This window comes from Numenius arquata, chromosome Z (genome assembly GCF_964106895.1).
Source record: "Numenius arquata chromosome Z, bNumArq3.hap1.1, whole genome shotgun sequence".
In the NCBI taxonomy this organism is placed as follows: Eukaryota; Metazoa; Chordata; class Aves; order Charadriiformes; family Scolopacidae; genus Numenius; species Numenius arquata.
The window spans coordinates 19395313-19467401 of NC_133616.1; the positions used below are offsets into that span (position 1 = coordinate 19395313).

The 72089-nt window shown below is 41.0% G+C and overlaps 1 protein-coding gene across 1 annotated transcript; it reads right to left on the minus strand.

Moving 5' to 3' along the window:
* Positions 1-15934: 15934 nt before the first annotated feature.
* On the minus strand, positions 15935-43611 carry LOC141477217 (chondroitin sulfate proteoglycan 4-like). Its single transcript, XM_074166305.1, has 10 exons — positions 43551-43611; positions 42733-42896; positions 38552-42121; positions 37253-37723; positions 36232-36408; positions 30651-30849; positions 26688-26819; positions 22398-22570; positions 18486-18669; positions 15935-17988 (listed from the first exon to the last, which is right to left on the minus strand). Exons 1-10 carry the CDS (start codon positions 43609-43611, stop codon positions 15935-15937), a joined length of 7185 nt encoding a protein of 2394 aa, XP_074022406.1.
* Between the last annotated feature and the right edge of the window lie 28478 nt (positions 43612-72089).

A 72089-nucleotide genomic window follows, 5' to 3' on the forward strand; every position in this document is an offset into this window, starting at 1 on the left:
GGACAGTTAACACCGGAAAATGGAACTTGCCTTTGGAAAAAAATAGAAACACTGACAAGTCCTTGTGCTTTTGGAATGAAATTTAAGACTCATTTTTCCTGGATGAGAAGAGAGAACAAATATATTCAACAGCAGCTCAATCCAAAGAAGCCAATAGGAGTTTTGTTGTTGGTATTTTTATGAGCAGACTGCATATATGAAAACAACCATTCTTACAAAAATTGGTTGGATAGTTGTTTTTTTTTTCAAATTTTGCTCTTCAGGTACAATTGTAGCACACGCTCATTTAACAACCTGCCTTATGTCAGGATGCACCAAAGGGGTGCAAGTTTCAGAAAAGGTGAATAGCACGTAGACAGTCATCTTTAGTCTTTGCATCATTCACCTAAGCCAACAAGGGTCCTATAGAAATAAATAACTTTTAGAAAATAGTAGAAAAGAACTACCTGATTCTTTGTGCATTTTGAGAGTGCATTGTTATTTAAGCACTTGGGCAATGACCTTTTCCTGATGTTTTCCACTCTTGTTTTTTCCCTCTATGCTTCTCTTCCATTCTTTAACCCTAAATCAGACCATGGAAAAATAAAATTGAAAAGGAGAGGTGCCCATGGAGAAAAGGGAAAACAAACCACTGTGGGTGTGGAGGACAGTGGATTCAGCTGTAATTTAGTGCAGCTCATAGCCTCATCTTTCCAGACTGCCCAAAAAGAGGCCACATTGCCCAACTCATTATGTTTCAATGAAAGAGAAACCCATGACTGTTGCAACCAGGAAATGTTGACATAACGGAGGTACTAAGAAAACCTGAATGTTAGTCATTTCTCCATATTAGACACACTGCAGACAAGGTCGCACAAGCGTTATTCCTTTGTCTTGATGGGGTCTATGACAATCAGGAAAAACAGGGTTTTTTGGTCAGTGCATAAAATGAAACAGTATTTTCCACAAACACGTTGAAAAGAAATATGTTGAGCCTGTAGCATAGTTGTGTCCTGTGAATAAAGAATGGGTTTTTTGCAAGGAAGGGGGCATTGCAGAGAGTTGCCAGAAGGGTAGATTCAGACACGTGTGGGTATCTTCCTTCTCCAGTTCCTACCATTATTATGCTTCCAATGTCCATGAAGAGACATTAGTTCTGTATTCAAGAATTCTCTCCTAACACTGAAAAATCTGGACAATGGACTACACCACACTTTGAAAAAGAAAATGTTATTACTGGAAGTAGCAGTAGCTGGATATATGAAAGACTGAACCAGCTAAATTCAATTAAAGAGAATTCTTATTGTAGGCAAGGACTCTGTGGCATGAACCAAGGAGAAGAAAGGCAGAGTTAGCTGTATAATTTGAGCAGGATGAACAAGGCAAAGAGAAGAATGGAAAAAGGCATCCAGCAGGTGTGGGACCTCATACAGTTGTGGTGGCACAGATGTGTTCTTCCCCCTGTGGTGGGAAAGGAGGGGGTGGTTGCCGCTGCAGACCATGGGACCATCTACCTGCTGCATGCCGGGGCGGTTTGCATGAGAGGCAGTGAGAATGTGAGCTGCAAAGGCAGCAGACCTGAGCCTGTGTGCTTGCCTTTACACCCCAGTCCACTGCCAAGGCTCTTGTAGGGACCTTTGCTTTCAGACCAGTTTTTTTTCTCACTCGTATGCTCCCCTATTAGCAGCAATTCACTTTCCATGATCTCCCACCTTCCCAGTAGAAGAATATGGCTGAATCCATTGTTTTATTCAAAAGAAAGAACTCCAAAATCCTTTTGAAAACATGAATACATAAACCTTTGTGTCAGTTCAGTGAATCTGAAGATTATTGTTCAGGGACAAGAAATTTAAGGCAAGCAGAAGTTAAGGTGTACATGTTTATTTAGACATTGGTTTTTGATACCTTCATTTTCAGACCCTGAAGATATGTGCAAGTGGTCCCCCCAGTAAAGCATTTCACATAAAGACATTGACTAAATCAGTACCAGTTAGGATTAGAAGCCAGGATTTCTAAAACCCTGATCTCCATATTTAACTACCTCTTACTACCTATTTCCTCCTTTTTGGAACAAGTGAACACAGAAGATCTACACATTTTGCACATAAAGTAAAAATTGTGAAAATATATGCGGTTTGTATTGAACTGTTACGTGAGGAGTACAGGGCAAAATTCGAGTTGCTTCCCTTAGTGTTCCTGCATGTTTCTAAGCTTGAATCCTTGAATCGTCTGCTCTCTTAATTGATACTACAATATGAAATGTCCCTTCTGTTTAAAAAGTCATTAGCACATCAGCTTCAACTGAAATAAGTATGAATGAAACAGAAACTTATCTTTTCCTCTGAAAGCAAGTGATCACCAGTAATTTCTGAGTAATGAAATGGGTAGGTTTTATGACGGAGAGACCTCAGGCAGAAGTAGCCACAAGCATGTCAAGCCGAGAGGGGAAAGCTAGTCTGATTTGAAAGCTAAAAGTCATATTCAAAATATTTTCAAGTTAGTAGTAAAATTAAGGTTCTTAGATCTGCTATAACCCACCCCCAGCCCCCAAGATATAAACACTCTACTTTGAATATGTATGTCAAAATATAGTTCTTGCCATTACCAATGTAATCCAGGCATTTCAGGGTGCTGAAAAACATCCCGTTTGGAGTTGCTTATCTTTCTAATTGAACCACAAACAGATTTCTGCAGGGATTTTATTATCATATAATGAGTCTAAAAAGTATAAAACCACTGAATTACCGGACTTAATTTAAATTTCCCTCAGAGGACAGCTAGAAAGTCCACTACAAATCTGTTCTTGCTCAAAATAATTTTTTGTTCTTAATTTGTGACTTAAAAGTTAAAAGAATTTTCTAAAACGTGATTTTTTTCTGACATATCATGCTTATTAAGATGTTGCATTTTTTTATCCTGGGAAAGGCTCACCTTTTTTACTTATTAGGCTGCAACCTAACAGTGTCCTTCCCCTGTTATCTCCCCTATTGCAATAGTTTGCACTGTTTTCACCCCTACAGTTTAACTGTCAGAATTCAAAATAACAGCATTAAAAAAAAGGATCAGGTGTCCTTATTTGTATTTTGTCTCACTTAATTTGACAAGTGTATTTATTTCCAGACTAAGAATCTCAGGACAGGTATACAGCATCCATAATATTAGAAATACAGCAATACTAGAAACTTGACATTAGGGAGTCTCACAACACTTTTATCCGAAAAAAACAAACAAACATCCCCCAAAACCAACTAAACACATAAACAAAAAACCAACCAGAAACCCTCCACAGTTCTGCTGTCTAAAAAATTAAATTAAGTCCATTCATTATGGAAAGGTTACTTGGACTGCATATTCCCTTGAGATTCTGGCCGCTTTACCAATTATTCGTAATTTGCAATGAAATGGACATTCTCCTCTGTATACACAGTTCAGACTACCATCCTTATTTCATTGAAGACATTAAGCAGCAGCCAGATGGCTGCTTATTATAAGCTTTTTAGGAATTTGAAACCTAAGTGAGAAACAAAGTGTGCTTTTCTCTATTTTCCAAGAGTGTGAGCTGCCTTCCATCTGTGAAAAGGCAGGACAAACCAGGTATAACATTTTCCTGCCGTGTCACAGACATTTACCTTGCCTCACTCTTTAAGGTAAAATGAGAAGTTTATTCCTGAATAAACATCAGTGTCATTTCCTTTGATAAGGTATATAACCTCTTTTGTTTAGAAACAGGGAAGCACCTCAAGTGCCTCCACACTGGGCAGTAGGAGAAGAGCTGTGCTCTCGGAGCATGGCACCGTGAGGATCATCTTTGCTGGACTTTGCTCAGGCAGCTGGTTGAAAGGATAAGGCAACCCTTTCTGCCCTGCTCTTTCCTTCCAAAGCTTCACCAGGCTTTGAGAAAAACATCTGCAGTGACCCTGACTGAGGACGCTGGGGCTAACATTTAGAATCTAAGGTATCTTCAGTTAGACTCCACAATGCCTAGCACAGTATGTATATAATAGCCAAATTCAAAGAGATAAAGAGCATGCTACAGCTCTTCTGTAATTTTAGAAGAACTTCAGGTACCAGCCTGCCTGTCAGAGCAAAATGTGAGATAGGCAAGAGCCGAATAAAAGGCCACACTTTCATCCCACGACTGCAGAAATCCATACATTCAGGCAGCCAGTACTCACCACCCCTGGAGCCAGAGACTGGAGATTGTTGGGATGGGAGAAAGGAGAGGCCAGGAAGGAGATATTCCATCTGCTCTGCCCAGGAGGATGTGCTCAGGTGTCAAGATAGGCCAGCCAGTTCATTCCCCTTCCCCAAACACACGAGGTGGGCAGGATGTCTTTGCTTGGCTGCTGGCATTTCCTTTTTTTAAGTCAGTTTTTCACCAGACTGCTTCTTTTTGACAAGGCTTGACTCAATCCTTAAGTTCATAAATTTTCAGACTTTGAGTCTGTTTAAGCCTATGAATGTCTTTGAGTTGCAATACACACTAAGAAAGACTTTCAGGCTTAATTTGAAGACTGCCAAATGAACAAAAGCACGGTGATGTTCCCAGGTTTGTTTTTGCAATAGTTAAGCTGTTCACACTGAAACTTCTCCTGTTACTCATAGATTTCTTCACAGTCAACATCAAAGTTAACTTTGCTTTTTTTTATTGCCTGTATTACCTGTTACCTGTTAACCTTCTAGGCCATCATAAAGCCAGATCTCGATCATTCTTTTTTCAAGCAAACTAATTGCAGATTACTAGTCTTTTCATAAGAGGGGGAGTTTTATTGCCTCAAATGCTCCCCCTCACCAAATCGCTCTCTTTTAGGTTCCTTTCCTACTTCTACTACTTTTCCAAACATGGACATCAGCACTGAAAAATCTGCTGCTTTTTGCTCCCATTAATGCAGTACCGAGATAATACTTCTTCCTTAAACTGCCAGAGCCAAGGATTATCCTCTTTGATCTAAAGCACTGGATTGCAGATCAGGCTGAACTGGTTTCCTGCTGTCATCTGTAGTCATTTGTAATTCCTGCTCGGTGTCACTGCTTTCTAGGAGGAGGCAAACTCCACTTCGACGTGCAATCTTTTCCCTCAGATACAGTTGTGTGTGAATGTGGTTGGAGGTTTTTCAGAAGTCCAGTCTCCCATTACTCCTGAAGCACAACAAAGAAAAAAGGAGGTCAAAAGGAAAACAAAAAAAAAATAAGCCCAATAACTAAGAGCATCACAGAGAAGTGGAGAGGGAGGAGAAACTGTAGCAGAGTGGTAATAGCATTTATCTTTGACAATCGCAGAAAATGTTTTAAAACTTAATTCCTCGTTCTTCAGCTATCTACAAAACATCATTTTACCAGATTGCTTCTGGGTAGCCATTTTACACATTTCAGTCTTTCAATATATGCAACACTGAAAATTTCCTTGAACTCTGAATTGTTCTTCTCCCTTTCTAGCCGGGTTTTCTAAGAGAACAACCCCTGTGCAACTATGCCATCTGCCTGTCTGCCTCCCAACTCCAATTTCAGTGCAACAGCCAACTTTGAACGAGGTGCGAAGGCCTCAAAGATGCTAAGTTCTTACAAGTTCATTGAAAATTGCTAGGCAAAAAGAGGAAAGAAGCTCAGTTTTCTACTTCATGGTGAGGGAAAGACAGGCCCAACTTGGCATCTTCTCTATTTGAAGAGGCAGCAGCCATCTGGCCACTGTGTAGGCACATTTTGGCTAGTTTGTCAGGACACATGTAGCTCTGAATCAGGATGCACCGAAGCTTTTCTGTGTAAGATATGTGGGAAGGAGATGAAGGTGAACCTGAGGAAGGGCAGGACTAGGGCCTGTAAAGCACACATTTAAGAGAAGCTAGACTTCATTCATCTTGCTGCTCCTCCTCTTCCAGTGATTCCTGTTAAAGAAATAACCACCTTTTTAATGAGGACAAGGAAAGGAGAGCCACTGATAACTTTTGGGCTCAGTGCCAGATCACCAATGTCTTTAGTTAGGTATTTTACAACAATAGGAAGTATCAGCACAGCCGAGACTCCAGGAAACTCCATGAGATCCCACAAAACTCTATGAAGAGATGACAGCATTATGCTTTTGTGCCATCTTGTCCCAACTCAGAGTCATAACCTCACACCAAGCTTACTGTATGTAAAAGATGGCTGTGCACAGTGCATTAAATGTTTGAGCTGATAAAATTTTACAGTAGCTTCCTCGTTCTCATTTATATTTGATAAGAGGCCTTTCTTTGTTTTTAGCAATATTGTCCCCAACCTATTTGTTGCTTAGACACACATGGTTGGTTGTATCACTTTCCAATTAATACAGAACAAGGTTTTGAAATGCTCTGACCTGAGAAAACTGATGGCAAATCACAAGAGATTTTGAAGTTGAATGCTGCACCCTTATATTATGGTTCCTACACTCTTAAAACCAGCATTTAATAAAAGCTAGTTCTGCAGCAAGTTCAGGCAGTGTTCTGTGAAGGCTGTCTCCTGTATTTTCAAGAACAAGCCAAAATACCTTCTTGTAAAGTGGTTCCAAAACTCCATGGGTTATAAGACAGAGTGTGATTTTGTGTTGTACACATCTGAGAAAGAGACTCTGCCATGGTAGATTCACATCTGCTGCCAGCTGGGCTCTTTTATCGGATGTTAGAATAACAGTAGAAGCTGGAGCAGCAACAGGGAAGCAACTTGTCAAGACAGAGCAGACACAGATGAATATAACTCATCAAAATTTGAAAACAAAGTAAGCATTGTTGCAAAAGCAATGGGAAAATGTGTCTGTTGGGTAACTGATGTGTGACAGCAAAATGTCAGAAAATTTGCTTTGCCTCAGAATGCAGAGAAAGACATGATATGGTTTCTGTGGGACTGTTTATCTGAAAAAAGAAAACAAAAAAAATCAGAAGTTGTAAAACAACGGAGGAAAAAACCCCTTGTCATTAACATCTAAGAGCAGTTCTCTGGAGAAGAAAATTTATGCAATGCCTTTGTCCTAGAGGATTTGAATGCTTAGACAACACCACGCTTGGAGTCAGTGACTTTATATAAAAAAAAATTAAAAATAAAAATTGCAAGCTAGCGAGTGAGACACGCAAACATATCCACACAGTACAAATGAGCATTAGATATCTAAAAAAGGTTTTCACAGTAACTAGTGCAATGTGGCCAGAGCTGCCTGAGCCAACCAGTAGGGAGGAACAAGGTCTGGATCACAAAAGGGAGGTTGGTTCCCAGCCACAGGCTGCAGGACAGGGCCAGTCTGCACTCAGCATGGTCTACTCAGGCTACTGGAAGTGATGAAGATTTTGTGAATGCTGATATTTGTCACTATGTATTGGGGAGTGATGACTAAGCAGGTGGAGTGATACCCAGGTCCTTGTGATTTACCTCAGACTGAAAGAGCTCACTAGACTTTATTCTTTTTTATCAGTGACTATGGCCAACACATGGGATTTCACACCCTGAGCAACATCCTGGTGCCAACTGTGTTTGTTCCCTCTACACCCCCTGTGAGAGGGCCTTTAAGCTAGATTTGAAGGAGAAAATTGGTACAGAGAAGTCACTTCCAACCAGCCAGGCTGTAGATCCGCTCTGTAACCGTCTGTGCTTCCAACACACATGTTATTTTCAAAGAATGTAGGAGTCCTGTATGTCTGCCCTGAAAGCAAGAGAGGCCACGCTGTTTCCTGTGCCTGGGGAATCTTCAAAGGCAGATTGCAGAGACTTTGAGTCAGGCATCTCCTTCACGCTGCATCACATACTTGGGTGGAACCAATTAGTCACTTGGGTCACCCCTTCTAGCATGGGACAAAAAGTTGAGCTCAGTGGAGTACTTTGTAAATATAAATATCCCCTATTAGGAAAACAACAACTTCCGTTCCTCTACAGAAACTGTAAACAAGAAAATAAAATAGCTTCTTGAGAAACTTGCTAGATCCACCTTTGGTATTTCTTAAGCACGTGCTGTCAGTGTAACCAGTTGGATGATTTCCCTACACAGCATCCAAAGCATATTTCCAGCAACAGCTGCTCTTCACTTGCTAGAGAAAGGCAGTCATGGTCTCAGTGGACTCTGCACAAACAACCTGCAGTGGACTCTCCACAACCAACCACAAATCATTTTTGCTGTCTTTCATTTATGATATCAATAGCTAAGAAAGAAACAGATCTCCGTCTCACATGATCAGAAAAGAGCGTGAAGAAGTTAGGGCAAAATATATTTTGCCATTTGGTTTAAACTACTGTACTGGAAAACAGAGTTACCCATATGTAGCAGGGTTGGTTTTTTTTTTTCCCAAAGCATCAGAAGTTGGAGAAGCTACCAACAGCAGCGATGCTGTTCCTTGAAATACACTTATCAGGTCCAAGAGTCCTGGAGTGATAGTTCCAAAGACTTTCAATCATTTGAAGTACTACAAGCTTTCTGTTCCAAAATCTATGTACTGGAATGGCTTCTCAATGAACTTTCCCTAAACTAAAGAAATTTGTATTGGTGACTTGTGATCAGTGAGTGTTAAGCCACGTAAGAGTTCCATCAAGAGACAAGTAAACTTCCTAGGCAGTAAGAATTGTTTGAAGAAAATGACAACATCCACAACTGACACGGACATAAACTGTCACTGAGGTAATGGGCAAAGCTGCGTCCAGGTATGTCCACCTGTCCTACACAGATTGTAGGTCTAACACCTGGGAGGTGATGTGCTGTTTACAACTGAACTATTGAAATCGCTGCTGGCAGAGGCCTTGATTTATGTATGTGTTCATATATTCTTGTTCTGGGTTTGTGTTTCTTAAAAAAAAAAAGAAGAATTTATTATTTTTTTTCAAGGAAGTTAAAACTCTAAAGCAGAATGTGGGTACATCTAGGTTTCTTAGCAAAGTACCGCCTTCTGCTCACAGCTGCCAGCCTAAGAATTTCCCAGCAGGGTGGAAGTGGGGAATCAGTGGAACCAGAGCAGAGCTTCACTGCCTGACAGCCCCTGAGAGCACCTCCTTCTTCTGCAGCTGTACTCATCGAGATGCAAGAGAGGACCTCTCCCTAGCAGCTGAAGCAGCGCAGAGAGGCCAAGCAGAGTGAAGGCAAGAGCTTGCCCTTCATCTGGGAAACAGCCTGGTACGACAAGAAAGAGGCTGTGGAATGACCAAGGTGTGCCAGGCACAGCGTGTGCTGCAGCTGAGCTGGGTATTGGAGAAATGAGCAGCTGCTTCCCAAGCTGTAGCATCGCTGAGGGGTATCATGAACCCACCGATTTAGAAACCTTCAGGCACTCTGGGGAAGCAGTGAAATGGAAATGGGTTTGGGTTAGAGTAGGCCACAACACAGATCAGTGGTGGCCAACCATTGCCCTAACGTTGGCTCTTGAGCAGCACACACAGAAGTACTGGGCTTCCGAGGGCAGATCCTGCACTCAGAACCAAAGACTGTCAAAGAGACATCTCAGAATTCCAGAAATTAGTGCAACAGGGAAGACTAAATGGAACTAAATCCCACAACCAAGAGCAAGTTGATTTAGGGAAGGAAAACTGGCAACTTGTCTCACTGGTGGTTATACTGCAGCATTCCTAGCAGTATGTAGGACCTGGGATGGACAACACAGATTGACTAAGAGATGGTATGAAGCAAGCACTGTTCTTCCAGCTTATTCATCCCACTTCTGCTTACTTCTACACCTGGTCTAATCTTAGTCCTAGAGCAGCTCTTCAACAGTATTTTGTGCAGCCATGTGCAAATGAGATCAGTCCTCAAGGTGCTTTTATTTCTTTCAAGGACTATGCTCAGGTCCATCTTTATCTGCATTAGTTAGCTCAGTGCAAAAAATGAGGACCTCTGTTGCCTTACTTATAAATGTCTTTCAGTGTCTGCAGGTAACTAGATTTGCTATCAATGATTAATTGCGATTACAATCAGCCAAATACTCGGGCAAGTTCACCCTGTTCCTTTCTGCACTTTGACCAAGACACTATGAACATTGCAGCTCTATTTTTAAGGCAGTATTCATGCCAACAGGCTTTAACATCTGAGTTACAACCCAGGCAGCTCAGCTCGGCCAGACTGGGCAATGGCTATATGAGGAATGATTTTAGTGATCTGAGCTGACAAATCCCCACAACCTGACTTTTTCAAAGCCAGCCACCTTTGTAAGTGAACATTAGAAATGTTTATGCCACGGGAGACTTAATTCTACTAAATCTCCTGCCAGCTGCAGAGGGAAGCAGAAGAAAAAGCAAACTGAACTTCGAAGTCTTGCCAGCCCCTCCCAAGCACAACTCTCCCCTCTGACAAAAGGAGGAACAAAATTCATCATCTCGATTCTTGCTCTTCCCTTTCTCTGGCGGTGAGGTGAACTCCCCAGCAGCCTGGTGGATCACAGTCTGCTTCCCAGAGACACTGCCTAGCACATCACCTCTGCTTTTCAAACAAGCCCACGGGTCTGCTTCCACATGATCTCCCCTTGTTTTCAGAACTTCTGTCTAACTCTAAAGAACTTGTCTCTGTCCCATCCTCTGACCTTCCCCTGCCTCTCCAACCAACCTCTTCCTCAGCACCCTCTGCCAGCAAAGCAGCTTCCCTGGTGGCTTCGCATGCCTCAAACCAACTTCCTGCGTGCCCCTCCCCTACGCATTCCGTTTCATTTATATGTACTTCAACATGTACTTGTATATGAAATATGAACTTTTGATTCCTCCCATTATTTTTGATTCTCTTGCGAATTTCCTCATTAATGTGTTTTCAAGCACCGTACATAAAAGTGGTTATGCAAGATGAAGTTGTCCAGTGCGCTAGCTGGAGAAAATCACTGTGATCAGTCACACTCTATGAATTGCACGTATTTATTATGTATTCCCTGTGTTCTTGCAGGAAGTTCTGACACTCAGTACCATCCCATACCAGTGCTCAGTCTGCTCAGTCTTCATTTTTCCCTCAAAAAAATTTGAGGCCTGATGCCCCTCTCACTGTGATGGCATGCAAAGGTTTTGCAGCTAAAACCTCAGTCTGTGAACAACTTCATGCCTAAGTAGTGGTTACCGGCATGTATAAAGCATTACCACAAAAATAACCAAGCAGCAAGACTGGAAATGAGGAAATGATCACGTAAAGCAAGCATTTCACCATACAGTGTCTCCCTGCAAACAGATGTGAAACTATGGATTTCACCAGTTGCAATGAAAGAACATTTTGTTCTGGGAATGCATTTGGGATATGCAAGCTCTGGCAGGAATTATTTAGCTTGAAATGAGTGAAGATAAATTAATAGAGTTTCCATTGAATATGCCAGGACAATTATTTTCAGCCGGTTTAAAAATATTCACAGAATGTGCTTCAACATAGCATCACAAGGACTGACTTGAAAAAAATGGTGCAAGCAGGACGGAGGCTGTAGCTCAGGACGAGCAAGTAGATTCACGGCTGAATGTGGCCCTGCGGGTAGTAGCAGGCTACTGCAGCAAAAGTTGTAGCTGGCCCTTACTAACATTTTAATAAAAGGAAAAACATAAAAGGTTTATGAACATTTCTGTCCTATTTCCTTTTCCCCCCCAAACCAACATTTTCTGATAGCAGGAGGGCTGGGGAAGGGGGACACGACGCCGAGACCCAGCGCCGCTGCTGCTGACACACATTTCTGCCCTCAGGACACTGAGCCACAGCGCGGGGGAAGCCACCCCACCAGCCGCCAGCACTTCTGACGTCTCAGGACAAAAGTTCCTTATCTCAAGTTACAGGAACAAATACAAACCAGCCAAGTTCTGATTAACGAAAAAAAATCAAAATCAGGTCAAACAATGCATTTGGTGTGAAGCTGGAGTGTGTATTTTTGATCAAGAATAAAAGATAATCTGTCAAACTTTAGAGATGCAAAAAATCAAAGATTTTTTTTCAATGACAAAACAGCACTATTGCGTTAACATTTAACAATTTGATATTTTAAGATCTTCTAAGCATGTGTGGTGAAATAACAGAAAAACTGTTATTAAATAAATTAAATTAAATTAAATAAACCCAGTGCAGTCCTGTTTGAGCAAGTTCAAATCAATGCATTTATTTTGATGTTACATTTATGCAAATGCTGAACGCGGCCAGGTACGTGCATGATGAGATGCAAGGAGTCTCTCCTTGCCCGGCCACCTGCTTTATGTTAGAGGCACAATGCTGGGCATGGCACAACAGCAATCTCAGCACACCTGCAACTTTTAAAATAAACATCAGAAAACTTGAAAGAAGGCCGTTGCCGGCAGCAGGATCCTGTTGTGTTTCTGCACCAACCACAGTACTTTATAGGTCTTTAAAGAAATCACAAAAACATAAGCGTGTGGATTATAAACAAGACAATTTATTGATTTTATATATGTTTTCAAGGCACTTCCATGCTGCAGTTTAGAACTCCATTTGTTAAGAAAGGGAATCCTTCATAAAACCCCCTCTTCACTAAATAATACACACAACTTCAAGGTTAAGTGAAACAACAAAAAAATTCAAACCAGATCCTGACCATAAACTATGTATGTTCCTGGAATCACAGTAAGAATCCATAAGTACAAAATGTTTATCTAGGGTATTTTCTATATTGATTGTTATTTAGGAAACCCAGGATGAAACTACTCCCAGCAAGTTTTTAACCTCTCAAGCTGGACTTCTAGTTAAGCCAGTGACCTCAACTCATCCAGAGCTGACTCCTCTCATCTATATTAAATATTTATGCAAGAACAAGATGAACTGTCCTCTGCCAAAGATTATCCTGTATTGCCCATAGGGAAAGCTTGCATTAATGCAATTACACTTTGTATTTTTTCACTGGGGATTCAGGGTAGGATATTAAAGCAAAATCCCGCTAAAATATTACCTCTTCATTTTGTATGAAACCCAGTAATCACTGACACAACATATTTATACCCATATAAAGATCTCATAAAACCATTCCATAAGATGGCAGGCATTCTGGCACGATTGTCTCACAGTAGCACCAACTGAGGGAGAAAACTGAATGCTGGCACACTTCACTGATGAATTACGCAAAACAAAAACAAAACAAAAAATCCTCAGTGTGTTTAAAAATTGAGCCCAATGCTCAAAATATAATTCCATATTGCCTGATCTACTTGAAATGAACAAGAAATGAACAACTGCTGTGAGTCAAAAGCATTTTGGAAACAGAGGACAAGAGTTCAGCCCATTATGCTGACGCCAAAAAAGCCAGCAAAAATCCTACTACCTTTCCGGTATTTTTCATGAACGATTTCTTGCTCAGAACATGCAAACACTGAAACTCAAGAATGCCCATTCAATTGTGGAGTTCTAATTGCATTGCTGTTTTTTCCATTCACTCACTATTATGTTGTGGTCTCATTTACACCACGGCCAGCAGTTTGGCAGCCCTATGTTCCCTCTCCACGGCACACCGAGCGCCGCAGCTTTGGGCACACCTGCTTTTACAACAGTACGTTTAACAAAATCTCATTAAGCACACATTTCACTTCCCCATTTCTGTTCAGCCTGTCGCAGATGTGCAGTGTGGCTTTTGTCACCAAACTCCAGCAGCTTTCAGCACTGCAATATTCTGGTGCTGAACTGGCGGCCTATCACTTGGTCTCCTGGTAGGTACTGGAGTATGACACCTCCTCTGCTGTTGACAGGAAGGTCCCAGTGGTAGGGAAATGCGAGACAGCTTCTTTAAGTGTCAGGGAAGCGTGAGATAATAATTCTTTACTCCTCCTTGGAGTGAGGCCTCGGAGAAGGCGTAAAGGGATCAGGTTCCTGCTGCCGGCTAGAAGGCACTGGGGTCAAGCTGTAGCTGACAGCTGGGATCTGGAGGAAGCTGCTCTCTGCCCAGTGTTTGCAAAAGAGGCCTCAGGAAATGGCAAGAGACGTACAGCTGCACCTCCACAAAGGAAAGGGGGTGTCCCTGCAATGGCTGGCAGCACCACCTCTCTGGCTGAGAGTTTCTAAAAGCAGTCCCAAAAATTTTCTTTGGAAAAGCAGGAAAGGTCTGTAATGCAGGTCTGCAGCAGTCCATCTACCTGGGACACCTGAACACCATGGCCTTTTACACTGACCGCACCGCCCAAGTTCAAACCTGCTGACACTGGCATCAGGGAAAAATGGTAGTGACAGAAACAAAAACTCTGTACCAGGGTTCAAATACATTTTAGTTTGAGCACATAAAGGGTTCACAGCTTTAGTCTCTAGTCCTCCACTAACTTGACCAGCTGATGATGTGGCTTGCGTGTTTTCCACTGACGTGGACAACTCTCCTTGAAGTGGGCTCTGAAAAATGCATTGTTTCAAAATGCACCACAATCACGGCTGACCACGGCAGAGGTAGTACAGATGAGAAAGACTCCCCCCACTGGTCCTGCATTTAGTTCCCAGAACACAGCAGTAAGCAGAGACTTCGTCTGGCTGTTCTCGCAGATGAAAATTTCCCGTAATTGAAATATATAAATGACAGAGACAGAGCTAATCAACAACAACAGAAATAAAATAATCCAAAACAAAGTAGTGTGAAATGAATAGCACCAAGGATGTTGAGGCCCATATATCTGTTCTATAAAAGCAAAAACTGCAGTACCGAGGCTCAAACAAAAATGGCATTCCAGTGTTAAATGAGTGCAGTGCAGGGCTGAGACTGCCTCCCGACACCAAGCACAGCGTTTCAAAGAGAAGCTAACTGGAACCTGTTGCAATACCAAAGTACAAAAATAGATGAGAAGTTCAGTGGTTAGTAAGTTAGTGGTTAGTTCATTCCCTTGAAGTCAGTTTGTTCTTGGAAATCAATAAGAATTTTGCTGTTGTCCACAGCTGAATGAAGACTGGACTTTAACCGGAGACTGCACATCACTATTGAGCTTGGACTTCCAAAACTACAAAAATATCCCCTTCACAGCGAAATTATTGCACATTTTACCACCAGAGCAAAATTAGAGTCAATAGTACTTGTCACAGTGTGTAAGGCACATGTCTTCAGTATTCTGGGAGATAAAGGGTAAATTGCAAAACCTGAGACAGGGATATGTACTTCCTCATAGGATTGTTTCTGTCAGTAGCTCCACTGTACGTGATAGCATGCAGCAAGAGGACTTCATTCTACTGTTATCTGCTTGAATGTCCAGACTCCAGAGAGAGTTGTGTTGGCTTCGCTGAAGGCAGAATCTAGCCCTTTGTCATGAGCAGGAAATTTTGATATGCGCTTCCAGACGTAACCTAAGCCTAAAGATAATTCAGCAGACAGGCGGCCTGGCAGATCTACAGTTTTTGCCATGTGGATTAGGGGTCATGGTTGCATTTTACCAGTCTGCAGACATCAAAGGCTGGAGTTCAGTATCAAATGAGGAAAAAGAAAAACAAACAACCAACATCTCACAGTAAGAGTATTTTACCAGAATCCTTATATACTGTCACTGCTGTACTATCATTGGTTAGCTGAATCCTGCATTTCCAGTTCAGCGACCCGGATGAACACCTATCAAAATAACCACAGCTTTGTTTCTTTAGCACTGGCCTCTAAACAGCCTTTGGGTCAAAATGACATTATTGAGATTAGCACCTTGGCAATTACTTACAGAAACAGTTGAAAGTTCTTCAAATAAAAGCGGTGGATCAAGAAAGAATACAATATCTTTATAGCAAACGTGGTTCTTCAAAAAAAGTAATTATATTAAAAACACATAATCCATAACAGAATATTCTATTTTACCCCTGTCACGGGAAATAAAAAATATTGCATATATATGGTGCACTCAAAATCTATGGGGCCAAATTCAGCACTGAATTAAGTGGGAATTTTGCTGAAGTATCTACTGAAAATCTTATTTTATGGCCACGGTAATCAGTAAGATTTTTTCAATTATTATTATTTGGCTTTCATCTAACAACAGTGCATCATTTGACCTATAATAAATAAGTGTAATAAAGAACAAATGTATACTCTCTTTTCCTTTCCAGATTGATTAGCATGACCAAAACTGGCCATAACTACACCCAGTACTGACTGCGTTTCAAAGTTGGGTTTGTTTTTCGACAATACTGGATCATTTCAGGATCAAGGTTTAACCAGCTGTTCTGCAGAGATCGTTCTGCAGTCGGAGGAACCACTGCAGGAAGCAGCCGCTCATGTCTTACTGCCACAAACGCTGAGGCTGTGCTTCTCTCAGCCCCCTTCAGGAGAGGAGTCACCTTAACACTGGGTACAGTCAAGCTCCGTTCCAGACATTGATCTGGACTGCTGAGGGCTGCACTGGTTTGACTTTTGACGAGCGGTTTTGCCTTCTTTTTCTGCTGACACATTAGCAAAATGCACACAGAAATAACAGCAACAAGGAGCAGCACAGACACCAGGACCAGGGGGATAATGATGAACCAAGGGTTGCTGCTTTCACCTGCCTGCTCGCTGGGACTCCTGGCATTAACCTGGGCTGTGGTCTTAGTCCCCGCAGATCCACTTGTTCCCATTGCCAGATTTAGCAACGGCCCTTCCTCATGCAGATATCCCCAGTGATTCTGCCCTGCCCACATGGTTGGTCTGGTCTTCTGTGGTGTTGCTGTAGACTCTTCATTCTGAGAGGAGGTTGGTGGCCCCTCCTTTGAGGTAGTGTGAATCTTTAAAGTGGTCGTGCTGGTTATGGAAGGCACGTGGGTCGTAAAACCCTGCACAAGTGAAGGACTGTATGGCACGATGGAATACCGAAAATAGCCGACAGCAGGCTGCACAGCATCTGCCCTGAGTATAAACGTGAAAGAGTCATTTAACAGATCAATGCCCGTCATATTTGTGTCTACGTCTAGAAGAACAACACCACTATCAATGTCAGACTGGGTGAATGTCTGAACATCTTCGAACGCTGCACCATCCACGAACCTCTTCTTTACAATCCTTCCGTGAGATGGGGGCACTATCACTTCAAATCTAGGATTACTATTTGTCAAATTAGCTAGCTCAGAAGCATCCAGGTCGCTGCTTCTGAATTTATAAGCTGCCTGATTTGAAATCTGCATGTCAGGTACAACTTGCACTAAAGGCTTCACTGTGATGTTCAGCACTTGTCCTGTTAGATTGCCTTCTGCAGTGAAGAGCATAAACTCCAGTTCTTCTTTGGACGCAGTAAGATTTGTCAGGTGGTATGACAGCTTTCCTGAGTACAAATCTGTCTGCTCAAATTTAGTAACCTGCTCATTTCCAATCATCAGGTGACCGTATTTGAGTGGCTGAGTTATTTCATATGTGATATTAGTGCTTTTTCCATTTGTGACAGCTGAAAGCTGCACATTAGTAATAGTGACAGAAGTCTGGCCCTGTGGAAGTGCAACATTGGTAAGGTTGACAAGGACAAGAGCAATTGGTATGACTTCAAGACTGAATAGTTTGTATAAAGGGCGATGTTTACCATCTGTCACGCTGAAATAAAACACCCCAGAAGATGAACTTCCATCCTGTACAAACCAAACTTCACCACTGTCAACATCAGCTTGTGTGAAATCCTTTATAGAGACACTAAGATTGCTTTTCATTGCTAAATAACCATTATTGGGGTTGCTAACAATGCTGTATTTCACCTCAGCTGGGGTGTTATCTAGGTCTTCAACTTTCAGATTCTCTGACCCCAGCACTGACACATCTCCCTGCAGGACTTTTAGGTGCAGTCTTCTAGTCTTCAGTTCTGGAGCGTGGTCATTCACTGGAACAACAGTGATGTTAAACATCTCCTCTAAAACTTCGTTATGGGGCTTTGTTGCAGACTTGCTCTTTAGGTTTAACCAAACAGCAAAAGTGAAATTGTCGTGAAGTGATTCAGAATTATCATGTACATACACAATTCCAAATTTGTTCAGTATGTACTGGGAGAAGTTAGGTTTTTCTTTGGACACATTTCTTTCTCCAACAACAATCATGCCATGTTGGGGTAAAGATACAACTTGATACCAGACTTCATACATGAAGCGCTGTACCTCAGGTAGCTTAATCAATAGATTTGAAGCATCTAAATTTGTTTTGTTGATTAATACTCTACCTCCTTCCTGGACTATGGCACCTAGCAAAAACAAAAAGAGAATCTTAGAAATTGACTATTTTACAGTTGCAATGTTTCAGATATTAGATCTCAAATACTGATAATACTCAGAAAAGTTTTTCCTTCATGGTATCCTTGAATTCCATGTCATGGCTGAAAATACATTACCACTACTTTTAAAATACAGTCACATAAGATACAGGATTTTCTACTGATGCATACATTAAGATTGAAGAAATATCAATATCTCAAAGCTTCTGACAGTGCTTTCACCTACCGTTATAGCAAAATGAAGAATACCCACTACAGCAGTAGGAAGGATCAAACACAGGTAGTTAATCTCATTTTTAAAGATGCAGTGATGCAGTTTTCCAAGCTACTATCTACACTAAACTGTGACAAAAGTATTCTGGTCATTCATTACTGAAGAGAAAGTGGCCTTTGTTTTTTGACATTTGTTCATTGGTACCCTAGCAGATCCAAAGCAATCTGGAGCCCAAACAGTACGGCATCTTTACCTGTATTTGCCAGAAGACGACTGTTCCGATCATGCCTGGTAATTTCATATGAAATGACAATATGGAACACCTGGAGGTCCAGAGCTGATGGTGGAGAGGAGACAGTAAATGTAAAGAAATCTTCTGCACTCCAGACAGCTGACTCGGCATGTAAGTGCTCATACATGATCACACCTTCATCCACCTGTTTACAGTAAAGAAAAACCATACATATGAGAGGAGAGTAATTTTAAAAACAGAAGTGTAAGGAGAGAAAAAAAATATCTTAAGAACATTGTAAAAGGTTTGTAAGGTCCATTGCCTTTGGACCTTAGTCCATACACAGTGTCTACATAACTTAGACTGAGATTATCTTGCATTTCTCTTTCTTTTAAGATGGACTCTGTGTTGCCAGACAAGCTTACTTGAATGTAGGTGAAACGTTCCTGGGCATGAATGGTTAATAAAAGCCTTAGGTGAAGAACAGAGATATAAAACAGAGAAATTTATCTCAAACTGGCAATGGCAATGGTGAACAGGAGCTCAGCTGGACTGTATCTTTAGTCAATTGGAGTATCATATGTCTCAGGATTTTTCTTTGTAAGAATACCAGTGGGGCTGGATTCATTATCCTGAAAAAGCGTATCAAAGACTGAAGACTTGAAAAGGATCTTGATGCAGGTATTTCATGGTGAATAGCAAAAAATACTTGGTAAGAGACTAGGGAAACAAGAAGGATGCGCAAGGACTATTGAAATATACTCCTCTTCGTAACCAAAGAGCTGATGGGATTAGTTAGTGGAAAATTTCTACATCACAGCAAGAACAGGATTCCTAAGAGACAGGAAGGAACCTGGCTTGTTCTATGCCTGCCTTCACTGACCTTGCAGATCATCACACTCAAGAGAATCCTATAATTCCCACTGTGAGGTTTTAAGCTTCAAAGTACTGTGAAATACTGCAGTACATTTCAGAGGAACACATATTTATACAAGATAAAACCATTTATCTCTTTAGGCCCCAAAGCAAAAGGCGGTATTTTCAGACTAGGATTCTCATCAGTTGGAACTACACCTGAACTTTAAGATCAATACCATAATACATTGGAACTGCAATAAGATTCCTAATAACCACAAGAATAGAACACTTACTAAATCTCATCCAGTAGATTCAGTGTCTGGTTTTGATAATTCATTCACTGACCTGAAGAGACGACAGCTATACCTATTAAATCCTTGGCAACTTCCCAGGCCGCTAGCGACCTGGCTTGCATGTGTTAGTTCACAATTGCCAGAGATACCCCTGTTTGAGATGGTGCTTGTTCTGAGTTTACTATTTGTAACATAACTCTACACAGCTTGCAAACACCCTGAAGGAACTCATTAGCACACGTTCCCAACACATACGCTTGAAATGTGTGAAAAAAGAAAACAAAAAGCACCCTGCTGCTATCACGGATGAAGCGCTTCAGCAGTATAGACTCTGAGCTGTGACTACAGACACAGAGAGCTAATCCTGAAATTACTGGAACAGCCCCACTGAGATCAAAATAATCAACAAACTGAGCCAAACAGGGCTCAAACTGAGCCAAACAGGGCTTTCAGGGTTCATTTTCTCAACGGCCTCAAAAACACCCCAACTTACTGTCTAAAAAATTCAGTCTGATGTGATAAAATCCTGTATGCACATCACCAGGTTTACACTTTCCCTATACTGATTTAATTCTTAATGGCTATTACAGAACAAACCAAACAAAATCAACATTAAAAGGATAAGCTCATTCAGGATAACTTTCTAATTGTAACATGAACAGGCCCAATATGCATCCTCTAAATTCAGGGGTGTTTTGTAACAATATTAAATAAATAGGATTTTATTTTTTTCCAATTGTAAGCCCATGCTAATATCTGGGCTAAGAAGAGAACGGGACTGGCGAGGATTTCTGTGTTTACCTCTATAGTGATTTTAAATATAATGAAGAAACTGTGGCTTGCTGCAAGATGAAAACACTTCTAAGATACCATAGAAAGAGAAAAAAAAAACCCAAACATCATGTCAAAAACTACTGTGTTATTCAGGTGTGTTTAATGGACAATTAATTTTCTTATATTGGCTGAAAAACTGTCCGTGAAAAAAATTCTTGGAATGTAATAGTGATTTCAATTCTTTTTTTCTGTGGTTTTTTTTTTCCTTTGGCAACAAAGCAATAAACCACAGGGCATAGGGAAGAGTTCAGCACCATAGCAAAAGTGCTAATTACTTTTATAAGCCAGCTGCATAGTACTTGTCAGAAATGTAATTTCAAGTTTCACAATATGGAATGAAGTCAATGAAAACCCAAAGAAATAGGCTAACACAAAATATTTTCAATTCAAACCAGATTTACAAGCTTCTTATTACCACACAGAAATTATTCTCCATTACATTACATGGAGAATGTACAATGTTTGTAATATCAATGTCTTCTCACTGATATTTAACTTCATGTGGCTACTACATGCTAGACAGTGAAAGTTTATTTAGGATCTCTTTTCTTTTCCTTATACCTCACTCTCTATTAGAATAAATAGCAACCTGCTTAGAATACCTTAATTCTATCTACAATAGATCCCCTAGCTCTATTTGTTTGAAGTTAAAATGGCCAATACAAATACGCCTGACAGAGAAGAAAAGCATACACATTATTATTAAGCTCAAATCCTTACACGATTTACAAAGTTCAAAGGAAAGTCATTAGTCATTAAGTCATTAGTTGGAACTAAAGCTATAGAGAATGTGGCATGTTCTGACATGGCACTGCCTGATAAACATATGTAAACATCATATCCATAGGGTAAAACAGTAAAACTTCAAAACCTTAGCTGAAAGATTTTCTGTCTGACATGTTTAACTGTTTTATCTAATGCTCGTAAAAATCATACATTTTAGGAACCGAAGGGAACAGTGCCATTATACAGTTCATCTCCATCACAATGCAAGACAAAACTCAGGAACTATTGCAACAAGACCAGTAACATAACGAGATTAGAACATGGTTTCAGAGAAACATTCTGTGTTTATCTCGATTTATAAATTTCAAGTGGACATTCATTCCAACACAGTTCTTGGTCAAGTTCTTTCAAAGTCTGATGGTTATTAATAAAAATGTTAACCTTATTTCCAGATTTTATTGGCCAAGTTTCAATTTCTGACTAATAGATCTTCTCATTCCTTCAAACACTAAATTGAATAGCCACGTTTACAATCTGTAAATGTAGATTAAGACCAAATTATCTATTAATTTTCCCTCCAACAAAGTCAGAAGATTGAGCTCCATTTATCTCCCCCACTTAGATTTTCTGAGAATAACTTACTGCACACAAAGCACACAGTTAGATTGAGATTCCGCACACAGACATAAGTTATTTCAGTTGCAAAAGAATGTTTTCCATCAAGTTACATGAGCTGCCACGTTTTAGCCACTCAAGTATGAGACCCTGTATCACAGTTAAGATTCTTTAAACACTTAATACCAGAGCCAATCAAGTCAATAAAAGTCCTCTGGGGAACACTCATGAGGACTGTGTACAGCTGAAATGAATCCAATACTTGGACTTTTCATAGAGCAAAAGGCTATTCTTTCTGCCAAAAACTAAGGGCTTCCAACCTCGGACTGCTGGTTAATGGCACCAGAACAGCTCTTCCTGAAAAATACTGTTACAAGCAAAGCAGTAGATATTGCCAAGACCCTGCTAGTATCCAAGCAGAGAGGAACAAAGGCTCCTCTTGCGTTCATTACTAGCTGCCAGATATTTAATGACACAGCAAATCTCGGCGATTGCACTGATGGGTCACATATGCCTGGTTCCTGGATCAGAAAAAGAACAAGCAACTGAGATGCCCTTTGAAGTAACAATCTACCTCTGAGCTAGTTATTATAAAGTAAATGCTTACCATAGACTGCGTAAAACTGAGGATTTCCTGAGTGGTATTATCAGAATTTACTCTGATCAGCCTTCCAAGTTTTGGGGAAGTTACAATCATAAAAGTTATAGTTCTGTTTCCTGCATTGGTCACATCACTGGTTACAGCTTTCAGGTCATGTCGTAAAATAGGTTTCCTGGAACCTAAAAAACATCAATTACAAGTAACACAGATTTGCAAGAGCAATTTTTCCCAAAGAGTAAATTTTGTATGCACGACTCACCCTCTTATCTAGGAATTCTACTTAGCATTTTAATAATGTTTTATAAGATCAGTAAGTTTACCCCATTTCTAGTTACCTTCTAGTTATAACTCTTCCACAGCTTTTTCAATCAAAAAACCCATCAGTAAGATGTACTTCTGTTTTACAGAAATGAAAAAAGTGCAGTTCTCTTCAGCACATGCAATTCCTAAATATCAGCTTCTGCAAAAACAACCCAAAGTAAGGCGTAGAGCATGTATAAGAATCCCTGTTCCTATCTTACATGCCTAGAACTGAATAAAAACTCCAGCTGAAGTCGCCGTTGTTAATGTTTTTTTAGTTATCCTAGTCGCCCACAGAAGGTAGGGTGATTTGGCAGACAGAAACCTTAACACAGCAAAGTTTCTAGTGAACACACAAACCAAAACTGACTATTGTCAGAAGCTTGAACCACACCTTATCGAGATGAAAGACTATTTTCATTAAGTGAAATTAAAAAAAAATATTGAATCAAAGAAATTAGGAAGACCATCACAAAACAGAAATAACAGCTTGAACTGAAATAATGTATTATTGAGATGGATGGACACAGAAGTAACAAAATCCTTTTAATACACAGCACCACACTAACTAGTACCTTCTGGCTTAAGTATTATACAGACTATAAAGAGCTTTCTGGCATTTAGTCAAACCACGACAGTTTTTGACATAGCTGTGACACAACCAAACCTAATGATTTCCTAAAAGAAAGAAGAAGGTTTATTTGGCTTCTTTTTGATGCACTGTTTCATGGTACACACTCAGCAAACTAAATCTCATGTTTAATGGTACTTTTGGAGGAGCTATATATTCCCATAATCCTATTCCCCTTGCACCCACTTCTCCCTCCATTTTTACTTTTTCTTTTTTTCTTGAGCAACAAGCATTTCTAGGTATGAATACATAATTTCAGATACTAGCTGTATATATCCTTGAAGTCTGAATTGCCAATCCGTCTTCGATAAAGGATAAGGCTTATACAGGAATAACACAAAATAATATGTTCCTGCTATAATATTCCTAAGAAAAAAATATGGTAAGCAAACCAAAAAATAGAGATGTTTTGCAAGCCTTTAGTAACATCAGGATTCTGCCTGTTTACAGGTAGTTGTGCCCTGTTCAAACCAGATCTACTTTGAAACAGAGTTGATATAATAAAATGAGATCTCTGGCTCTGCCTGTTTTCCCATTTTTACCTTCCCATACCTCTCTATCTCCATACTGCCTTGAAAAGCGAAGCAGTCCCTCAGGTCTAGAAAAACTCTTCCATGCTAAATCTAATTCAAGAAGTCTCCCTCCTCTTCCGCTCTCTTTTTTGCCCTTTTTGGTGTGACCACAGAGAAGGACGCACGACCTTGTGCTGTGCGTACAGCAGATGCGGTCAGGAATGTACAGTGAGAGCAACAGTTAATCAGATCACATGTATCTCCAAACAGTTATTTCTCAATAACTTCCTACTTACGCAAATCAGGCCTCACTGCCTTAACAGAGTAAGACAGAGTAACTCTCAAACATGGTCACAGTGCAGTGATGGAAGTTACCGCTCCAATTTTTCATAACCATAACAGGTTAGACCACCACCACCATCACAGTGCTTGGGCATGGGGACAGAGGATGTGTATCAAAAAGCCCCCATTTGTTCCCAGTAGACCTGATCTCACTTACTGCACACCACAGGCTGAAATACAGCCTACGGACACAGACAATGAAGTCTCTCACGCTTTCCTGTAAAATGAGATCCTCCCCCAAACACAACCTTCTCCTTCACCACCTTCTGTCTTGAGACTTAAGAACCTTTTCCAGCACCCACAGTAGTTCTGCTCTGGTGTGACACCTCAACAGGGAGAGGCAGGTTATTTGCCAGACAACAGGCTGGGTGAAGGAAAGGGAAGTGAGAACACTGTCTGCTTGTTCCCAGACACAGGAGCAGAGAGATCAGAAAAGCAACCCACGGGGAAAGGAACAGAGATAGGGGAGGAAGACAACACACCAAGGATGGGCGATGCAGAGTAGGGCCAAACTAAACCATACAAAGTAGGATGCAACAGCATGAAGCCATTATCGGTACCTAATAATTTCGGTACCCATTTTTACGGCCTGCATTTAAGATTTGGAAAGTGCTTTGGCTTAAGCACTCTGCCTATCACTGCTAAACAATCCTGAATCATCTCAGCTACTGACTGCTGAGACAGCTTTACTTCTGTATACCCACAAGTCAGGTTCCCTCTCCTTCTAAAAGAGCAACTCAGCTCATTCCTTCTTCGAGCAATTGCTTCCCTGAAGAGAGCAAATCCTCACATTTTAGATATCTATAATATGTAAGAAAAACCCTCATGGATCTAGCAGTCAATTTACTGAGCACACTGAATGAAACAAACTTCTGTTGAACAGAAAAAGATCCACAAATTGTGTAAACAAATCTGGTATATCCAACACAAAAGAAGACAGCAGTATGTGCTCTTACGAAATTGCAGAACAATACGCTTGAAAGAATAGCTTACACCATGAAACATGGCAAATTCTTCACGTTATATTCAATTTTTACTTCCCTAGCGAGAAGATTCTTCAAGTTGTCTCAAAATTAATTTTTCCTGCAGTGTTATAAAATATAACAGGACACTGGCTGTTGTTTTTATTTGTATTAACCATTTGGCACCATCATTGTTGTAATAGTCATTTCATGACGAGCAAGTACAGCTGAAACCCATATAGCTCTAGACATCTTTAAAAAGTATCACAAAGAGAACACGTGAAAAAGCTACTAGTACTTTTTAACACCAAAATGTAATTTTGCTAACCCAAAGTAAGTGAGAATTCAGGAAAAATTGTAGGCTTAGATGAATACAGCTTGCAGTGATGAAAAAAACCCTGTATTTTGCAAACTGGAGAACTGATAGACAGTTCTAGAGACTGTGCCTTCTACGGAAGTATCAGGCATACTTTTCTTACAATTATCGTTGGCTTAAGACAGAATTCCTGTAAATCCCTGTGCCCGAGGCAACCTTAGATACCAAAATCGCAGATTAGTAAGCTTTCTAAGTGGATTTATGTGAATCCCATTTATATCGACTGAATTAGAAGATCATTCTGCTACAATCTAATTTTTTGTTGCTACTGTTTAAGTGGTTTTTGTTGCAAGTCTTTGTTTATGCAGCTTATATTCAGGAAGTTTAAGAAACTAAAGTGCATTAATAAACAAAGCTACAGATTAATACCTATAGAGCTTTCCCAACTCTCAATCTCTCTCTGGCTATAACGATCACGTTCAGAGGAAAAAGAAAATAGCACAAATGAAAGTGTGATGCAAGGCATTGCTGAGAGAAGACTAATCTTCTTTTCTCCTTTTATTCTACAATTCATGTTAGATTACTAGCTCAATGCGGGATTACTTTTGCCAATGTAAAGCAGTAAACGGCTCTGGTGAGACACTCTTAACACATCAACTCCTGCAGGAGCAGGATTTCATTAAAAAACATACTCAGCTGCTGATCCAACAAGTTCCAAATGCACAAATATGAATCAAAGTTTTCAGTCCTCCTGATTCATTACTGAGTCTGTGCTGCTTTCTGTAACTCAGCTCAAACAGCAAGAAAGCGAACTAGCAACCTGGCGAGCTTTCGTGTGCTACTCAGAATCCCATGGAGACAAGCTTCACTCTGCTTTCACCAGGCAAAATCACAACCAGCTAAGATACCTCTAAATATATTAATATAATATAGAGCTTTTAAACAAAGCTGAATGGGGAATGTTCAGGGCTTAGGCAGACAAGTGTTGTCACACTGTGCTTATATATTTCACTGCTAATTTCCATCACTCCAAGCACATGCACATATCAAAAAGTTAAAGACCATAAAACAATAAAGCAGTATGTTGTTTGAGAAAACATAACTATTCTTTTAAAAATCAGTTAGATAGATGTTCCCAGGTACAGTTTTCTACAGTTTAGCCAGCTCGCTATCTCACAAATATTAAGCAATTTTTTCAAGTGGACAAAACCATGATAATCTTTAAGAACAGACCTGGAAAGACTCCTAGTCCCTTGTTCACTTCAAGGCTAATGACTAGCATCCGAGCTGTGATGCTAAAAATCTGTCGAGGTGCAAAGTTCAAACCGTCTGTTACCTGAAAGTTGAAACCTCCAGACATTGCTCCTGTAGGAAACAAAAATGTGAATTTATTCTTGATTATTCTGTCATCCAAAGCATACAAACATACACTGGACACCTTTTGGTCTTGGCTATAGTGAAATATATCCACAGTCATCCTAAAGCAATTTTTGATCAGTACCTTTGTATCTTAATTAGAACTAAATAAATTAATAATGCAGCGAACACCTTCACAATGAAGAACTACTGGTTCTTGCTTACAGTGAAGACCAGATATGCCTTAGGTGTAAATTAGCAGAGTGGTCCTTCCTTTCTTTCTTCACTGACCCCAGTGGAGCTGAAACCAAGTTAAACTTGGGGAGACAAATTTCCTACTTGGGAACCTGGGGGAGACCGCCAAATTTCCTACTCCTTTTACATCTTAGGAGGGACCAAAGCACTTAGGCAGCCACATTTTGGCAAAGAAAGAATTTGGGGAGAAAAACAACTAGAATGTTCTTTTGTTTTGATTTATTTTTAAAGGACTGAATCAACTCTTAGCTTGTTTTCTTTGCCTCCTCGCACTGCTTCAGCTTTGCTGAAGAGTGCATGTTGTCACAGCTTAAACTATTTCAGAGGTTATGTGTACTCATAATAAATGAACACTTTTTTTCTTTAATCTTCAGACCTGTATGTACTTTGGCACAAGTGATCGCAAAATACCTCCAGGAATCTGAGTGGATTCCTGTAAAAATACATCTCTCAGAAATTACTTACTGAGGTGTACAGAGCTTCCTGTATCTTGCTTTAAGTAGAGGCTCCCCAGGTGATTTAATTAGGTAGAAAGAGAGAATGAAAAACTGAAACATTAACTGTTGCAAACAGTTAGCATTGCTCTTCTGTTTGCTTTGCCCAATTTTGCCTGAGATCTTGCTACGTGAACATATATCCTGAAAGTGAGAGGGTACCATGTACTTTCACTTTAAGATCAGCACTCCTTGCCTGATAAGCATCAGAAGAATCAAATGTGGGTTCTGAAATTATAGTTAACAACTACCCCAGGCGATGCTCTTATAACCAGCCAGGCACTGAAGCAGCTCTGGAAGATCAGGTCATATTGTTTTCATTTTGAAAGCTTTTATTCTCTGATGTTTTCTCTTGATAAAAATGCACAAGTAGTTGTGCATTTAAAAAAGCCATTGAGGAGTCTACTATTTGCCTCAGGTTGCAAAAAAAAAAAAACCAGGCTTAATTAGCCTCACTTGCTTTTTTGGCTAATGCAGGTCAACCGCCCAACTGACACAGACACTTTGTCATCAGCAGAGTCAGGAACAGAACTAAATCCTGAAGTGCTGCTTGGATGGAACAGGTATTATTTTATCACAATTAATTTTTAAAGGCATATCTGATTAGAGGTGATAAAAAGGACACCAGAAAGACTATTGTGAAAACTGCACTGAAAAGACACAGAGACTTCAGAACCAAGAAGAGTTGATTCAGTTCTGCCCTAAGAAAAACACTGGCAGGGTTTAGGGACAGACCCCATACTGTGAAAGAGTGGAAAAGGGAAGGAATTCTCACATTGGAAGAGGAGTACAGAAAAGGAAAGGCATGTTCTGGTTCTGCATTCATGCTGTTGACAGAACAATTGGGGATTACAGAGGAAACAAATACAAAATTTAAGGGGAAAACATAAGAACAAAAAGGGAGATTTGCAACTCATGGCACAGAACAACCAACATTCAACAAGAACTCCCAAGACTGAGCAGAGATGAAGGGGAAAATTTATGAAGCCTAGTATTAGAGGGCATAAAAGCAAGGCGTGGTATTACTTTCTTTGGCAGTGCAAAAGACCCCGAGGATGGAGAGTCACTGCCATGTACAGATGTAAAAGATCTGCGGTGCCATGTGGAGCAGCCAGGGGATGGAAGAGCTGCTTCAGCCAAGAAGATGCTGCTCCTCCCCTTGGAAAGGGTTAGAGAGAGTGGAAAAGTAGACGCCAGGCTGGGCAGAACATGGAGTAGGGGTACTTCCCAGGAGGAGCCAAAGAAGCTATCACACACTAAAAGGTGGAAGACAAGGGACAGAGCAGCTGAAGAGAAAAGGGGTAAAAAGCCAAATGACAGCAACCAGATAAGGAAAGGTCCCAGGATAAGGCTGGGAGCAAGAAGGTGAAAGTAACAAGTACACATCTAGCAACAGTCCAAGATGAAGGACAAAAGAAAACCACAGACTGAGAAATGAAAAGAAGCAAAATGTCCAAAGTACTTTCTGAAACACTGGAGGCCATGAGGCTGAGCAGATGGCAGAACAAGAGCAGCTGCAAGAGCTGACATATGACCTGGGCAATTTTACATTTCAAATTCACTGTACAACCCACACTCCCACTCACTGGAAAATGAAATTTTTTGTTCTTTTTACTTTTATTAATCAAGATTCACTTCCTAAGGCTACAGATGTGCATTTGCACTTTCTGGAACACAGAGTGGATTCATTTCCTCACATTGAGACTACCACCGTCCTACCACCATAGGGGTTTTTACATGTCAAAGTCTCCCTTGGAACAATTTAAACAGCTTGGCTCACTTTTGCCATGCTCTTGACCTTTCATTTCCTGACCAAATTATTTGAGCAGGATACTTACAGCTCACCAGCAGCTGCTTGTAAAGCACTTTCAGCAACACATATGCGCTCAGCAAGACACTGCATCAGAAGTCAGAGCACTTTAACCTGCACCAAGCCTCACAAAGACACAGCACAGATCTGGAGCAACTGCTGTACCCAAGGGAGCACTTTGGAAATAATTCCAGCCTGCCTCAGGGCTGGTAAGACAGTGCTGTACCTCTTCCATCTCCTTCTCCAAAGCTGGTTTATTCCTACTTCAGCACCTCCTTTCTTCTCCAGCTCTATTAAGCTGGAGCAGGAGAAAAGCAGCTATCACCCTAAAAAAGCCCCACCTCTTCCTCTGGCTGGAACCCTGCTGGGATCTTCATTGCTGCGGCTTCCCAACACTGCCATTCAAGGATGAATGAAACTCCCCTGACTTCTTTTTTTATTGCTCACACATTCTCTCTGTAGCAGCAGCAGCACAAATAACCCAATCTCTGGCCACTGGCAGAAAAGAGTCAGTGGTTAAAGCTGAATTCCTTCACAGTCTGAAAGAGAGGATGGCATCACCCAGATGACCCATAACTTTACTGCCAAAAGCTGCTCAGGAACACAGCTACACCGTGGCAGGTATCTGAGAGAATGTTGGTCCATGAATAATTCTGCACTGTGGCAAGACAGAAAGGCTTCAGGAGATTCTCAGTTACAATGGTCAAAAAAAATGTATTTCATTATCTCTGAAAGCTGGAAGGCAACGCTCCCCTCCTGCAAACCTGCACTCAGAAAGAAGGCTGCTACCAATTGAACCACTAACACACCGAGGTTTCTTGGTGAGCACACATTTAAGTAGTCATCAGACCCTTTCCTGTCTAGTTTGTGAGATCAAGCTTCAAGCTTGTGGCTTCAAGCTCCAACAGGGTAGGTTTAGACTGAACATTAGGAAAGAATTTTTCACAGAAAGAGTGGTCGGACATTGGAATAGGCTGCCCAGGGAGGTGGTTGAGTCACCATCCCTGGATGTGTTTAAGAGACATTTAGATGTGGTGTTGGGGGATATGATATAGGGGAGAACTTTGTAGTGTAGGGTAGATGGTTGGACTTGATGATCCCAAGGGTCTCTTCCAACCTGGACGATTCTATGATTCTATGATTCTATGATCATGTATCACATAACTGGCGCTCTGAGATTTTTGTGACATTACAAGGAGATCTTCAGAGGATTACAAACACAAATATACTGACTAGGAGCAGTATTTTGGTAACAGAGGCTGTATTTTTGAAACCACATACCATTGTGTACAAATACCAGCTGCCCTTCAATTATATGAGCCTGTGTAAAACTACGGATGCTCTTGTTCGGAGATGACTTCAGAGCCACATGCCCACTGCTAGGTGGAGTAATGGAATATATCAGTTCTGACGGCGAGGAGTCCTTATCTTCTGCACAGAGGTCATCAATAGTTATTTCTGTGACTGAACCCACCCACACCTAGAAAAGCCAAAATAAAAAATATGACTAATAAAGAAAATGCATACAAAATAAAATCGGGGGCAAAAAACCTTCAAAGAAAAAGAAAGATTTGTGCTATGCAACACTAGCAGCTGCGACAGGTTTCCCGACTGTCCACCCAAATCTCTGAGGAACAGCTAAGGTTGACAAACGTTTTTTAAAAAACAAGACCATGAAATAATACAAGCAAACGCACCCTACATCAGTTTGAGTTTTAGACAGCTGCAGCACAAGTGCTCTATTTGTCAGGCACTATCCAAACTCTTACAAACATAATAAAATTTTATTTTGATAACTGAGTCAAGGAGCTCCTTTCCAACACATACACATGAATATTACTGTCATGTACTTCACAGCAGGCAAGGCATTCAATATGCTCCATTTTCACCAGCAGAAAAGAAAAAAAGAAAAACAGCCTGGGGACAGCATCATCTCTAATACAAATGGAACACTTCTTGTAGCTGCATTATTTCCTACTAACTACATGCACTAAAGGCCCTTGTTCAGTGCACGAAACAACCCACAGAGGTGCTCAGTCCAGTGGGAGATGAAGGAATCAACACCTCCAACAGCTGCTTAGCACTTTGCAAGGTCATGCTTCCAGACAAAATAGCTAACTAGTATTTGGAAAGATAGTATAAAACCCATTACTTAATTCTAATAAATCTAAATGTTTTTGGGTTTTCAGCTTAAGATATGTACAAACTGCAAGATCCTTCTTTCAAGCAGAAATTACTGCTATCTGAGCTTCATGTGTATCTCACTGGATAATTTCTTGTTTGGAAACGATAAGCAACAGCTCATTTCACTCTATCTTTGCTGTATTTATTTTGAATTGCAGACAAAAGTACTAGCAAAGAACAATACATATTTATCTCAACATGAAATTAAATTCTTAAATATTCAGTACATCAATACCAATTCTTTCCATGCAGAGTTTATGTACTGTACAATCTTAAGAGCCTGACCTTTTAAAAACCTCAGCTTGAGCTTCAAAACACATACTGCATCATCCCTTCCTGTCCTCCTAGGGTCTTAGTACACTTAACAAATATCTGGTAGTAACATCACACCAAATGGTTGAAGAGGAAAAATGATCCTCGACAAAGGGCATTTTACCTCTGCCAAAACCAAAAATCAGCACTCACAGATTTCCCCCTAAGCATTAATTTTACTTTTTAATAAAAGCTGTGGAAGAAAACCTTTTAAAGCCTTTTGTCATGACATTTCAATAGAGGAAAGATCTCAGACTACATTGTGTCCCAAAATATGTGCCATGGAAAAAGAGATACTAAAATGAAATTAAATGTGTTTTCTGATTTCAAAAAAAAGTTTGAAAAAGAAGTTGTGTTACTTTTCATAATAGAAAATATCTTGCAACTAGGAAATAGCTATTTTCTCCCTTGAAATACGCATTTTTCTGTAATGTAATTACTACCATCAAAGTTTCATAAAAGACACCACCTTTGAAAATGCAGGATGATAATGAATAGCAAAGGCTGGCTTACTGAGTGGCACCAAACAAGCACATCAGTGTGCTTTTGTACTGAGACCCTGTAACTCATCTCAGTAGCACTTGATTCATGTTATTCTACACAGAAAATAAAAGGTCACATAAAGAATACGCAAAAACATAAGGACTATGTAAACATGTTAATACAAATGCCTTATTAAATGTCCAAAAGTTTTGAATTTGTTTCCATTATTTAAGGAAAAAAAAGAGCTCTTTTTTTTTTCTATAAAACCAGTGTATATTTCTATTGTTCCAGCACACAAACACACAATGCTTTTTAAAAGTATTATATATGCTGAGGTGCTCCATGACCTGCAACGTGATCCTTGAGGAATGAAATGAGATCCAGGAGCTGAAAAGGGCTGGAGGGAAGCGGACACTAAGAATACTGCAAATACTGTACAAACGGTTTATTTTCCACATCTAGGATCAAGTCGTCCTTGAAGACTACCATGAAAACTGAACTTCCAGGGTGTAGCACTAGAGTAATTTTGCATGTGCCTAACACATTCCACAGGCATGGTCCGAAAAAAGGTTCATAACCCTGCTGGCTGGCAAATAATCCATTCTGCTCTACTTACAGCATTCAACTTATCGGTATCTCTTTGCATGCTACATATCCTACCAGACACTCCATATTCATGGCCATTTTAATACTCTGGTAAGTGAGTGATTTAAAGAAAAAAAAATAAATCAGTGTTTGAATATGTTTTTTTAAAAAATCTAGTTTTAGGAATATATGGCCCTCTTGTGGCAACAGGAGAACACAGTCATTTCACAGCATCACTACCCATAAATATATTTAAACACATACATAAATGCAGCAAACAATGCCAGGATAGTGATTTTCTTTAAAATATCTTATTTTCCTTCCCTATTCCCAACCCAGAAAAAAACAAATGACCATAGAACCTGTGGAAATTTTAGAAAATTATACCTAAAATGCTGTATAGTTTCTAAATAAACATAGCCCTCATGCACTTACTGTTCTAAAGGAAAGGCTTTAAATTACATGCAAGGATTTCTAGCATACAGAAGCTCTCAGGACAGTAAAACTTTCTGTATTTTATACTTTATGTTAATGTAAATACTTCAGCATGTTGTAAATTCTCAGTCAAAAAAAAAAAAAACCAACCAAACCACCAAACCCCTAAAACTTCACTTACTTTCACTTCCTAGAGAAAAATCAGAAACAACTCCCAAAATGTTTGGTTGTGCTTCTGAAACTCTTCCCATGGTGTTCAGAATCTCAATGGTGTTCATAACTTTGATAACAAGAGACAAGGCTGTTTGAAGAAGGGATGTTACGGATGCCTCAGAAGTGAGGGAGCTAGAGTTGAAGGCCACATTACATATGTGCACATGCTCAACAGTTCCTTGCAACTGGCCACAAGCCCCATGACAAAGGCCAAAATTAACTTTCACATATCCACGCCAACATCACTGGCCATGTAACGCATCTCTTCACAGAAGCTATTTCTCAACAGCAGATGGCATATGCCAACCTATTTTTCAATTGTTCAGCAGTTCTTTCTAACTTTTTATGTTGAGGTCTGCAAAATTTCTGAGGTGCTAAACTTCAGTCAACTCAAATCGTCCTACTGGACCTCAGTTTTCACAGTAGTCATCTTTCATTTTATACTTTTGTACATTATTTACATTTCCAACCTTTCAAAAGATACAAAAGACCTCCTCCCTTTTTAAAAGGAACACACAGTTTACTACTCCACATTCACCACTGGCAATGTCCTTGAGGAGCACAGACTGCTTGGCTGGAATACGGGGCAAGCAAGTATCACCCTACACACAAATGCCTGCCTCATCTCAGTATTTAGCAGGACAGAAAAATCCGTTTTCTCCCAACTATTTGGGATGTGCAGGTTTGCTCTGAAGAAGGATCATCTCGTTATATTCCTGCCAGTACATAATTCAATTGCCAGCTTTGTTTTAGTCTGCACATGAATCCAACATATGCGTGCATATTACTACCCACTCGTGACAAAAATAAAGGTCACTTCTCAGCAACAGCTTATGCACAACCACCAAAATCACAGGCAACATCCTGGCCTGGGTATGCAAACTGCCCCCCCAGCAAAGAGGACCAACTTTGGCTAGGTTAAGCTGTGTTATCATTGCTCTTGCAAAGCCTAGACGTACAGATATTTTTAGAAAAATCCATATGCTGCACTGCAGTGCACTGCACAGCCTCAGTTCTGCTAACAGACTGCAGTTCAATGCCAGCAATGCACCAGAAGGAAGACACATAAAAATTCTGACTGGACATATATCCCTCTCATCTGCAACTAGAAAACATTACTGTGCGCTGTGCTGATTTGGAGTACCACTGTAATTACTTTAACCAGGGAGGCTTATACTCTGTACCACCCAAATGCTTGTGAAGTGAGTCTGCCCTTCCACCAGCAGTCTGTGGACAGGGCAAGGTGTCTTGTGGGCATCCGCAGATTACCACAGATTACCTGCTGTCACTGTGAAAGTGCACAATACTACCACTATTGCTGTTTAAAAATAATGTCTTTTCTCATGTGAAAAGGCTAAATACACACACAAGTTTATGATCATCTTTCCAGTAATCCATTCTCCTTCTGCAATGCACAACTAAATATGTAAAATGAAATGCATGTTTTAGGCGCCTGGGCATAATTCAGCCTCAAAATACCCTGCTTAGCTTCTTTCAAACTTATTCCTAAATATCTCCTCTGTCTTGATGCCTTCCAAAAACCCACAGTTTCATTAGCTGACCCATAGCCATTTCATTCTGATTTTTAAAGTCACCTGATTGTTTTTACTCATCATATCTCAGATTGGAAGTCTTTACACATGGGGGCTTTTTGTTTTACATGGGCACAGGGTCCATAATAAATTGGTTCTGGTTAGTGACACAAACAAGTAACAATCCTATAGATAGACAGATTGATCGATCGATAAATAAATCTGAAAAAGCACTGAAACTGAAGTGACGGTAGTGACTTCTTTCATGATCTCGAGATTAAAAAGTCAGCTATGCTTATTAAGAGCAAAAGGTAGCATCACTCAAAGATTTTAAATTTTTTTTCAGGAATTTGGGGGTGAGGAGTTAGCAACAAGTCAGTATGCCCTTTTTTTAGCTCACCAGATCACACAGTAACAGCTTCAGTGTCTCCACTAATATTCTGATGCCTTCTAATAGTCTAGATTTTCATAGGCTGCAGCGTATTATTCTCATCAGAAACTTTTAAAGAAGGAATATTGCTGGTTTCTATCAGAAATATCCAATATGTAAACAATTCTCTAGCGTAGTGCCAGTGAGGATGCTGCTGTCTTCTCTTGTTCTGTCCCCCTAGGGATTTGGAGAGAAGCAAGCAACAGAATGCATCTCAGCAGGTCTGAACCTTCAGTACACTTACTGGCAAGAGGGAAAGGGTCTGAAGGCAACAGTAAGATGTTTGCACCCTCATCAGCACTACTCTTGGTACTTTTCTAAGCTACGGTGTTCATTAATAGCCCTCAAGATGCCCTAGAAAACAATACTAAAATGCAGCAATAATCCAGCTGCAAGCCATTCCACCCCACAAGCCCTACGTCAGTCCAAGAGACTTCATGTATGTTTAAGACTAAAAGAAAGCTCAGTCAGCCTTCTAGATAAACTTTACATTACAATGGCAGAAAGCGTTCTTCATGATTAGAATCTCCCTAAATAAATGTTAACCATGTACTGTCTCCCTTCATTAACACTAATTTATAATATTGACTATCTCACCAGATACAAACCTAATACTCTGTTAACGAAGGTGCATTGTATTTATTAGGTTAGAAATAATTTTAACATTTCAAAATTATGACAAACATACCTGAAGAATTCTGTTAACTTTTATAACAGGAGCTTCATCATTTACTGCAGTAACTGTTACAAACACAGTTTGGGGCAAGCTTTGTTTCCACAGTTCCGTGTTATTTACTATCACAGTAAAATTGTCCATCAGTTCCTCACTGTCATCGTGAACATAGTAGATTAATTCTTGTTCCACCTGAAAAATATAACAACCAGAAAAATTAAAGAGGCTGAAAGATAATGAATGCCACATTAAAAAACAAAAATATTCAAGTCTAGTCATGCCCTTCTGTATTTATTGTCTCAACTTTTTATGACTTCTAAGACTTTATTTATGCTCATATCTGATCCATACCTCTATCCTTGTTCTGTCCACAACAGCAAATTCTACAGCTCATCTGTTTATTCCTCTAGCCAGAATATCTTAATTTGCCAGTCTTGGCATTCCCCTTGCCCCCTGAAAGGGAAATGGAAAATCCAATCCCACTATATTTTCCACGTTTTCTGGAATCTATAAACTGAACATACTATTAGTAGATGGTGACTTATGGTAGACTTTTGCTTCTTAAAAGCTAAAAGACTGAAAATTAGCCTATTATGCACCTACTGATTCTCTGTAAGCAAAGACATGACTTAAAAAAATTATTTTTTTCCACTTTCCTCCTTGTTCAATCTACACACTATTTCCTCTCGTCTTTTCAAAATAGACCCGCAGGCTGTCTGTCTTAGGTTTCCAGAGTATCAGCAACTCTGCCTTAGTGTGAGTGGCCCATCAGTCTACTGTGATTATAGCACACTCATCTGTGTGACCAGTGGAACACAAGAAAGTGCTGTGGTTCACCACAACACGGCATCCTCCCTCCCCACCCCAAATGACTAGCTAGCAACTGCAGAAAGATCTTCAGTAGAAGGCCAGAATAAAGCTCAACCTCATGCACCTCACCACCTACCACCAAATCCTCCCACTGCAGGCAAAAGTTAGCTTTTAGCAATGCAAAGAATTAATTGTGACTACAGCTAAGTAAATATAAACGCATTACCTGTTTTCTGGTAAACATGGTTAACTTTATTCCAGGAACATGAGAGTTTGCAATATACCCATGTTTTGGCTGCTCAATTAAAATAAATTCACAGCTGAGTCCTGCAAAGTGTCTACTAGAAACTTTTAGATAGTCTTCCACCAGGGCTTTCGAGCCCCCTTCCATTACTGTGAAGTTCTGCACTTCCAAGGGAATCATTCTGGGGATGATGTCTACAGAGATCTCTATTCCACTCACTGTTCGGACACCGTTGGTCACATCCAGAGAAAAACAGTCATCTAGTTGGTCAGGAACTGTCTGCACATACTGAACTTTGCCCTCGTCAACATCTTGCTGTGTGAAGCTCAAAACTGGCCTTTGGTCAGCGCCGAGATAACTTTCTTCAGAGGAAAACTTCCTAATGTATCCATGTACTGGAAGCTGTCTTAGGGTGAACACAATCTCAGATGGAGAACTGTTTTCATGAACAACCTTGAATGCAAAAACATACCCCAAAATTATTTAAACACAAATGAGAGAAATTCTTTAGTTCTCTTCTGAATTTCTCACTTTTAACCCTTAGATCGTCTGCCTAATTAATTGGCATTCCTTGTTTGGGTTATGTGGTGTATCAGCAAATTCCTAATGCATCACAGTAATACTGTGTAACACATGCTAAATTAATGTGGCATGGGAGTCTTTTGTAGCCGCAAATCTGTGAATTTTGAACACACTGCAGAATTAACTTAATATCCTAAGCACTGCAGAACCCTGCCTGAAACAAGGATTTTGGCAGTGCAGCCACGTGCCTCCAGAGCCCCCACGCGGTGGTTACTGAAAGGTTGCACACGAACAATAGGGAGGAAAACATTAACCAAAGAGAAATGACCTCAGGTTTCTGATGGTGTTTTTAAAATTTTGGATGGGATTCTCGGTGTTAGCTAGCCCCAAACTAAATGAAACAAAACCCTTTCTTCCTTGGCATTTCTCAACAGCTCAACTAAGAATAATATATTAAGTACAAAAAATTGCCATAACTAAAACAAACACAAAAGTGCAGTATCTCCAGATCTTAACTTTCTCAAGCACCAATACATAACTAAGGCAAAGACTACAGGCATAACCCATTTCCTTTCTAGAAATGGAAGCTTGCTGGTGTTAGCTTCACCAGAATTAAGCATCCAGAATGCAGTCATGTTAGTGAAAACCAAAGGAACTAAAGAAGAGAAGACAGTGAGACTAAAGACATTGCAATGGCTAAGAAAGAAGTGAAGAAAATTTTTTACAAGATTGGAGAAATGGAAAACATTTTTAACTTACTTGCAGTTTTCCTTTACTGATTTTAACTGGTTTTCCTTCTTCAACTAAGAGACTGTTTTTGTTCACAATCCTTGGTGGCCTCTGATGACTTTCCAAATATATGCGAACGTGTACTCCAGCATCCAGATGGACATCTCTAGCATGGACGGTAAAGTTAAATGTGTCAATAAGGCTGTTGCTGTCATCATGCCTGTAGGTCACATACCCCTTTATCAGATCAAGTTGAGTAAAGGAATCCATCAACAGATTATTCACATAAATTCTTCCATACTTTGGGAAAGAGAATATCTCATATGTAATCTCATGATCATTTCTGATGTCTTGGTTTGTAATAGCACTTAAGTTAGCTGTTGTAACAGTTTCCTCTTTTCCTTTTTGAACCAACAAGCCTGTATTATTTGCCAACCGAACATAAGGGTCAGTGGCACTAACTTCTAGAAGCGAAGAGGTATAGTGCTTGCCATCTGTCACAAACAGCACAAAACGCCCAAAATCTGCACCACGGTGCATAAACAGGAGTTGCTTTTGCTCCAGGTCCGCTTGTTTGAATTGGTAGAGTCTGTGCAAAGTATCATTTGTCAGCACCAAGTCCCCATTGGAAATGCCACGTCTAGTATACAGCAACTGTCCGTCATCAAAATCAGAATCAGGATCATGATAGCAAAGATCTGCCAAAGTTAATAATCGCTGCCCATTTCTCACTACATTAAATATCTTATCAATTACACGTACTGGTTTCTCATCATTCTTCAGCTGGATAGAAATGTTGAACCTAATTTCTGCTGACACAGGTTCTACTTCTGGATCAAAGTTTGCCCACTTTCCTGACTCTCCATTGGAAGCTCTGACAAGAAACTCATCAAATGCTGTCTCAGAATCGTCATGCACATACATAAGGCGCTTATCAGTTATATCTTTGTTAGTGAAAGTCGTGAGATTGTCATTACTCTCAAATGAGCCTGAAAAATTAATGAGTTTTAATTTCCCATGCTTAGGAAACTGTATAACTTTATATTGGAAAGTTTTATTATCCAGTGTTTGCACAAACAATTTTGTGCTTGTTATTAACTCTCCTTCACCTTCAGTAACAGTTAGGCCATTGTTAGTCAAAATAAGGTTTCTGAAATCCGTTTTGATGTAGACTTCAAAGTCATATAAATTTGATTCCAGATACTTTGTAGAAATGAGGAATCTAAATGAATCACAGTTGTCTTCATGGTATCTGCTGATTAATTCATATGCCACTTTTTGATCAGTAATATCTTTCTGGCTAAAGACAGAATATTTTTTCAAAGGCTGGTCATTAAGCAGTATCTGTCCATTTCTTGGTAGGGACAGCAATTTAAAATTAAGCTCATCTTCAGGTATTTCTAGATCCACAATTACAGCAAAAAGATTATTTGAATTCAAGTACTTCTTCTTTGATTTTTCAATTTCTAGAGGAGCATGTTTCAATAAACTGTACCTTAACCATTTCACTTTGATTGGAAACACGTGCTCTTCACTGATTCTGGTTCCTATGCTAACTTTGAATTTAAATTCATCAGTAACATTCTCCTGCTGAATTTCTTTAAAAGTGCTACAGTATCTCACACGGCTGCGCTGAAGAGAGCGTTGAGAAAAAGAGCTGACTCGCTTCCATTCCCCCCTTGAATGCTGCCTTTGGATTTCCCCAAACTTAGGTGGCTCTGTGATCTCGTATCGTATCTCCAACTCCTGGAGGTTGGCATTTGTTTCAACTGCCAGATGCCTTGGTGTGATAAGAGTTGAAACACCTTGGAGTAGTTTTATTCCTGAGCAGTTGACAACTCTGTAATCCAAAGGAACTGCCATGACTCGTAACACAACAGTGTTGCTCACCTTCTCACCATCGCTCGCCCTCAGAACAATCCTTGAGTTCTTGACACCTGTGTGGACAAAGAAAACAGTGCCTTCTCTTAAGTCCTCATTAGAAAAAGTAGTAATAGGTTTTCCAGGATGCTTTGAATTTTCTAAAAACCCTGCATCTGCATTCAGATTTCCAAGCACCGAAAGACTGAGATCCACAGGATCTGTATCCTTATCTAGGACTTTTATCAGATCACTAGTCAAACGTTTCTTTGAGTTCTCTAGGAGAAGCAGCAAGTTTCCTTCGGGAAGCGTGATCTCAGGCGCATCATTTACTGGAGTGACAGTAATGCTAAACACATGCTGCTCATTTCCTTGCAAAGATGGAGGCACAATCTTCTCACTGCTGGTAGAAATGGAAAAATTAAAATAATCATAAGTGTCTTCAGAGCCATCATGGACATAAAGAATCTTCCCTTGCCACACGTCCTGCATGGAAAATGTATTTACTTCCTGCACTGGTTCAACATCTAATTTCAACTCTCCATGAGAGGGTGGTTCCTTTATTTCAAAAAGAATTTGTGATTGATGAATCCCTAACTTCTGAAAGTCTAAGTTGACTTTAATATGTTTAGATTCAAGTGAAGCTTGTCCGCCCTCTAGCACAATCAAGTTACTTAGAACTAAAAGGTGGCTTTTGTCTTCCTTGCCCAGAGAAACAGAGCTTTCAGGGGGAATGGCAAATGTTGGGGCTGCTTTCACAGTAGGGTTCTTTACAGCCATCTCTAAGGAAAGACTTGTATGAAAAGCACTCTCTGTTTCACATCCAGCTGAAATGTCCTTTGTTACCAGAACGTTCTTCAGCGATTTCTTTTCTGAATTGGCTTTCAGATCTCTTAAGCAACCTTTGAAGGATCCTCCTCTGGCATACTTCCCAGACACTGAAGTTATCTCCAACTTAATCACTTCTGATCGTGTGCTGTCATCTACACCACCTACAAAGAGAGACCCCTTCAGAAGGGGCAGCTTGCTGTTGGGAGGCAATGATGTTTTCACAGTTTCTTCATCTAATGTCAGCTGCAAATATTCTGCAGTAAACTTCAGTTCGACGTAGTGCCAATGACTATCATTGACGTACCTACGAGAGGAAAGCTGGGTTCTACTTTTCTGTTTTCCAACATAGGCTTTAATTAATCCATCTTCCATTTCCATTGCAATGAAATCTCCTGCTTGTCCAGGATGGTAAAGCAGCAAGCCACGTGCAGCTGAGGTTTGCAATGTATACTCCAAGATTCCCTCATCATGAACATTCCATGATGGGAAAGAAACATAGGATCTGGAACTGAAGAAACTAACGGGTTCATCTTCACCTGCAAAGAATTCATCACTGCATCCCACTGAAACTTCATGGACATTTTTAAAGCCAGGAGAAGATCTCAGAGGCATCAGAATGTCTAGCTGATTGAATAACACATCATCAATACATCCTCGGAAATTGGGCAGTGCTCCAACAAGGTAGGGAGCATCAAGTTTACTAGCACCACCTATGTAGAATCCATAATCAATATTTAATTCATAGAGAATTCCAGGCATTTTTGCACTAGTTCTATCATGTTTATCAATTACCAATGTGACATTATCATGTTCATGATGTAGTTCAACCAGGTGCCAAGCTAAATCATTCAGCTGAGATCCTTGCTGAGAATGAAGTACTCGTTCCCCCAGGCCAAAGTTAATTCTCAACTGCAAGAGACAGAATTTTAACTATCAAAATCCAAAGTAGTATTTTTCACAATCATATATTAATATATCATTAATATATTAATTTTCATAAATTTTCATATTCAGTGTATAATTTACAGAATATAATTGAAAAAACAAAATCCCATGAAAATTTTGTGTAGGTTTACTTGCCATCAAAAATATGACTTGAATAATTGCAGAAGAGGGAACGGACTCCTCTGCAGTTCTGCTAGGACCAACAACTCCTAAGAACCCAAGTGACAGTGATCTTTCAAGAAATTACCTTGCAGAAGAACTGATATTTGGATCCAAAACATTTTCTATGATGCTAACATCATCAAATCTGAAATTTTGCCTCTATTGAACCTCATGTTTTGAACACAATGATCTGGATTTTAAGATCTAGAGATCTCAAAGGCTTTTAGAGGACAATTTTAATAATTATCTTTGTAAGAAATAAATACCATATTTTGAAATTATCAATTACGTTATGCGATTTTTCCATTTTTTTTAAACATAAACTTTGAGAATTGTTATAGACAACAACTTGAAGAAAACCACTGAACAATACAGGCTACATGTATCTTTTTAGCTATAGTTATAAACCATACCTGTAAATTTCCTGAGCATAGCTCCATTAAACAATAATCCTTCTTCCCAGCTGCAAGGAAAAGCAGTCCATGTGGCCTGCTTGTTCGAAACCGCAACTGTAAGGATGTCTGAGAGGATGCTTCTGTAGTGTTCAACTCCACAAAGCTTTTACCATAAAATGATACTGAAAGAAAGAAAGGAAAAAGAACAGGAGATTTAGCCACAAAAAAAAAATTCTCTTTTTCTTATCTCCAGCTACAGTAAAAAAACTTCTATTAACTCTCTATATATTTATTTATATATGAATGAAAATAGATCACAGATATTAAATTCACCAGTGCACACAACTGGATATCAGACCACTGGCCATACCACTATGGACAAAGTGTGAATATAGCCCAGTATTCTACCTCCAACGGTGACAACAGGGAATCGTAAGAACACTGCAGTCATATTTCATACTTTCCTTCAAATACTCTTCCAATTATTTTTTTTTGTTTCGGGTATTTTCCTGAGCTTGTCACAGTCGGTCTGTACTAAACTGCCAAAGGATTTCTCTCTTAAGTACTCCTCTACTTTCTCTTTGGAAATATTTCATCTACAACATGCTCTTAACATCTCGGTCAGAGACATCCTCTGTCACCTCTGATGAAAAGACCCACAGGTCTCCTGCCATCTGCATGATTCTTTCAAATGTTCTCATCCATCTCTTTTCCAGGCTGAAGCATCCTCTTATTTCATGCATGCAGCCTCCAACCACCCCTGCTGCCCTGTAGCCCAGTTACTCAGCTCTACACAGGCCTCCTCCTGCAATCCTTCACTCTTCTCCCCTCTTTACTGCCTAGAAGAACAGTAACACCAGCAAACTTCCTCATTTGACTACTCACTGCCTTTACCATGCCTGTTATTACTATAAGCGAACAGCACAGACCCCAAGACCAAATCCTCAAAAACTGCCCTCCTACAAAACAAAACAAAACCAAAACAGTCATTTACCTCTCCTCCTATCTTTTAATCCATTACTTAATATACGGCAGGCTCTACAGAGGGACCTGGACAGGTTGGATCAATGGGCCAAGGCCAATGAGATGAGGTTTAATAAGGCCAAGTGCCGGGTCCTGCATTTCGGTCACAACAACCCCAGGCAACGCTACAGACTTGGGGAAGAGTGGCTGGAAAGCTGCCCGGCAGAAAAGGACCTGGGGGTGTTGGTGGACAGCCGGCTCAACATGAGCCAGCAGTGTGCCCAGGTGGCCGAGAAAGCCAACAGCATCCTGGCCTGTATCAGGAATAGCGTGAGCAGCAGGAGTAGGGAAGTGATGGTGCCTCTGTACTCGGCTCTGGTGAGGCCTCACCTCAAGTACTGTGTTCAGTTCTGGGCCCCTCACTACAGGAAGGACATTGAAGTGCTGGAGCGTGTCCAGAGGAGAGCCACCAAGCTGGTGAGGGGTCTAGAGAACAAATCATATGAAGAGAGGCTGAGGGAACTGGGCATGTTTAGTTTGGAGAAGAGGAGGCAGAGGGGAGACCTCATTGCCCTCTACAACTACCTGAAAGGAGGTTGTAGAGAGGTGGGTGTTGGCCTCTTCTCCCAAGAGAATAATGACAGGACCAGAGGAAATGGTCTGAAGTTGCAGCAGGGGAGGATTAGATTAGATATTAGGAAGAATTACTTTACTGAGAGAGTGGTCAGGCACTGGAACAGCCTGCCCAGGGAGGTGGTGGAGTCGCCATCCCTGGAGGTATTTAAGAAACGTGTAGACATGGCACTTCAGGGCATGCTCTAGTGCCCGAGATTGTTGGTTTGTGTCTGTTTGTGGGTGGGGTGTGGTTGTGGGTGTTTGTTTTGGTTTGGTTTTGGTGTTTGGTGTTCTGGGATTTTGGGGGGTTTTTTTGTTGTTTTGGTGGGTTTTTTTGGTTTTTGGTTTTGTTTGTGGTTTTTTTTGTTGGTTGGACTCGATGATCTCAAAGGTCCCATCCAACCAAAAATATTCTGTGATTCTGTGATACAAAGCCCTGCATTCCTATCCAGAGGCTGCTCAAAAGCCTTTGATGTCAAACTTTATCAAAAGCCTTTTGGGAATCTACATCTTAGCCACCTTTCCTGCTCCAATCAAGAAATCTTGGAGATTTGTAAAGCAGAATTTATCTTTAAAGAAACCCTACTGACTCTTCCCAAGTTGATCCTACTTACTTCTGTGACTTTTATTCTTTGATGCAATACCTATAAATTTGAATGGTATGGATGTCGGGCTTACAGTCCTCTGACTATCCTTGTTTTAAACACTGGCATAAAATTTGCCACTCTCCAGGCTTCAGGTACCCAGGGAGTTTAAAGCACAACATCAGATATTCCCTTAGCAAGTAAGCAATTTCATCCCTGAGGTTTTTTTTAGGTCAACTCCTCTGGTCTCCCTCCTCACCTCCACCCCACCCCCTCCCACCCCACCCCCGCCGGGCAACAAAGGAATTTCAGTTTGGGAATCTTCCCAATTAGCAGTAAACATCATTTCATTTAGCTTCTCTGCAGTAGCCATGCCCTTTCTGAGTGCTTCTTTTATACTGATAACTTAATCAACTGGCTGCACAGACCCTCTGCAGGGTTTTTGTTCTTGATGTATTTAAGAAGGATTTAGTAAAAGCTTTGATTCCTTCAGCTAGCTGATCCTTGACCTTTATTTTTTTTTTTCAGGCCTGTCTATTTTCATATTACCAAGGTAATCTGCCAAGGTTTATGATGCTTTCAGCTGTGTTTGGACATAACTCTTCAAGGACGCCACCAGATAAATATTTATTTTGCAGCTTTTAGCTTAATTGTGAGACAACTTTCTCATTTTAACTCAGTTCTTTTTAAAAATAAGCATAACAGCAGAGGACTTCTGAGGTTTAATTGTTCCTGTCTCTACATCAGCTGTCCCTCTGCTGAATCTAACGTACTCTGATGATTCTTACAACATGTGGCTTTAACTCGGACATTGAACTGGATTCTGCACATCACAGAACACCAAATCAAAGGTCTCGTTAACCAGCTCTTTCATGAAACAATCACTAATAGTACCTAAAAATTTCCTGTAATATACATGCAAATTCTAGGTGGCTTTCCCAAGACTAAGATTTCAGCAAGCCCCATAGCCAAAGCTATGTAATAGTGTATTATATTAAGGACCCAGAGAAACACAGGAAATATTTTTAAGATAACTGAATACACATATTTCTTGCAAAGGAAGAGTAACCACTCACTGTGCATAGGAAAATTGGTTCCAAGTTGAACAAAAAGGAATTCTTCCTAGCAGTTTACCTCTAGCATAAAAGAAGCTTTCATCAAATAGCTCTAATATACCTCACAGGTCTTCCATAAACTCTATACAGTGAGAGAACCAATGCTTTTGGTTGTATAGAGAAATGTTATTACTGTGGGGTTAATAAAGACCGACCTCCCTTTCAAAGCAAGTATTGGAATTACAGAACTAGAGACACACCCCCAATATACGCGAGAACTAAATTTTACTAGTAAGCCAGGAAACAGGTTAAATGTCTAAGATTTTTATATTATGGTAAATTCATATTGTAGCAGTGGCTAGGACTGTCACTATTCCACCTACCGTATAGATGAACTATAGGAGATTGTCCCTACTCAACAGCGCTTTGGACCCAATAACACAAGCAAGTGAGAGCAGTCCCCTGACCTCCCTCTCAGCGAATGAGGCACTGAGATACCATCCTCCTGAAGATGACAGGGGGCATAACCTAGCTGTCTGAAATAACCTGTCTTAATCAAAAGATTACTCCATTTCCTTCAGCCACTGTAGAAACATCAGAACATCAATATAATGTTATGAGCACAAGAAGGTTCCACCTCGAGAAGACAGACCCTTCTCTACATCCTGCTGAGACACCAAGAAGCCGTTAAGTTTGTTTTGCTTCATTACATCCCAGCACTCTTATGGAACTGGTAAGTAAGAGATTGCATTATAATTTTATCAGTAGAGTTCCTCAGAAATTAACAAATGAAATCCAAAGCTTTCACAGTTGTTAATGTCCTGAAAGTCTCATTATGATCTCTGCAACACAGCCTCCAAATTTCATTGGTGAACTTCTGAATCCAAACTAATGACTGCTGATGGAACTTGAAAATAACTTTTAAAGACATCAAATTCTCATTAGACTCAGTTATCTGGGGAAAAAACGCTGGATTTTGGGGGAAGCAATTGAGCAGAAAGATAAACTTATCCATAGATTACTAAATGCAATTTAGAATAACTAAAAATGAAGTTGCAGAGTCAATATTTTGCAGTGCACCACTGGGAAACAGTTTGGTGTTTATACTAAATATGAATTTCCTGGAAAAGAAAAAAGAAATCCAAGTTAAAGCTTTTGCCTTCCGTAAAACACTTCAGAATCAGAATCTATCACTGAAGGTGGGGCAGGAAACTCAGTAGCAGCCTAGGTACTGATCCAGCACTAAATGAGATCTTGGGCCAAGACCACCTACACTGCCTTGGCATGATTTCTGCTTCAGTACCCACCAAACTAAGCAGCATGTTATTACAGTACAGGAATCAAGTTCCACCAGAGCAGACACTTTTAGAATGATTTCTAGTTGAAATTGTGTTATGAGTGGCCTCAAAATGAATCTGGTACCACAGCTTTTGAAAATGAGACATTTTGTCCTGGACCATCGGATGTCAATCGTACCATTATGGAAAGTAAGTGGAGTTCAACAAACAGTACCAGCTTTGAAGCTCCCTTGCTACTGGAACAGGTGAATTCAGTATATCATATAGGGAACAATTTCTTTAGATTACGTTGGGCAGACAATCTATTCTGTAACAGCTCTATGTCTCATAGGGAAAAGATGGGTGGAAGCAGCTGAGAACAAGAGCCAGATCTATGTCAGCTATAACACCCCTTCATGACAAAGATACACAAAGGGTCAAAAAAATAGAGGTATAATCACTAGGGATGCCAATTTAAGGCTCTGTTCAACCTGAGTAACTGGTTAATTTGTGGTCTTTTCCTTCTCCCTTAGAGCCAACCCTCAACTAGAAATACCACACTGCAGCTATGAATCCCTCCTAATATTTCCATAATAACAGATCACTTTTATATGGGAAGTGTAAGTTTTGAGAACTTTGTTTCAAGTAATTTTACTGAAGATTCCTCCCCAGCTCTGTCCACAACTTTCTTAGAAGTAACTACAAGAAACCAGGCCACTCACAGCAAAAGTCTTCATAATCACAGAGCAAAACTTTCTTAACTTGTCATCTAGTGGTGGCATTAGGCTGGCATTTTGTCCTTTTGTTCAGCTTTCATGTTCTAGCATTAAAAACATCAAATTGAAAGAACAGCTACACCTTGAGTAATTTTTCTCTTGGTTTCTGTACTCAAAGCACAAAGCAATAAAAGCCTTGTCTCTTCTCCATTGCCAAAACAACTCCAGAAATGTATCTACAAGAAACCAAACCCAGACTCACTACACACTTATCAGGAGCTATGCACATCCATCCAACAACAAAATCAAGACTAAAGAGCTAACTGAAAGAAAGGATTTTTTTTTCTTTTTTTTTTCAGTCAGTATTTCTCATTTCAGACTAGATTACGTATCTTCTCAGCAACACAAAGGGATCATAAGGAAGAACAGTGATCTTGGAATCACAACTCCACACTCTCTTCTTAACTGGCAGCAATTTAAGGCAGACTTCATGTCTGCGGAATTCCTTTTGGTCTCCACCATGGACAGGAAACATCCAAAGCTCCACATATCTTGACCTTTTCCTTCTTTGGATTCCTTTTACACCTTCTAGCCACACAGAAAGGTTTTCCCCACTGTGCCTAAACCATTAACCCAGAAAGACTTTCATACTCATGTAATCCATAAAGGGTTTTGCATTTATGCCAGATGAAACAGAGAAGAGGGGCATTTTACCAGATCCCTTCCCTGCCCCTAATATCTACCCTTCTATATAAAAAAATTGAAATATATAATTTGATCTTCAAGCAGAAAAGAAAAATTACCTTGTTCCCATGTAAGAAAGTACTGGGACAATGTTTTTGTCTTCTAAATGTTCAGGACATATCCGTGTCAAGGCCCTTTAAAGATAATGCTTTGGCCAGAAGCCTATAGTGTAAGGAAAAACATTGCAGGTAACACTTAAAAGTAAAATCAGACATCCTGAGCCCTTCTGGCATAGACAAAAAACATTTGTCTGTTTTTAATACCTGATATATTGATCTTCTTTTTCAACGCTACAATAAACGTCAAAATTAGGCCACAGAATTACTGCTGCTCAGACAAACCCTTCCTATGTATCCTGCCAATTTGAAAACAATATATATAACTTGTTTTACCAGGGGCGGGAGGGAAGTCATGCAATCTATTACACTCCCCAGTCATTAAAGATAAAATCATAAAAATAAAGGATTAAGTCTGACATCGCCCATGTATTTTCAGTCAGGATCCTCTCCAAACTCCAGAACTGCCTTGCCAGGAGGTGGTGGTTTCTTTGTCTGCTGCAAAGACAAGAGTCACCTCTGCGTAACAGTAACCCCTCAGGGTGAGACCACACTCCTTGCAGTAGCCTCACTAATAATCCGTATCAGTAAGATCTACAGGCTGGCTGTATAAAAAGGAATTAAAAGAAAAAAGGGGGGGGGGGGAAAATCGCGTTCACTGGTTTTGAACCTGCTACCTTACCACCTACTGTTGTCATGTGCTACACTGGTATCTAGGAGCCCCAAACACAGAGAGGATCCTTATCTGCTAGATGTTTCATGCACATCCCTACCTGTGATACTCCAACTGTACAATGTCCCTTCAAGAAAATAAAGTTACTTGTCCTTCTATGTGAAAAATGTAAAATCAAAATAAAGGCTAATTAATCTGTGCTAACAGCACACTCAGAGAAAGTGCAACAAGCACATACAACATCAGTTGTCACTGGTGACGTCTGGTTTCATCAGCTCTAGTACACCTACAGGCAACACCTGTTTTAGTTGTTTGAATGACTAAGCTTCCCATTGTCCAGCTGAGATTTGCACCTTGAAGATTTGTCCCCTGCAGCTCATTCACAAAAGTTTAACAGGAACAAAAAACTACTGGCACAGGTAGCTCAGATAAATATTAATCTTCCAAATGACAGTGTGGTTTTCTATCCGTCTGCTGACAAATTCTGGCATGTTTTTGACTCTCCACTATTCTGGATGTTCAAGTACAAGCTCTGGCTAAGACTGCAGCCTGTTTCTCCCTTGGTCGGTGAAAAAGGCATGACCTCTCCTTTTGTAGAGCAGAACTTTTCACAGCAGTATTAGACTACCAAGTGCATTCTGTGAGAGCTCTCTTCAGGGCTGTAGAGAAACCAAAGCCGTGTAACTTCGTCCCTCCCTCTCCGCCTTTCTGCCTCCTTTCTCAAAACAGAGCAGGTAGGGTTCGTACTGACACATTTCTTTCATACTGCCAAGTCTGTTAGGGTGCTCCAGTAAGAAGTGGAGGTTGTGCAATCTAGAGATGAAGGCAGGTTCCCACATAGCAAAAACACTTTCAGGTCATATAGAAGCACAGCCTGAAGCCTCATGAAGTGCCCTCATGCAAATAATGAGACAGCTTGAGTCCCAAATACCTTCTGCTGTAACTAGAGATAAAATATGCAGGTCCCAACAGATGAAGATGCAGGTCCCAAAGGTAAACCTTTAGGTTTTACCACAGGAAAAACAGCACACAACCTCCAACATAAATATAATAAGAAGTCTCTCCCTTGGGATAGGATTTGAGCAATGGAAACAAGTGTTCGGAGCATATTAATACCAAATATAAATACGCTGTTGTGATATTAATAACTTTTAAAAGCCTCGTTTACTCTGATTGTACAGCACAAGTGGAGACAGATTAAAAAGGGAGAGAACATTAGTGAAAGAGTACCAAACTCTAGGTACCTGATGTAACAAGCTTTTGACAGCCCTCTGCCAGAAACAGACAAAAAAAAAAAAAAGGCAGGATGGGAGATCAAAGAATAGGTTTGCAATTATTGCATGGGTTCACATTCTGCACTATAAACATGCTTATAGCCCTCTCACAGAAACAAACCATTTCTCTAGCTCCTTCCAGCTAACAGAGCTTTGCACCCAGGTCCAAGTCTTCACCTGCTGCACCACCAGAAGAGCTGTCAGTCCTCTCCAAAGTGAATTGCCTACTGTGCTCTGGGAATGCTGACTCCACTACAGAAGTTTGTAGCTTTAGCGTGTTTCAGTTTTCTGCTCAGAAACCATGTATCAGAATGGAGCCAAAGCAATTCTTTCACATGCTGCAAGTATCTATTCCGAAATTTTGTGATTTGTATGTTTATTTCCCTATCTAGCTGTATTTCCTTCTTTCACCTTGAATCTGCCAGTAGTATGTCTGAAACCACTGTGACTACTAGGAGAATTCTAATTTCAGAGTATATAAAAATATTCTGGAGAAACAGACACTGGATTCTAGCACTCATATAGAATTACTTTAAAAGTGATTAATTTATACTAAAGCTTCTCCAAGTGGTATGAAAAACATGCTATGAAGATAGGATAAAAAGAAGAATTCATTATATGAAGCTGTCCTAACTGAAAAATAATTATTTCAGGAAAAATATCTTACATGGTCAACACTTTGTTGGAACTTTGGAAAAATCTGCATATACTTTATAGCACATCAGTGATAGAAATCACTATTTTTTAAAATACAATGGAAATAGTAAAAGAAATTGCCATAGCTTTCACGGAGTTGTCAGGCGCTGCACATTCTAGAAATAAAGATGATCAGTTCTGGTAATTCAAAACTCACGTAAACTAGAAGTTAGAGAAATAAAATTTTATAGTAATTACTTTCTTAAAGTAATTTCATATTTGCTTTTTTTTCTTCTGAACAGCAGTGAAGAATCCGATTGGTAGCTGATTTTTCTCAAGTTTCTGACTGAAATCTGACCTCATGTTAGACTTTTGTGACTGCCCATTATAGCTAGATTGAATGGGCATTACAGTACTACCCTAGACGTCCATGAGCATGACGAAATGAAGACTGCTCTTACACAGGTGTAACCTGATACTGATGATAGTCCTGCATTTTACAATGAATCTCAATGTCTCCTACTTTTGCAGGAAGGGGAAAAAGTGAACCTCCTTTCAGTCCGATTCAGCAGCAATTACTAATAATCAGCTGGGGAAAAAAAACCTTCAGAAAATATATCCTCAAAAATAAAAATGCACTCATAGCTTCTTCATTTTCTCTGACAGTTGCATGAAACCATATTTTGAATGTTCCTTTTTTTTCCTAACTCAGTACTTGCTGCATCACAGATATGATCAAATTCAACTGGTGAGACTGAAAAGCACTACCAGTATCACAGAAAAACTTAAGTAATATGGTTTGCTTACAAATCTTACACTTTCCAAACAGAGTGATGGTACTTCACAAAACGGGAGTTTGGTTAATGAAGTTTTGCTACAAGGACAAAGACCAAAAAAAAATGCAGCAAAATGACAGAAAGAAGACAAAGAACCAAAATAGGACACTTAATAATGAAAACATACTACTTCCATCGTTGTCCTCTTATCTAAGCTGGCAGCAGCTGACATCAGTAGCATGTAAGGGGCACAGGAAAAATGGCAGTGGAAAAGGGAGCTACCAGATACACTAGGAATGCCCTTTAAGGCTAATGTAACCATTATTCAAAAATGAATTCTCAAGGTTGATTCACACTTTCTCAGTGTAGGATTTACAGTGAGATTTTGTGGGTAAATCAAACACTATGACAGTTGTAAGACTCTCACATTCACCTAAAATATACACAGTGAGGAACATCCTTGTGTTGCATCTACAAACGCTTTACACACCAGATGAGACGATGATTAAAGGTCCCTTCCAACGCCAAACATTTATGATTCTATGATTTCCAGATAAAAGATAGTCCTGTAGTTAAAGCGCTGAACGCCAAATGAACAGAGCTGACGTTCCTTTCCGGTTCTATAACAGAAACACAATTAAGAGCTGGGAAAACCATTTAACACCTAATTTCAGTTCACTGCGTAGAAGAAGCTGTTGGTGGTTTTTTTCCTTTCAGCCTTCGACTGGTTTTCCATTTCATTCTTAAGTTTTTTGGGAGCAGGAACTCTCTATCTCTAGGTAGAGCTACAGCTACAGCAGCAGCTGGAGTAAGAGAGGAGAGCTGGAATTTAACGAGCTCACGTGACAGCGATGCCAGTCCACGTGGCCCTGCAGAGCCCAGCTCGAAGGCAGCTCAGCCGGGGCACCCTGCACTGCTGTGCCAAGGTTAGCACAAGCAGTAGGCTGCATCGCTGAGGCCCCTACCTTGCAATCTGGAAATGTACCCTCTGTCTCTGGCTTTGCCTTGGACTTCCTGCAACAGTGGGGACGGAGGACACTTCTGCAATGGCGAGGCATAATGTGGTTTGTCAGCTTCATGTTTTCCAAGCACTGCTGGTTGGGCTGACCTTACTGCCAGCAAAATCAATGACAAAACCCTTCATCATGACATCAAAGACAATGCTACTATTACTACATAAATTTCAGTGGTAATCAGATCTCCCTGCCATCCTTGATAGCTCCAAGACATCCTTATGAGCAACACGAAAAATCCTCCCTTACCCTGCATGCACACTTCTTGTTCACAAAACTGGTGAGAACACCACTTACGAGTTCCACACATTGGAATTCTCTCGTGGAAAGACAAGAGAGGTGTATTTCATTTGTAATGTCTGAAATTAATCCTGTAAGAAAAACTATCAATTCAGCCTTCATTAATCTCTGAAGAAATTAAAACTAATTTTTAAAGTTAAAATTAAATACGACTTCGTTTCTAGCTAGTCTTCTCACCTAGTGAAAAGAGCCACCATGCAATCACAGAAACCGACAAGATAGCTGACATTTCTAAAGAAAGGAAGTTATAGCAATTGGTTTGTGTCACACGGGATTGCAGAGTTTGAAAAAGCACACTTCTGCAACCGCTTGCTGACCCGTTATTTTAAAAGGCATTTAAATAATAAACTTGATTACCAGTCTTTGATGGTCTAAGTATAATTTACTTGAAGATCTCTCACAAGAAGACGAAAAAGAAATTTCCAGCTGAAGTTTCTGACTGTCCCAATGGTTTTGGTGACTACTCAAGACCTGCACCTTAACGTGCACCACCACCAGCGAGAGCAGCAGGCCCTTGGCATGTGTGAAATGCCAGATTAAGACAGCTGAATCTAGATGCCAAAAAACCCAGATATCCACAGTTGCTGGCTGATACTTGGTGTCAGGACCGCTAGTCCACACACATGCCAAAGCCCGGGGAAGGAATCACAGGGAATATTCTTACATGTGCCTTAGCGCTTTCCTCATGACAGACAGTTACAATTGTAAAAAAAAAAAAAAAAAAGGAACGGGGGAGAGGGTTCATCCACCTTGCCTGGGTTCTGCTTGTTGGCTTTTATCAGACAGACTAGCTATGCCAAGTCCCAGCGCCTCTGCCGCAGGAGGGGAAGCAGCCATCGACACGGGCTCACTCCCGAGCCCGCAGCCTCGGCCCTCACTTTGACGGAAGGGGACACCGATGCCCTCACCCAAACGCCCGCCGTCCCAGCCCCCTGCGAGGCCCAGCAGGCCAAAGCATCAGCACCCCGAGCCCTCCGACACCCACCCACCTGCGCCGCCGCAGGCCGAGGGGCTGCGGACGGGCCTCACCCCGACCGGGCCCACGGCGCGCCACGCCACGCCGCCCTCCGCCGGCTCCGGGCGGCGGGGCTCCCTTTGGCGGGGCCGCCGGGCAAAAGCCCTCTGCAGCGAGCCCCGGCCCGACCCGCCGCGCCGCGGGCTGCCGGTCACTCAGCGCCGGGCCGCCCCTTCCCTCGCCCGGCGCAGGTGCCTTCCGGCCGCCCGGCCCCCAAGGCCGGCGGCGCCTCCCGCCACGGTGGCGCGCCGCGGGCAGCCCTACCTGCGACAGCCGGCCGGCGGGCGGCCAGCAGCACCGCCAGCAGCAGCAGCGGAGCGGCGGGCACGCCGGCCCCCCGCCCGCCCGCCATGCCGGAGCCGCGGCCCGACCGGGCACCACCGGCGGCGGGGCCAGAGCGGGGCCCGGCCCAGGGGAGCGGCGGGAGCCTGTCACCGCCCCGGGCCCGCGGGGGCTCCCGCCCGGCGGTCCCCGCACGCCGCCCCGGGACGGCCTCCTCCCTCCTTCCCTCCTCACAGCGCAGCTGCTCCCGCGTCCCGCCCCCCGCTCCAGAAACACCGGCCTGGGACGGGAGCGGGGCCGCCCGCCTCCCCCTACAGCCCCCTCCAGGGAGCGGCGGGTCCCGCTGGGGGAGCGCCAGGCCTCCGGCACCAAGGTCACCGCAGCCGTAATCGCACCGTGCGGCCAGGCTGGGCTTGCCGGGGGGTTTTGTTTAAAAATGTATTAAAAGAGCGCACTCGAAGCACCGGTGCCTGAGCCGCTCGGCGTCCTCCGTTCATCTGTGCGGACATTGCCTGGGTTACACACGCCCCGCAGCCCCGGGGCTTTCTCGGGTGTTACCAGCTGGCGACGGGCCTCAACAGGTCTCCTGGCTTTTTTAGCTCCTTAACTACTGCCTTACACGCAGGACTGGAATCTCCGACCTGAAATCTGACACTAAGCAAGGGGGGCAGGTAACCGAGGCAGTATTCCAAAGCTGTGCGGGAAGAAGAATAATGGCGACGGCATAAATCTCTCTTCTGGGTCCGGCGTCTGCTTCTTCTCTTCCTTTGAGCTTTGCAGTCACCATTTAGTCTACATTTGCCTTAGCAAATTTTGGCAGGCTTTGCTGTCTCTAGGGTTTTAGAACAATTTAGATGGCGGGAGGGGGGGATCCGTGCCCACAGGGAAATCACGGGGAGTGTCTTCACCCAAATACCACTCAACAGCTTTATTAAAGATCTCAGAGGCAGAGGCCTAATAAACTTGATTCTCTTCAGACTAGCACTCGAGGGAAGATTTGTGAAAACGTGGAGAAAGAGTTGTAAAAAGGCGCCAGTCGAAAATGTGAACAAGAAGGGCAAAAAAAGGATTTAACGTGGAATAACAATCGATAATATGACTGAGGCTGGAAAAGTAGACTTCCAGGCATACAACTGTGAAACTCTGCTGTTGTGGGGAAGCCTGGGGAAAAAATTTTGCCTTTGCACCATTCATGTGTTTCATAGTTTAGCATATCCCCACCTCGGAGTATTTGGCTTCCCGAACCCTGTGCAGAGAAGTTTGCCACAAGAGTCCTTGGATACACCTCAAACCGGACAGCATCACTTGCACTGTAGGCCTTGGGAAGGAATATTCAAAACCACATTAGGAAAAAAAATAGTGCAGCCAAATAGTTGGATAAGAGGCAGGAGGTAGGTAAATGGGAGTATGCCATACATACTTTTGGGGCTAAATTTTGGGGCTAAATGCAGAGATAGTGTGACAGGGAGTCTGAGAGCCCCAGTATCACACGCAGGGTTGGTGACACCAAATGCAGGATGCTGTGCAAGCAGGGGCACTTCCGTGCAGGACCAGATTGCTAGCTGGAGGTCTGAGTTCAGAGGGGGAAAACAAATCAGTGATGCAGTTGGAGGTGATACAGTGCTACCAAACTTTTGTGGAAAAAAATGTCTTCCTTTTGAAATAACCTCATGATTCATGGTATGGGAAGAAATTTGGGAATATGATGCATTTACTTTAGGGTATGTGAAAATTCTACATTGTAGTTGCACAGATACAGTCACAAAAATGTAATCAGTCAATTAATATGTTATGTGCAACTCTAGGGAGTAACTCAGCAGTCACTGACGTAATATTTTCCTTAAACAAAGTAATAGTTTTTTTAGTATCATTCCAAAATTACCTCTCATCCAAAGAAAGGCAATCTACTCTGACATGGGAGAACGGCCTGAGAGAGATGAGATTGTTCAGCCTGGAGAAGGCTCAGGGAGATCTCATCAGTGTCTATGAACAGGTGATGAGAGCATGTGAAGAAGAGGGAGCAGGATATCTTAGAGATATCCAGTGAAAGGACAAGAACTACTGGCACAAACAAATACAGGAAATTTAATTTAAACACAAAAATCTTCTTCACACTGGGGGTGGTCAAGCACTGGAACAAGTTGCCCAGACAGGCTGTGGGATCTCTATCCTTGGTGATATTCAGAACTTGACAGGACACAGCCCTGAGCAACCTGCTGTAAGTGACTCTGCTTTGAGCAGAGGGATGGGACTGGACTGTCTCCAGAGGTGCCTTCCCACCTCAACCGTTGTGTGGTGCTGTGACTCAGACTGAAATCTCCATGGTCATTTAAAACGAACATTAAGAGACTTCTGAGAAGAGAGAGACCACATCTTGAGAAGGGCCTAAATGACCTATAGCTTTAAGCCACATTTCCTTAAGTCATTCAGGAGTTTCCAACTCTGAATCCTACTTGCTTTCGGCAGGACACAGGTTTCTTAAGAAATGTAAATCTGAATTTTTCTTTGTTTCTGCAGTTCCCAGGGGAAGGGGTTGTGGGTTTTTTTATCATCTTTGGCTTTTATTACTCGAGGATTTCTTAAGTCTTGAAAGCATGACAGGACTTGTTTCCTAAACAAAAAATCCTGGTCATGCAGTCAGACAGGCAGAAATACAGTATGTAAAATGTTCTGGTTTGTGTTCTTTCTTCCTCCCCTGTTCCTGTATGCCAGCTGCATAGCAAGTAGTCGACCTCAGCACTGAGTACTTCTCTGCAAATGCGGAAAAGTCATTCAGTTAGTTGGCAGGTTGTTTCCTGCTCATGATGGAGATGTGCTTGTTTGCATCTGACAGCCTATCGATCTGTTAGTCGAAGTAGAATGCATGGTGTTACTGACTGCTGTAATACATTGTACATCAGTTTCTTTTTGTTGGATTTGGTTGGAGAAAGGTTTCACTGAGAAGAAAGGAGTTCCATGTGATACCAGAAAACACTTTAGAAATCAGTTTCTATTCAATTTTCAACCAACAGTACTCTTTGCAAATTGCAGCTGCAGCCGAGACTTCCTTAAGGTTCCCACAGGCTTTCAACCAATTTAAAAAAAACCAACTTGTATCAGATTTCATTGGTTTTGGATAAATTATGCTGAAATTACTGTGGTGGATAAGTAACAAACACTCAGAAAATATGCCTTGATAGTTCTGGTGGGAAAGATTGAATGCTGGCTGCAAGCAGTCAGGAGAGGTTCTGTGCTAATAGTGTAAAGATCTCCAGCTAAATAGAAGGAATTAAGAGTCTTTAGATAAAGCAGTATTAGCCCAACAGTTATTGCATTAAAATGACATTTTAATTTGACATCTTAATTTTAATTTAACAATGTATCAGATGGCAAATATTCAACTTGGATTTTCTGAGTGGAGAGGCAGCGTGTTAGACCAAAGCTTCTTAACATGGCAGAGACAAATATGAAGGTACAGATGTGTGCTCTGCAGTCTTCATCGAAAGCAAACACAAACCTGCAGTGGTCCATACAGATCCCCAAAGAGCCTGCCTGTAATGACACTAGAGGGAGTCCTGAGGCTGCAAGAAAATCTTTTGCCTGTAGCAATTTCTTAAGTAAACAGTGCCTGGTAAATGAAAATGTTGTTGAAATAGAGCTTCTGGGGAGAGTGAAAAAGCCATTCGATTCTGATGGGATCAAACAATATTCAAGTTCTAAATCCCAAGTTTTCCAGTGATTCATTAAGCAAACCAAGTGAATTTTAGAAAGGGGCACGATTAACAAGGACTTTATTTTTTCAGTAAAGAGGATATTTAAAGTCAGCATTCAAAATGGAGTAAAAGAATCTCTTACATTATTGTTCTAGTAATTTAAATTACAAGGGCCCTGTTCTACAAAATCTGTGCTCTTCTTCCGATTCCCTCATTGAAGACTTAAAAGGTAGACCATGTGGTCCTGAGTTTTTAAGTCAGACAACTAAATTTTTACTGAAGTCAATGGCAGCTGTCAATTGATGTTCAGGCTACATATTTGCAATAAAAATAGATTTTCCAAAAGTGCACAGGTACATCCCACGAGTTACTGTGGGATGCTGGTCCATGAATGTGCCTAAACCACTTTAACAATTTTGAAAATTGTGGGTATGTGAAAGAGAAACTGATGGGTACCCAGGACTGGCAGTGCTCAGTAGCTCAGAATGATAGTTTATCCTGTGCCAGTGGGACTGGGAATATACCTTGTGCTGTGGGAGATCATAAAGCAAGACAAGGCTCTCTGCTCTGACCGAGGGAGTATGGCATTGGCACTTACTGGGGATCCAAATGCTTCCTTTCTTCCCCTTGCGGCCCACACCTCTAACCAAGGCCTCTTAGCTTGCTTTGGGTATTCACCATACAAACCCTGTCCCTTCCAAGATACCACCAAATGAGTGCTCGGCTCTTGCTCCTCTCCTGATGTTGGGTGAGCTCTATCAGAGAGCCCTGAGCTTGCATTCAGGAACAGGGCATCCAGGAAACTAAAATATTCCTCTTTTTCAGCCAGAATGGCACAGCCTGAGGGACTTATCACAGGAGGCTGCAGCTGCTACTAGGAGAAAGACGTTTGACTGTTGGAGGATCCAGAGGAGAAATTGGTGGGATGACACTGGTAGGTACTGGTGCTCCTTATCTGCATGGCAATAGCATGCCTTTGAGAAGCTGCTCACTGATAGTCCTTAGTGGGCTGCTCGTGTGGCCAGCCCAATGGAGATCCCCGGTGTAGTAATGTTGCTGGGGCAAGAGGAAAACCACAGCCGTGCAGGCAGGCCAGATACCATATTTTCTCCCTGGAGCTATCCATGAAGCCAAGTCTTAGGCTCCTCCTCTTTTTTCCCCTGTGGGTGGTAAGGCCCATTACATCAGTTGCAGTTGTGCACATACCTACAGGCTGTGAGGTGAAGGATCTGCTGTCCTCACCTGCTGTCCTCGTGTTCATACCCAGATTATCATGACTGGTCAATTACACTAATAAAGGCTGCTCTTTCTGCTAACGTTTTAGAAAAGACATACCATGAAGAAGCCTGAGTATCTAGTATGATACTGCCATGGTGTAGAGTCTGCCTTATTCCCTATAGGATACGTGTTAGCAAACACAGGATGCTCTCCATGTGGCCTCTCCTAGTCACAGATCAATGTCTCATCATTTCTTAGCAACACAATTCCTTAATTTACAGAATATAATGAAGATTATATTAGTTTGAATAGTATGTGTTATTGAAATTAAACTATGATTATTAAAACAAATGTGGGAAGTGGACCGAACAATGCAGGAGCCTTAGCTTGTATTATTTTTGCTTGTTTGTTTGATTTCCATTATTTACTGATACATGTATGTGCAAGAGTCTGAACTATCACACTGGCCTTAGAAGAAATACTCATTTGCCTCAGGTTCAGTGTTAAGTGTTGCTCTTTAGTGTCCTTTCTTCTGCAAATCTATGTGCAAGTCTCAGGTCATTTCTTTCAAGGGAATCTATTTAAAGCTTCCAACTCCAGAAGCTTCCTCAAAGGTAATCTGTGCAAATGGGGAGTCTTGAACCACATCTTCACCCCTATCTGCCAAAGCAAAACAACTGTCAGTCAGCCAGAAGTCCAGAAAAAAAAAAAAAAGAAATCGGAGACACAACTACAGCAAACCTATGCAAGTTATCTTAGCACAGGGAGGAGACTAGAATTCAGCCTTTGTACAGGTCAAAGGAGACAGAGGAACTCAAAGGGATGGTGCTAAAGAAAATTCTTTCATGCCCCTGGCTTCAGCGCATCAGCAGAGAAAAGCAGCTCCCTGGAGAGGGCTTCACTTCCAGGGCAGTGGCACATGGTGTCCCTCAAGATATTTGAAGAATTTAAGTTCTTAGGTTTTACAGAAAAACATCATCTCATTTCATGACGTGACTGATACAGAGATTGTCTGGGGATCAGACACCGCAGAAGCACATCTACAAGCAGTGTATGTCAGAACGCTGAATAGAAGTCCTGAATTAGGAAAAAAAAACATACAGTTTTGAGTTTTGTTTTTCTGATGCACTTTGATTCACTGATTGTGCAGCTTTACTAATCCTTTTAGGCTTCAGCAGGCATTTTATGCCACTCCTGCTGATCAGTAACTTCATGATTGTTGTTTGTAACTCAGTCCCCTTTGGTTAGACCCTTACTCTCTAGGAAAATAATTTATATTCATCCACACTGATTTGTTTTTCTCATTTGCCTGTGCAAACAGTTCAGCTACTTCCAATAATGGTAATACATCTTTCTTTCACCAAGTGAATCCTGGATTAGGGAGAACTGTCCTCAGCGTCGTTGTTACTATTCTGGTAGAGCATCTGGTGCTTTTTCATGTGCTGCCTTTAACATCACTGGAAGTGAGTGATGTCTTTACAGCCCTCCTGCTCTCATACTCACATGGCTCTCATTCCTACTGTCTATATCAAAAGATGCATTTGCAAATGCGTTTTGTATGGCTTATCTTTTGAGTTTACTTATCAAACTGCAGCTATAGTAAGTAAGTTCACACCATTGCTATGCAGAAAGCTGCCTCTTCTTGTAAGTCAATACCCTCTGTTGATAGTTGCTTTTACATCTGGATTGGATTCCTGTCTTGCATCGATCTTACACAGGTGCTGCTGTGCTTGCTAAATTACCTCTGGGTCATCCTAGCTATTTCCATAGCCTTCACAATTCTGACTGTTTTGCTTTTATTAAAGCACTTGTATTAGCAGTAGTGGCAGCCTCTCTTTGTTCTGTTGGCTGTGCGTAAAGAATAATGTTGGCTGTGGGTGCACAATAACGTAGGATGGAAGGGACCACCTGAATCATTACATACCCCCTCCCAGCTACTGCAGACATTACCTCATATAATAATTACTGTTATTCATTTAATGAACTCTGTCTTAAAAATGTTCAGATGTCTTGGGCTCATCTCTGTCTTGTACCTGATTCCCCCTTTGCAAAACTGCCCCTGAATGTGATTATTCTAATGGTCTGGAAGCTGTGTTGTTTTGTTTTTCTCATATCTAAACAAGTTGCCTCATTGCAACTTTTTGTCAAGGACTCCCTGCCAGTTCTCTGTTCCTTCATTGTTATCATTTACTACCCTGCGCGGTGACAGAGGTGCTGCTCTTCTCACTGCACAAGCAGTTTAGAAACAAGCACAGCCCAATGGGATAGGAAATAGGTCTGATGAATATTGAGGAAAGCATGAAATTGTAGACTGAGATGAGGTGTGGTGAGCTGCAAATGGGACATTATGTAGAAATGCTCTAGGTTTTGAATACTTTGGTTAATAGGGTTAATATTTTATATATCACATAGGTTTTGCCAGAGAGTTTGGAAGAATGGGATTTGAAGGCTGGGCTGTTGGCTGGGTGCTCAGGTGCTTGGGAGCATTGCATCCAGTGAGAGGGCCTCGGAAGGTACTGGAGGGATTTTGAGTGAAGAGAACATCAAAAAGACAATCAAAAAAGACCATCTGTCCTTGATGAAGCAGATGCCACAAAGCCAGTTATGTGTGGCCTTGAATGGAAAGGCAAATAAATGTACTAACCTAAAGGCCTACTAACACCAGCAAAACCATTAGCATTGAGTTTGACAGGGGTGGGATTAAATAAAAAAAGTTTTAATCTAGTACAAGTAGAAACATGGAGACATGGCAGGTCTTGAGGAGACTTGGTCACTGGTAAAAGCTGATTCCTAATGGCTACAGTTTTTGCAGGCTGGGGGACAAGTCCTTGCATAGCTTCAGTTTTTGTCCCTGTGTGGCTAACTTGTCATCCAGCCATGTTTCCCAAAGTCTCCCAGCCAGAACAGTTCTTTATACAATGAAAAGCAAGATTGTTTTAATATCTAATCCATCGATTTCCTTAAGAAGGAGGGTGTCGGTTTGAAAAGCTACCTCTTAACACTTCAGGCATGTTTGACTCATCTTGTCTGGAAGATCCCTCAGTGCCCTGATAAACCCCGTGTGAACACTTTGTTCTGGTGTGTGGTATTTCAACCCTGAGATTGCATTTTGGAAGCAGCCTGGTTATTGTATCCCACTCCAGACCAGCTGAACTGGAGCCAGTTCACTCTGCGCTGTTACTACCGAGGAATGTTTCGGTGGTTTGGGTGGCCTCGTGGGAGCTGGGAGAGAGAAAGACATTACTCTGAAACCAACAGGAACTACAGACTCCCCCATCTGTAAATGGTGTCAGTGATACCTACTCCGTTTTACGGAGTGTCTACTGCTCCAGGTAGTACACCTGTAGACTACTACATGGGAGGTGCTTCCCTGCCCTGTGCGTAAGCAGTCCATAAACCCACTGGCAGTGCACGTAGTCCCTCCCACATCTCATTGCACGTCTGCCCAGCCACCCGTTCAGACAGGGACTCCAACATCAGTAACGATGTCACTCTGTGTTTGTTTCCAACTGTCTGGTCATGTGCTATTCCTGTGTATCCTTTTTAGACTGGTCACTGATGAAAACTTGTTTTCCTGCTGTTATTTAGCTAGGACCACTCGGTGCAAAAGCCACATATGTCAACAAGATAGTCTGAGGCATCACGCTTCTCCCTTGAAAGCTCACATTCATGAAGGACTGCTTGTAAAACAAGAAATACAAGTTCAGGCCCTGACCAATCACGGGTGATAGTAGGGCTCATCTGCAGTGTCTTTCAGTGCAAAAGCTCTGTCAAATATTGTGAGTGCTAGTTTCTCCTTCCAGCTTTAACCAGTCACCTCAGATCTACGTAGTGCTGTTGTTCTTCAGCTGGCACTTTGGCGTTCTGCTGGGATGCGACTCGCTTTTCTCTTCAGCAGTTTAAGTGTGGCAGCTCTCATCTGAGCAGGCTTTCTCCATGCTTTCCGGCTGTCCCAAACCTGGCAGTAGCGCTATCAGCACTAGTAAAACTTGTGCCCTTGTTTGGGTCTCTAAACTTTCAGTGGCACTCTAAGCACTAGGTATGGCCCTCCCAGCCAGGGCAGTCTAGTGATATGGTGGTTGAAAACAGCAGCTGGGCCTGGAGACCCACCTTCACTGAACTGCTGCATCAGACAAGTAGACCTGAGTTAGCACTGAGAACAGAAACAGGGACAGGTATGTGGAGTGCCAGAATTACTTCCCAAACTGTATCCAGGCTGCCCCAGGCTGCTCTAAAGATATATCCACTCCCCGGGGCAGTTTCAAAGTAGAAAGTCTTCACAGCAGCATCACTGGAGTCAAAAGCAAGCAGAGATGAGTTGCTTCAAAACAGACGGAGCCTAGATGCATATGGTTGGTCCAATTTCTATCAGGAATCAGGAAGACCTAGAAAGGATTGTGGGGGATGGATAAAGAAGAGAGAGAGGAAAAAATGTATATGGGAGAAAAAAGCAGAAGGGAAAGAGTTTCTTCCTTGCTTGTACATGGCTTGCTCTCTGCCCTGCAGGCAGCACGTAGCTATCTGTATCTGTGTGGCTGGGATACCAGAAAGATACCAGAAAGAAGAGTAAGTATTCTAATGAATTAGGGAAGACCTTTCATGGATCGTTTATTTTTACAGTCTGTCAGCATTTTCCCTAAAGCCAGAGTAATCCAGAGAGCTTACAATTATTTCATAGGCAGACCCTCGAGCTTCCAATCATAGTCTTTGTCCCATTTAAAAGAAGGCAGATTATCTCCCCTTTTTTTTATGCTCACAATGAATTGTGATTTTCCAAGGCTCTAGATTTGTATTCTTTGCACAGAAGAACAATACTTTCTATTGTTAAATAATCTGGCCATGCTTCTTCTGCAAACGCTTTAGCTTTTGAGCACAGCATGTCTGGTTTATTTTGGCTTCCTGACTCTTTTTACCCAGTATATGAGGAGAATAGACATGCATCTCCATTGCACTCTGCTCAGCTCTGTATTCACAGCACACTGATCTGTCTAATTTTCTGGAGATATTCTTGCTTCTCCTGGCAGGGTTGATCTTGTGCAGCCAGTGAGAACCCTTTGAGGTAGACATTGACCAAAACACCCTAAAAGTAGAAAAAGCTTTGCTGTCCCAATATCGTCCCAGTTTTCTCATTAACAGTGGCAGAGGTCAGCCAAATCTAATATGATTCCTGAGACAAGATCTCAGGCCTAACTAATTGTGTGGGTGTTTCCTGAGGAAAAGTCTGCCCACAGAGAGCCCAACTCCCTCCTCATTCCTACTGATGTGTCACCACTGAATCCAATTGAATTCCAGTGTTTGAAAACTGCTGACAATGAGACCCACTGGTGTATGTTTTACAGGTTTCCGTAATTTTTTCCAACCCACTCCTGACTCTGCTTCAGGGCTGTAAAACTGATGCTCATAAAATATAAGTCTTGATAGATCAAGTGAGATTTTTTGTAGTTCTTAAAGAGTGTAGAGTTTTGAAACAAAGCAATTGGTTGCCTTCCTTTGTGCAAATGCGGTTTTTCATACGGAAAAAAAGAATTAGTCATTTGATAGCTGACATTTGAATAGTGGTGTGTTTCAGATAGTCATTTTTCCCTTAAATACAGTGTGGAGGCTTTTTGTTTTTTTAAGTGAGCCAGAGCTTTCAGCCATGTGATCCAATGAAAATAATTAGAAGTAGGAAAGGGACTCCCAATGGATCTTGGTGATCCAAGTCTCTCTGACTACACAAGTACCTGCTGCTTTGACCGTCAGAATCCATCTATTATAAAACTGTCCATAACGTTTGGGTTTGCTCAGAGAGGCAGTTTTAATCCTCCACCTGACAGTCAAACAGGGATTTTGCCAGTATGGACAGCCTCAAGCTGTGTTTTGCAACTGCTCAGAATTCTCTGAATGCAGCATGACTTCAGAAATGGACCCACTGAGAACTTTACTTTCCTTGATATTTAATCTTCATTACAGAATATTCCCCCATCTGTGCAGCAGTACTCAAGAGGGAAGTAATAACAAAGGGAGAAGTTTACTCTTTCTGGTGTTCTCCTCCTTTGACACCATCGCCGTGCAGAGCATGCATGGCTAAGCTCTCCATCCTCCAGCAGAAAGAAGGATTTCCTTTGTGCTTCCAGTCCTCTTCCCAGGAAGTGCTGAACATCCAGCATCTCCTTCCAGTTCCAAGACAAACTGCTGTATGGCCAGTTGTTTTCAAAACCCAGGCAACCTGTTCACCTGCTGAGAAAATGGAGTGAGGAGCTGTACACATTTTAACCAATGGGCTTTGCATCTTGGCTTTGTCTTGAAACTTAATACTCCCCAGTTGCTGCTGTTTTGGATGATCAGACTAAGCAATTATGTTATTTTGACTGTTTAACACCTCCCTCATTATGTTAATTTTCAGTGGAAAGACTTGCGGTAAAAGGTCAACGTTTGTGAAAGAAACCACAAAGTCACCAGTTATTTCTATTTGTGAAATCAGAGAGTAGCTGTGGAATCTGGCATATGCTGGTTGGTGAGGACAGGCACATGCTAGCGCTGATGTGACAGACAGCACAGCAATATCAGGCAAACAGAACTTTTGAAGTCTGCAAGAAGATGCTTTGGAGGCCATTGACACTTATGAATAAATGTCCGTTAGTTAATCACTGGAATATGAACACTACAGTATTTGCTTTTCCATGGAGAACTTGTGAAAGCTTATATCAGATGAACTGGACCCCAAGTCCAGCTGAGATAGAAATTGTCTCCTTTCTGCTTTAATGAGAGCAGTGATGCTGATTTACACCATCTGAGCATCTGAGTGGGGGTTGTTGCATGTAATTGTGGTGAGAAAGGTATATTCTAATAACCAAAGAGAATAACATGGCTTGCTGGGGTTTAATTCTTATTTTTTCTAGTAGTACTATATCATATTATAGAGCCTTCCTATAGAAAAAAGGAGAGCTCCTCACTTTCTCTTCTTCTCATTAATGTTATAAGCAACAGCAAGAATAATCTGAGAAAGAGATACAGAAATATGGATACATTTTTTTATGAGTAACTTTTACAAACTTGCAGTTGTTGAGATGGGGACACAGCAAGTTGGTATGTTTCTTTGTCTGCAAATATTTTGTTAAATTCCAGGAAATATTACTTAACTGGTTTTGTCAAAAGATCAAAATCCTAGAGTATTATATACCATTCATTTTCCAGTGTGCATATGATTCATTCCTAATTTTTCTGATGACTCATTCCCTTTTCTCATCTTAGCTTCTCCAGATGTAAATTGTTGTTTTGGTACCTAGGTGAAGTTCACTAGGTGTTTTAAGTAATTCTTAAAAAGCATGCAAGGCAGTCACATTGTTCTTGCAACAATGGAGAGTAATGGTTAGATTAAAACTATCTGTTATCTTTCTTTGTTAACAATTTTATGAAAACACCAAGAACAGTCAAAGAAGCAGTTAGCTCTCAGGTATTTTTTTCTTAGTCATATGCGTGTAGAACCATATGAACGATCTGATTTTTCAGCTAGGGGGCTAAACCAAAGAAATTGGGGGGAAAACATTTTGGATATACCTTGGAAAAAAATGTGGTAAAATGTGGTGAAACAAAGTATTTTACTAGATCTATAAACCAAACCTTTATTTCATTTTCAGCAGTGTTGGGAAGCAACCACAGTGAAACAGAGCTTGCTTGCTTATAGGCGTGTGGATGTTGAAGCATTTCTCCTAAATGACAAGTAGATGATTTGCTCAGTTTATCACAACAGCACTGATTTCTTCTTTCTCAGGGGCAGCAGGGAGAAGAGGCATCTTTAAAACTTTTCTATTTGCATTTATCTGAGCTTAATTTTAAACATGTCTTTTCTCTTTGGTTTTTAATCATAACAAATAATCAATTTAAAGAATACTTTTAAGAACTCATAAGCCAAATATAACAACTCTATTGCTGACACCACCTCCCCTTCCATCCAGCTCTGTCAAGTCCTTCCCTTCCTTTCTTTTTGCCCTTATCCAGCCGCATCCTCCAACAGGACCAGAGATTGGGGTCTGAAAGCATCTGACAGGAAAGCAGCTGGGGAGATAAAAGCATTTTAGTTATGGAGAGGACAGAGATGTTTTCTCATGTTCCTTATATACTTTCTAAGCATCCTGCCTGTCTTAGAGGGAACATGCACCTTATCTGTCAACCAGCTTGAATGTCTTTTAAATTGATATCCCTTTTCTAATCCAGTATTTGGAAAACTGAAATGCTAATTGGCAGTCCTGAAGCGTCATTTCAAAAGAACATTTGAAATGGTTTATTTGGAAACTTCTTCAAATTGCACATCTTTAATTTTCTAAAAATAAATAAATTCTCTCCATTTTTTTCCCTCTGGAACTGTTTACATAATCAACCTATACTGTACCAGTAGCTCCATCCAGCTCCAGCAGTGCTTTTTCTTAACAAAATGGGTGTTTGCAGCCTGCTCTAGTGCTTTGTCACATCCCTAATGTCATCTGCAACCTGCCAGCCGCTGACTTACATCTTGATAAACGGTGTTTTTCATTCCGTGTGAACTGGGTTTTGTTCTTGTTTATACCCAGCGGTATAGAACAGCTCCTATTGTCCATTGTTCCCTTATGTACTTTCAGAAAACCTGTTTGTTTCTGGCAGCCTTCTCTTCGAGGAATGTGATGCAGAGCACAGATAAAAGCGCAAGCATCTGTTAAGATGATTGGCATTATGCTGACAACTGTGTAGAAACTGTCTGCTTGGGATGGCAGGCAGGCACAGCCAAACAAAATTAACAGCAGCTTCAGTTTGCAGTGGGTATGATAAAACATATGCTTTAATTCAAGGAGACTGTGCAAAGCTTGCTCCTTTTTGCCTGTGCTTCCAACGCGTGGCAGTTGTGCACGCGCTGATTCATTCAGCGGCAGCTGACACTTACGTAGGTGCTAAGCTCCAAAATACTTTTGAGGATAATAGTATGGATAAAGGAAAAAAAAAAAAAAAAAGATAGAGTTCTTCAAATATTAGTTCCTTCTTGGGACTTTCAGGGAATGTTTGCAATCCTAGAGGCAGTCCAGTCTTAAAGCGTTGATGCTTTATTTCAGTCCTGAGTGATGGAGGAAAAGTCTCCGAAGTCATCAGTGCTATTTCAGGCAACACTAAGAAAATTCTTTATGTTTTCTCATTGAAGCTTTGACCTGACCCGACCCTACTTAATTTTAAAATCTGACAAGCATGGCCTGGAATTATTTTTTCTGTAGCTAAGGGTTGAACACTTATTTAAATGCTTTAGGCCTTCTACTATCAATGTTAGTCCTCTGTTCAAAGATATATTGTTTTGTTTGTCTTTTACATAGCTGATTTTGCCTTGGCATCCCTGATAAATACTTTTGTAGGGAAAAATTGCTACAAACTGAGGTCCTTTTTTTTTCCCTTTTATTGCTCATTAAAATATATTTTTAATGAGGAACTGAGAAGCTTCACTGGTGTCTGTTGAAATTCACTGCTGTGTTTCTGCAGTGATTTTTTTTTATCATTATTCTTGATTTGCTGACTAGATCAAACAACATAGTCTTCCTGAAAGAGACCAGCTGTTACTATTCCTTCCATTCTCTCCTCCCCCGGTGTGTTATTTTCAGTTTTGTAATGCAAAATGCAAGAAATCCTCTTAGATTCTTTCAATGAAGTGTCAAATTGCCTAAACATCAGCAAGCAAAAGTAGCTGTGGAGACTCTTCTGCAAGACTCCAGTCCCCGGCACTTTCATAAAATGATCAAAGTGAGATGACTGGCATGCAAACCAGGGAAAGACTCTCTCCCATCACTGACGTTTCTCCGAGGGCTGCACAGAGATATCAGGTTGATACTTTGATAGATTGCAATCTGTTTTCAGCAGCTGACCCAGACATAACATCATCATTTCCTGATTATATTGATATGTGTTTCTATTATTTGCTTATTTTGCGCCTTGAGAAACAATTCCTTTTTGTTGTTAAACTGTAAACAGCATTGCAAGGCCTCATATTAAATCATAATTATTTACCATGCTGTTCACGCACCTTTGTCCCTGGGGAATGTGGTGACGTGAATTTACAGGAAGATCGGGGTATTTCTCACCAACAGTTTCCTGTTATTGATATGCTTTTGTTTAGTTGTGATCTTTTTTTTACCCTTTCGGGTTCTCAGGGGAAAAATAAACAGGCACATGACATTAATCACAGTCCTCGGGTATCGTATTGGAGGCCTCACAAATACTTTCAATGTGGAATTGTGAACTAGGTTTGGATCTTTCATAAACACCAATGACAGGTTATAGTTTATTAGTACTTAATCTCCTATTCTGTTGAATGATTCCAATAACTTTTAAAAATTCTTTTGTGATAGTGTTCCATTTTAGAAGCCAGAAGGGTTCAAAAGTTTATGAAGACAACCTTGAACAGTTTGTATCTGTGTGTGTAGATTTGCATAATTGAGCTAAGTTTCCATTTGAGACAAAACATGGATCACATAGAGGTACAGAGGTAATGCAAAAACTCAGAGTCCTTACAGCAAATAGTAGCAAACATGACCAAAAATGTTTTCTTTGAGATGGTTTTGCAACGTTATAAGCAAATCTTTATAAACAAATGAAGCCCATATTCTTTCTGCAAAAAGATAGTGTATAAATTACATCCACTAGTGTGTCAACAGGCACCAGCATAACTGCCAAGGTAGCTAGCTAACACCTCTAACACCTAGATCTTATCTCTTTTTCACAGGCTTTGGCTATCATACTTTTACTTCTGTCTCTCTGGATGTGTGGTATACTCCTAGCCAGTGACCTTTGCATAATATCTTGATTTTGCAAAAAGGAGCTACAGCAGAGCAACCAAGAAATTTAACGTCAAACCAGATTTTGGGAGGTTTAGATTTTTTTCTTCCAAGTCATCATAGAAATATTGTGGTAAAAGGCAACATGGCAGCGTGTCCCAGAGAACCCACACCAGGAAGACCACTGAGGGATAGATCTGTTGGCTTAAGATAAACCAATAAAGTAAACTCACAAGTAATGTAGTAGCTATTCAAGTTCACTACCAGATTCTCAGGGTTTAATATTTTTGTTTCATGAATTGTTAAGTAGCAACTTTCTAAGAAACTCTTGTAAGATTTAGAGCAAAATCTCAGAGTCAAAACTAGGTGTCCACATCCTATTAGTGGCTGCAAGTTTATCGTATTCGGTATGAAGTGTTCTGCTTTGAGTATGAGACACAATCGTGTCCCTTCATTACTGCTGCTAGCATTAAGAACTACTAAGAACAAGCCAACAAAAGTTGTTTGTAATGTAATATGAAGAAAAATCCGTGTTATATGACATCATACAGAGGTTTTTTAATTACCTTCTTTTCTCCTTTTGGAGTATTTAACTTCTGAATAACCTGTAGGTTTTATTTGAATTCTTAAAATACCCAGTTGTTCTCTTTCTAGAAGGCTATGTAATCCAAAAGACTCTGTAAAATTTCTCTATGGCCATGCACAGTCCTGCTCCCACTGGATTCCTGTGAATTTGTCCTCAAATGTAAGCTCAGCCAAGTGAGATCTGGCCACTGTTCAGATGAGGAAATTCTAAGAAATCTCAGGTTATTAGGTTGTTCTAGATGTGACGTTTCATCCTCTGGACTTCCAGGCCTTGAAAGCAATTTGTTGGTTCCATTTCTGAACCAGATATATTCCTTCCCCGCAGCATCAGTTTATGATTTCACAACTTGAGGAAAATATTTTTTTCTTTCTGGAAATCCCACTGGAAAAAAAAAAAGTGAAAAAACCACAGATTTTTTTTAAGCAGACCATAACAAACCTTCATATTCAATTTTGTTCTTTAAGCACATTCATCCCTCAAACCATAAAAACGTGCATTCCCCCAAATCAAGTTCTTTCCATTCCAAGTGAAGTTCAAGACTAATGGATGAAGTTCCCAGCACACCAGCAAGTTCATCTCCCACTCTCAGATATCACTCTTGAAGACCTTGGGTTGCGTTCTCTCCCAGCACATAGACTTCTAGATTAAGGTCTCCTATTGCTTTTTTTCCAACACTCTGCCTTTTTATCAGCACCTGTTGGGATGTTAGCTGCGGGTGGTGTTCCTGTGCACTGTGCCTGGCTCTGCTTGAGCAGTTGTGGGGTCTGAATGAGAGCGTGACTTAATATGCCATTCATACAAGCAATGTATCCTTTCACCTGTTGCGGGAGCCGATTGACCTGGTGAAGATGGACTCAGTTAAAATGTTTTAGAAATGAATGAAATGCCTAATTCCCTTGTCATATCCACAGTTACTCACCCTCTGAACGCACAGAATTTTCACACAGTTCTTCCTTCCTCAGCAAAGGTTTAAGATAGGGATCTGCATCTTCTATTTAAGTACCAGACAGGACGGAAAGAAGTCAGAATTACATTTCATCCAAGACATTTCAGGCTCTTCATTCCTCCTCATTTGGTGTTTGGGATCAGTCCTCAACACAGAGGAAGAGAAGGGAGTCTATTGTTTCTCTGAGT

Coding starts and splice junctions, on each gene's coding strand:
- LOC141477217 (XM_074166305.1), bottom strand. CDS start 43,611: ATGGTAAAGGCAGTGAGTAGTCAAATGAGGAAGTTTGCTGGTGTTACT. Junction 42,122..42,732: donor TATGCTCAGGAAATTTACAG/GTATGGTTTATA, acceptor TGTCTCTTGCAG/TTGAGAATTAACTTTGGCCT. Junction 36,409..37,252: donor CCATGTTTACCAGAAAACAG/GTAATGCGTTTA, acceptor TATATTTTTCAG/GTGGAACAAGAATTAATCTA.